Here is a 52,193-nt window from a genome sequence, read left to right as displayed (position 1 = left end):
CTCAGCCATGTACTGAGCTGCGGCTGTTTCTCGCTGACATTCGTACGCCCTGGCCCCAGCGCAGCAGTACTAGCATAATGTTTTTCCTAGAAAGCAGTGGTTCAAAGTTGGAGATATTCAAGCTAAACACTGTGGTATGAGTATTTCGAAGACTGTTTGCGGCTTAAATAAGCAATTCATCTCAGCCATGTACTGAGCTGCGGCTGTTTCTCGCTGACATTCGTACGCCCTGGCCCCAGCGCAGCAGTACTAGCATAATGTTTTTCCTAGAAAGCAGTGGTTCAAAGTTGGAGATACGCAAGCTAAACACTGTGGTATGAGTATTTCGAAGACTGTTTGCGGCTTAAATAAGCAATTCATCTCAGCCATGTACTGAGCTGCGGCTGTTTCTCGCTGACATTCGTACGCCCTGGCCCCCAGCGCAGCAGTACTAGCATAATGTTTTTCCTAGAAAGCAGTGGTTCAAAGTTGGAGATACGCAAGCTAAACACTGTGGTATGAGTATTTCGAAGACTGTTTGCGGCTTAAATAAGCAATTCATCTCAGCCATGTACTGAGCTGCGGCTGTTTCTCGCTGACATTCGTACGCCCTGGCCCCAGCGCAGCAGTACTAGCATAATGTTTTTCCTAGAAAGCAGTGGTTCAAAGTTGGAGATACGCAAGCTAAACACTGTGGTATGAGTATTTCGAAGACTGTTTGCGGCTTAAATAAGCAATTCATCTCAGGCATGTACTGAGCTGCGGCTGTTTCTCGCTGACATTCGTACGCCCTGGCCCCAGCGCAGCAGTACTAGCATAATGTTTTTCCTAGAAAGCAGTGGTTCAAAGTTGGAGATACGCAAGCTAAACACTGTGGTATGAGTATTTCGAAGACTGTTTGCGGCTTAAATAAGCAATTCATCTCAGCCATGTACTGAGCTGCGGCTGTTTCTCGCTGACATTCGTACGCCCTGGCCCCAGCGCAGCAGTACAAGCATAATGTTTTTCCTAGAAAGCAGTGGTTCAAAGTTGGAGATACGCAAGCTAAACACTGTGATATGAGTATTTCGAAGACTGTTTGCGGCTTAAATAAGCAATTCATCTCAGCCATGTACTGAGCTGCGGCTGTTTCTCGCTGACATTCGTACGCCCTGGCCCCAGCGTAGCAGTACTAGCATAATGTTTTTCCTAGAAAGCAGTGGTTCAAAGTTGGAGATACGCAAGCTAAACACTGTGGTATGAGTATTTCGAAGACTGTTTGCGGCTTAAATAAGCAATTCATCTCAGCCATGTACTGAGCTGCGGCTGTTTCTCGCTGACATTCGTACGCCCTGGCCCCAGCGTAGCAGTACTAGCATAATGTTTTTCCTAGAAAGCAGTGGTTCAAAGTTGGAGATACGCAAGCTAAACACTGTGGTATGAGTATTTCGAATACTGTTTGCGGCTTAAATAAGCAATTCATCTCAGCCATGTACTGAGCTGCGGCTGTTTCTCGCTGACATTCGTACGCCCTGGCCCCAGCGCAGCAGTACTAGCATAATGTTTTTCCTAGAAAGCAGTGGTTCAAAGTTGGAGATACGCAAGCTAAACACTGTGGTATGAGTATTTCGAATACTGTTTGCGGCTTAAATAAGCAATTCATCTCAGCCATGTACTGAGCTGCGGCTGTTTCTCGCTGACATTCGTACGCCCTGGCCCCAGCGCAGCAGTACTAGCATAATGTTTTTCCTAGAAAGCAGTGGTTCAAAGTTGGAGATACGCAAGCTAAACACTGTGGTATGAGTATTTCGAATACTGTTTGCGGCTTAAATAAGCAATTCATCTCAGCCATGTACTGAGCTGCGGCTGTTTCTCGCTGACATTCGTACGCCCTGGCCCCAGCGCAGCAGTACAAGCATAATGTTTTTCCTAGAAAGCAGTGGTTCAAAGTTGGAGATACGCAAGCTAAACACTGTGATATGAGTATTTCGAAGACTGTTTGCGGCTTAAATAAGCAATTCATCTCAGCCATGTACTGAGCTGCGGCTGTTTCTCGCTGACATTCGTACGCCCTGGCCCCAGCGTAGCAGTACTAGCATAATGTTTTTCCTAGAAAGCAGTGGTTCAAAGTTGGAGATACGCAAGCTAAACACTGTGGTATGAGTATTTCGAAGACTGTTTGCGGCTTAAATAAGCAATTCATCTCAGCCATGTACTGAGCTGCGGCTGTTTCTCGCTGACATTCGTACGCCCTGGCCCCAGCGTAGCAGTACTAGCATAATGTTTTTCCTAGAAAGCAGTGGTTCAAAGTTGGAGATACGCAAGCTAAACACTGTGGTATGAGTATTTCGAATACTGTTTGCGGCTTAAATAAGCAATTCATCTCAGCCATGTACTGAGCTGCGGCTGTTTCTCGCTGACATTCGTACGCCCTGGCCCCAGCGCAGCAGTACTAGCATAATGTTTTTCCTAGAAAGCAGTGGTTCAAAGTTGGAGATACGCAAGCTAAACACTGTGGTATGAGTATTTCGAATACTGTTTGCGGCTTAAATAAGCAATTCATCTCAGCCATGTACTGAGCTGCGGCTGTTTCTCGCTGACATTCGTACGCCCTGGCCCCAGCGCAGCAGTACTAGCATAATGTTTTTCCTAGAAAGCAGTGGTTCAAAGTTGGAGATACGCAAGCTAAACACTGTGGTATGAGTATTTCGAATACTGTTTGCGGCTTAAATAAGCAATTCATCTCAGCCATGTACTGAGCTGCGGCTGTTTCTCGCTGACATTCGTACGCCCTGGCCCCAGCGCAGCAGTACTAGCATAATGTTTTTCCTAGAAAGCAGTGGTTCAAAGTTGGAGATACGCAAGCTAAACACTGTGGTATGAGTATTTCGAATACTGTTTGCGGTTTAAATAAGCAATTCATCTCAGCCATGTACTGAGCTGCGGCTGTTTCTCGCTGACATTCGTACGCCCTGGCCCCAGCGCAGCAGTACTAGCATAATGTTTTTCCTAGAAAGCAGTGGTTCAAAGTTGGAGATACGCAAGCTAAACACTGTGGTATGAGTATTTCGAATACTGTTTGCGGCTTAAATAAGCAATTCATCTCAGCCATGTACTGAGCTGCGGCTGTTTCTCGCTGACATTCGTACGCCCTGGCCCCAGCGCAGCAGTACTAGCATAATGTTTTTCCTAGAAAGCAGTGGTTCAAAGTTGGAGATACGCAAGCTAAACACTGTGGTATGAGTATTTCGAAGACTGTTTGCGGCTTAAATAAGCAATTCATCTCAGCCATGTACTGAGCTGCGGCTGTTTCTCGCTGACATTCGTACGCCCTGGCCCCAGCGCAGCAGTACAAGCATAATGTTTTTCCTAGAAAGCAGTGGTTCAAAGTTGGAGATACGCAAGCTAAACACTGTGATATGAGTATTTCGAAGACTGTTTGCGGCTTAAATAAGCAATTCATCTCAGCCATGTACTGAGCTGCGGCTGTTTCTCGCTGACATTCGTACGCCCTGGCCCCAGCGTAGCAGTACTAGCATAATGTTTTTCCTAGAAAGCAGTGGTTCAAAGTTGGAGATACGCAAGCTAAACACTGTGGTATGAGTATTTCGAAGACTGTTTGCGGCTTAAATAAGCAATTCATCTCAGCCATGTACTGAGCTGCGGCTGTTTCTCGCTGACATTCGTACGCCCTGGCCCCAGCGTAGCAGTACTAGCATAATGTTTTTCCTAGAAAGCAGTGGTTCAAAGTTGGAGATACGCAAGCTAAACACTGTGGTATGAGTATTTCGAATACTGTTTGCGGCTTAAATAAGCAATTCATCTCAGCCATGTACTGAGCTGCGGCTGTTTCTCGCTGACATTCGTACGCCCTGGCCCCAGCGCAGCAGTACTAGCATAATGTTTTTCCTAGAAAGCAGTGGTTCAAAGTTGGAGATACGCAAGCTAAACACTGTGGTATGAGTATTTCGAATACTGTTTGCGGCTTAAATAAGCAATTCATCTCAGCCATGTACTGAGCTGCGGCTGTTTCTCGCTGACATTCGTACGCCCTGGCCCCAGCGCAGCAGTACTAGCATAATGTTTTTCCTAGAAAGCAGTGGTTCAAAGTTGGAGATACGCAAGCTAAACACTGTGGTATGAGTATTTCGAATACTGTTTGCGGCTTAAATAAGCAATTCATCTCAGCCATGTACTGAGCTGCGGCTGTTTCTCGCTGACATTCGTACGCCCTGGCCCCAGCGCAGCAGTACTAGCATAATGTTTTTCCTAGAAAGCAGTGGTTCAAAGTTGGAGATACGCAAGCTAAACACTGTGGTATGAGTATTTCGAATACTGTTTGCGGCTTAAATAAGCAATTCATCTCAGCCATGTACTGAGCTGCGGCTGTTTCTCGCTGACATTCGTACGCCCTGGCCCCAGCGCAGCAGTACTAGCATAATGTTTTTCCTAGAAAGCAGTGGTTCAAAGTTGGAGATACGCAAGCTAAACACTGTGGTATGAGTATTTCGAATACTGTTTGCGGCTTAAATAAGCAATTCATCTCAGCCATGTACTGAGCTGCGGCTGTTTCTCGCTGACATTCGTACGCCCTGGCCCCAGCGCAGCAGTACTAGCATAATGTTTTTCCTAGAAAGCAGTGGTTCAAAGTTGGAGATACGCAAGCTAAACACTGTGGTATGAGTATTTCGAATACTGTTTGCGGTTTAAATAAGCAATTCATCTCAGCCATGTACTGAGCTGCGGCTGTTTCTCGCTGACATTCGTACACCCTGGCCGCAGCGCAGCAGTACTAGCATAATGTTTTTCCTAGAAAGCAGTGGTTCAAAGTTGGAGATACGCAAGCTAAACACTGTGGTATGAGTATTTCGAATACTGTTTGCGGCTTAAATAAGCAATTCATCTCAGCCATGTACTGAGCTGCGGCTGTTTCTCGCTGACATTCTTACGCCCTGGCCCCAGCGCAGCAGTACTAGCATAATGTTTTTCCTAGAAAGCAGTGGTTCAAAGTTGGAGATACGCAAGCTAAACACTGTGGTATGAGTATTTCGAAGACAGTTTGCGGCTTAAATAAGCAATTCATCTCAGCCATGTACTGAGCTGCGGCTGTTTCTCGCTGACATTCGTACGCCCTGGCCCCAGCGCAGCAGTACTAGCATAATGTTTTTCCTAGAAAGCAGTGGTTCAAAGTTGGAGATACGCAAGCTAAACACTGTGGTATGAGTATTTCGAAGACTGTTTGCGGCTTAAATAAGCAATTCATCTCAGCCATGTACTGAGTTGCGGCTGTTTCTCGCTGACATTCGTACGCCCTGGCCCCAGCGCAGCAGTACTAGCATAATGTTTTTCCTAGAAAGCAGTGGTTCAAAGTTGGAGATACGCAAGCTAAACACTGTGGTATGAGTATTTCGAAGACTGTTTGCGGCTTAAATAAGCAATTCATCTCAGCCATGTACTGAGCTGCGGCTGTTTCTCGCTGACATTCGTACGCCCTGGCCCCAGCGCAGCAGTACTAGCATAATGTTTTTCCTAGAAAGCAGTGGTTCAAAGTTGGAGATACGCAAGCTAAACACTGTGGTATGAGTATTTCGAAGACTGTTTGCGGCTTAAATAAGCAATTCATCTCAGCCATGTACTGAGCTGCGGCTGTTTCTCGCTGACATTCGTAAGCCCTGGCCCCAGCGCAGCAGTACTAGCATAATGTTTTTCCTAGAAAGCAGTGGTTCAAAGTTGGAGATACGCAAGCTAAACACTGTGGTATGAGTATTTCGAAGACTGTTTGCGGCTTAAATAAGCAATTCATCTCAGCCATGTACTGAGCTGCGGCTGTTTCTCGCTGACATTCGTACGCCCTGGCCCCAGCGCAGCAGTACTAGCATAATGTTTTTCCTAGAAAGCAGTGGTTCAAAGTTGGAGATACGCAAGCTAAACACTGTGGTATGAGTATTTCGAAGACTGTTTGCGGCTTAAATAAGCAATTCATCTCAGCCATGTACTGAGCTGCGGCTGTTTCTCGCTGACATTCGTACGCCCTGGCCCCAGCGCAGCAGTACTAGCATAATGTTTTTCCTAGAAAGCAGTGGTTCAAAGTTGGAGATACGCAAGCTAAACACTGTGATATGAGTATTTCGAAGACTGTTTGCGGCTTAAATAAGCAATTCATCTCAGCCATGTACTGAGCTGCGGCTGTTTCTCGCTGACATTCGTACGGCCTGGCCCCAGCGCAGCAGTACTAGCATAATGTTTTTCCTAGAAAGCAGTGGTTCAAAGTTGGAGATACGCAAGCTAAACACTGTGGTATGAGTATTTCGAAGACTGTTTGCGGCTTAAATAAGCAATTCATCTCAGCCATGTACTGAGCTGCGGCTGTTTCTCGCTGACATTCGTACGCCCTGGCCCCAGCGCAGCAGTACTAGCATAATGTTTTTCCTAGAAAGCAGTGGTTCAAAGATGGAGATACGCAAGCTAAACACTGTAATATGAGTATTTCGAAGACTGTTTGCGGCTTAAATAAGCAATTCATCTCAGCCATGTACTGAGCTGCGGCTGTTTCTCGCTGACATTCGTACGCCCTGGCCCCAGCGCAGCAGTACTAGCATAATGTTTTTCCTAGAAAGCAGTGGTTCAAAGTTGGAGATATTCAAGCTAAACACTGTGGTATGAGTATTTCGAAGACTGTTTGCGGCTTAAATAAGCAATTCATCTCAGCCATGTACTGAGCTGCGGCTGTTTCTCGCTGACATTCGTACGCCCTGGCCCCAGCGCAGCAGTACTAGCATAATGTTTTTCCTAGAAAGCAGTGGTTCAAAGTTGGAGATACGCAAGCTAAACACTGTGGTATGAGTATTTCGAAGACTGTTTGCGGCTTAAATAAGCAATTCATCTCAGCCATGTACTGAGCTGCGGCTGTTTCTCGCTGACATTCGTCCGCCCTGCCCCCAGCGCAGCAGTACTAGCATAATGTTTTTCCTAGAAAGCAGTGGTTCAAAGTTGGAGATACGCAAGCTAAACACTGTGGTATGAGTATTTCGAAGACTGTTTGCGGCTTAAATAAGCAATTCATCTCAGCCATGTACTGAGCTGCGGCTGTTTCTCGCTGACATTCGTACGCCCTGGCCCCAGCGCAGCAGTACTAGCATAATGTTTTTCCTAGAAAGCAGTGGTTCAAAGTTGGAGATACGCAAGCTAAACACTGTGGTATGAGTATTTCGAAGACTGTTTGCGGCTTAAATAAGCAATTCATCTCAGGCATGTACTGAGCTGCGGCTGTTTCTCGCTGACATTCGTACGCCCTGGCCCCAGCGCAGCAGTACTAGCATAATGTTTTTCCTAGAAAGCAGTGGTTCAAAGTTGGAGATACGCAAGCTAAACACTGTGGTATGAGTATTTCGAAGACTGTTTGCGGCTTAAATAAGCAATTCATCTCAGCCATGTACTGAGCTGCGGCTGTTTCTCGCTGACATTCGTACGCCCTGGCCCCAGCGCAGCAGTACTAGCATAATGTTTTTCCTAGAAAGCAGTGGTTCAAAGTTGGAGATACGCAAGCTAAACACTGTGGTATGAGTATTTCGAAGACTGTTTGCGGCTTAAATAAGCAATTCATCTCAGCCATGTACTGAGTTGCGGCTGTTTCTCGCTGACATTCGTACGCCCTGGCCCCAGCGCAGCAGTACTAGCATAATGTTTTTCCTAGAAAGCAGTGGTTCAAAGTTGGAGATACGCAAGCTAAACACTGTGGTATGAGTATTTCGAAGACTGTTTGCGGCTTAAATAAGCAATTCATCTCAGCCATGTACTGAGCTGCGGCTGTTTCTCGCTGACATTCGTACGCCCTGGCCCCAGCGCAGCAGTACTAGCATAATGTTTTTCCTAGAAAGCAGTGGTTCAAAGTTGGAGATACGCAAGCTAAACACTGTGGTATGAGTATTTCGAAGACTGTTTGCGGCTTAAATAAGCAATTCATCTCAGCCATGTACTGAGCTGCGGCTGTTTCTCGCTGACATTCGTACGCCCTGGCCCCAGCGCAGCAGTACTAGCATAATGTTTTTCCTAGAAAGCAGTGGTTCAAAGTTGGAGATACGCAAGCTAAACACTGTGGTATGAGTATTTCGAAGACTGTTTGCGGCTTAAATAAGCAATTCATCTCAGGCATGTACTGAGCTGCGGCTGTTTCTCGCTGACATTCGTACGCCCTGGCCCCAGCGCAGCAGTACTAGCATAATGTTTTTCCTAGAAAGCAGTGGTTCAAAGTTGGAGATACGCAAGCTAAACACTGTGGTATGAGTATTTCGAAGACTGTTTGCGGCTTAAATAAGCAATTCATCTCAGCCATGTACTGAGCTGCGGCTGTTTCTCGCTGACATTCGTACGCCGTGGCCCCAGCGCAGCAGTACAAGCATAATGTTTTTCCTAGAAAGCAGTGGTTCAAAGTTGGAGATACGCAAGCTAAACACTGTGATATGAGTATTTCGAAGACTGTTTGCGGCTTAAATAAGCAATTCATCTCAGCCATGTACTGAGCTGCGGCTGTTTCTCGCTGACATTCGTACGCCCTGGCCCCAGCGTAGCAGTACTAGCATAATGTTTTTCCTAGAAAGCAGTGGTTCAAAGTTGGAGATACGCAAGCTAAACACTGTGGTATGAGTATTTCGAAGACTGTTTGCGGCTTAAATAAGCAATTCATCTCAGCCATGTACTGAGCTGCGGCTGTTTCTCGCTGACATTCGTACGCCCTGGCCCCAGCGTAGCAGTACTAGCATAATGTTTTTCCTAGAAAGCAGTGGTTCAAAGTTGGAGATACGCAAGCTAAACACTGTGGTATGAGTATTTCGAATACTGTTTGCGGCTTAAATAAGCAATTCATCTCAGCCATGTACTGAGCTGCGGCTGTTTCTCGCTGACATTCGTACGCCCTGGCCCCAGCGCAGCAGTACTAGCATAATGTTTTTCCTAGAAAGCAGTGGTTCAAAGTTGGAGATACGCAAGCTAAACACTGTGGTATGAGTATTTCGAATACTGTTTGCGGCTTAAATAAGCAATTCATCTCAGCCATGTACTGAGCTGCGGCTGTTTCTCGCTGACATTCGTACGCCCTGGCCCCAGCGCAGCAGTACTAGCATAATGTTTTTCCTAGAAAGCAGTGGTTCAAAGTTGGAGATACGCAAGCTAAACACTGTGGTATGAGTATTTCGAATACTGTTTGCGGCTTAAATAAGCAATTCATCTCAGCCATGTACTGAGCTGCGGCTGTTTCTCGCTGACATTCGTACGCCCTGGCCCCAGCGCAGCAGTACTAGCATAATGTTTTTCCTAGAAAGCAGTGGTTCAAAGTTGGAGATACGCAAGCTAAACACTGTGGTATGAGTATTTCGAATACTGTTTGCGGTTTAAATAAGCAATTCATCTCAGCCATGTACTGAGCTGCGGCTGTTTCTCGCTGACATTCGTACGCCCTGGCCCCAGCGCAGCAGTACTAGCATAATGTTATTCCTAGAAAGCAGTGGTTCAAAGTTGGAGATACGCAAGCTAAACACTGTGGTATGAGTATTTCGAAGACTGTTTGCGGCTTAAATAAGCAATTCATCTCAGCCATGTACTGAGCTGCGGCTGTTTCTCGCTGACATTCGTACGCCCTGGCCCCAGCGTAGCAGTACTAGCATAATGTTTTTCCTAGAAAGCAGTGGTTCAAAGTTGGAGACACGCAAGCTAAACACTGTGGTATGAGTATTTCGAAGACTGTTTGCGGCTTAAATAAGCAATTCATCTCAGCCATGTACTGAGCTGCGGCTGTTTCTCGCTGACATTCGTACGCCCTGGCCCCAGCGCAGCAGTACAAGCATAATGTTTTTCCTAGAAAGCAGTGGTTCAAAGTTGGAGATACGCAAGCTAAACACTGTGGTATGAGTATTTCGAAGACTGTTTGCGGCTTAAATAAGCAATTCATCTCAGCCATGTACTGAGCTGCGGCTGTTTCTCGCTGACATTCGTACGCCCTGGCCCCAGCGCAGCAGTACTAGCATAATGTTTTTCCTAGAAAGCAGTGGTTCAAAGTTGGAGATACGCAAGCTAAACACTGTGGTATGAGTATTTCGAAGACTGTTTGCGGCTTAAATAAGCAATTCATCTCAGCCATGTACTGAGCTGCGGCTGTTTCTCGCTGACATTCGTACGCCCTGGCCCCAGCGCAGCAGTACTAGCATAATGTTTTTCCTAGAAAGCAGTGGTTCAAAGTTGGAGATACGCAAGCTAAACACTGTGATATGAGTATTTCGAAGACTGTTTGCGGCCTAAATAAGCAATTCATCTCAGCCATGTACTGAGCTGCGGCTGTTTCTCGCTGACATTCGTACGGCCTGGCCCCAGCGCAGCAGTACTAGCATAATGTTTTTCCTAGAAAGCAGTGGTTCAAAGTTGGAGATACGCAAGCTAAACACTGTGGTATGAGTATTTCGAACACTGTTTGCGGCTTAAATAAGCAATTCATCTCAGCCATGTACTGAGCTGCGGCTGTTTCTCGCTGACATTCGTACGCCCTGGCCCCAGCGCAGCAGTACTAGCATAATGTTTTTCCTAGAAAGCAGTGGTTCAAAGTTGGAGATACGCAAGCTAAACACTGTGGTATGAGTATTTCGAAGACTGTTTGCGGCTTAAATAAGCGATTCATCTCAGCCATGTACTGAGCTGCGGCTGTTTCTCGCTGACATTCGTACGCCCTGGCCCCAGCGCAGCAGTACTAGCATAATGTTTTTCCTAGAAAGCAGTGGTTCAAAGTTGGAGATATTCAAGCTAAACACTGTGATATGAGTATTTCGAAGACTGTTTGCGGCTTAAATAAGCAATTCATCTCAGCCATGTACTGAGCTGCGGCTGTTTCTCGCTGACATTCGTACGCCCTGGCCCCAGCGCAGCAGTACTAGCATAATGTTTTTCCTAGAAAGCAGTGGTTCAAAGTTGGAGATACGCAAGCTAAACACTGTGGTATGAGTATTTCGAAGACTGTTTGCGGCTTAAATAAGCAATTCATCTCAGCCATGTACTGAGCTGCGGCTGTTTCTCGCTGACATTCGTCCGCCCTGGCCCCAGCGCAGCAGTACTAGCATAATGTTTTTCCTAGAAAGCAGTGGTTCAAAGTTGGAGATACGCAAGCTAAACACTGTGGTATGAGTATTTCGAAGACTGTTTGCGGCTTAAATAAGCAATTCATCTCAGCCATATACTGAGCTGCGGCTGTTTCTCGCTGACATTCGTACGCCCTGGCCCCAGCGCAGCAGTACTAGCATAATGTTTTTCCTAGAAAGCAGTGGTTCAAAGTTGGAGATACGCAAGCTAAACACTGTGGTATGAGTATTTCGAAGACTGCGGCTTAAATAAGCAATTCATCTCAGCCATGTACTGAGCTGCGGCTGTTTCTCGCTGACATTCGTACGCCCTGGCCCCAGCGCAGCAGTACTAGCATAATGTTTTTCCTAGAAAGCAGTGGTTCAAAGTTGGAGATACGCAAGCTAAACACTGTGATATGAGTATTTCGAAGACTGTTTGCGGCCTAAATAAGCAATTCATCTCAGCCATGTACTGAGCTGCGGCTGTTTCTCGCTGACATTCGTACGGCCTGGCCCCAGCGCAGCAGTACTAGCATAATGTTTTTCCTAGAAAGCAGTGGTTCAAAGTTGGAGATACGCAAGCTAAACACTGTGGTATGAGTATTTCGAACACTGTTTGCGGCTTAAATAAGCAATTCATCTCAGCCATGTACTGAGCTGCGGCTGTTTCTCGCTGACATTCGTACGCCCTGGCCCCAGCGCAGCAGTACTAGCATAATGTTTTTCCTAGAAAGCAGTGGTTCAAAGTTGGAGATACGCAAGCTAAACACTGTGGTATGAGTATTTCGAAGACTGTTTGCGGCTTAATTAAGCAATTCATCTCAGCCATGTACTGAGCTGCGGCTGTTTCTCGCTGACATTCGTACGCCCTGGCCCCAGCGCAGCAGTACTAGCATAATGTTTTTCCTAGAAAGCAGTGGTTCAAAGATGGAGATACGCAAGCTAAACACTGTGATATGAGTATTTCGAAGACTGTTTGCGGCTTAAATAAGCAATTCATCTCAGCCATGTACTGAGCTGCGGCTGTTTCTCGCTGACATTCGTACGCCCTGGCCCCAGCGCAGCAGTACTAGCATAATGTTTTTCCTAGAAAGCAGTGGTTCAAAGTTGGAGATATTCAAGCTAAACACTGTGGTATGAGTATTTCGAAGACTGTTTGCGGCTTAAATAAGCAATTCATCTCAGCCATGTACTGAGCTGCGGCTGTTTCTCGCTGACATTCGTACGCCCTGGCCCCAGCGCAGCAGTACTAGCATAATGTTTTTCCTAGAAAGCAGTGGTTCAAAGTTGGAGATACGCAAGCTAAACACTGTGGTATGAGTATTTCGAAGACTGTTTGCGGCTTAAATAAGCAATTCATCTCAGCCATGTACTGAGCTGCGGCTGTTTCTCGCTGACATTCGTCCGCCCTGGCCCCAGCGCAGCAGTACTAGCATAATGTTTTTCCTAGAAAGCAGTGGTTCAAAGTTGGAGATACGCAAGCTAAACACTGTGGTATGAGTATTTCGAAGACTGTTTGCGGCTTAAATAAGCAATTCATCTCAGCCATGTACTGAGCTGCGGCTGTTTCTCGCTGACATTCGTACGCCCTGGCCCCAGCGCAGCAGTACTAGCATAATGTTTTTCCTAGAAAGCAGTGGTTCAAAGTTGGAGATACGCAAGCTAAACACTGTGGTATGAGTATTTCGAAGACTGTTTGCGGCTTAAATAAGCAATTCATCTCAGGCATGTACTGAGCTGCGGCTGTTTCTCGCTGACATTCGTACGCCCTGGCTCCAGCGCAGCAGTACTAGCATAATGTTTTTCCTAGAAAGCAGTGGTTCAAAGTTGGAGATACGCAAGCTAAACACTGTGGTATGAGTATTTCGAAGACTGTTTGCGGCTTAAATAAGCAATTCATCTCAGCCATGTACTGAGCTGCGGCTGTTTCTCGCTGACATTCGTACGCCCTGGCCCCAGCGCAGCAGTACTAGCATAATGTTTTTCCTAGAAAGCAGTGGTTCAAAGTTGGAGATACGCAAGCTAAACACTGTGGTATGAGGATTTCGAAGACTGTTTGCGGCTTAAATAAGCAATTCATCTCAGCCATGTACTGAGCTGCGGCTGTTTCTCGCTGACATTCGTACGCCCTGGCCCAAACGCAGCAGTACTAGCATAATGTTTTTCCTAGAAAGCAGTGGTTCAAAGTTGGAGATACGCAAGCTAAACACTGTGGTATGAGTATTTCGAAGACTGTTTGCGGCTTAAATAAGCAATTCATCTCAGCCATGTACTGAGCTGCGGCTGTTTCTCGCTGACATTCGTACGCCCTGGCCCCAGCGCAGCAGTACTAGCATAATGTTTTTCCTAGAAAGCAGTGGTTCAAAGTTGGAGATACGCAAGCTAAACACTGTGGTGTGAGTATTTCGAAGACTGTTTGCGGCTTAAATAAGCGATTCATCTCAGCCATGTACTGAGCTGCGGCTGTTTCTCGCTGACATTCGTACGCCCTGGCCCCAGCGCAGCAGTACAAGCATAATGTTTTTCCTAGAAAGCAGTGGTTCAAAGTTGGAGATACGCAAGCTAAACACTGTGATATGAGTATTTCGAAGACTGTTTGCGGCTTAAATAAGCAATTCATCTCAGCCATGTACTGAGCTGCGGCTGTTTCTCGCTGACATTCGTACGCCCTGGCCCCAGCGCAGCAGTACTAGCATAATGTTTTTCCTAGAAAGCAGTGGTTCAAAGTTGGAGATACGCAAGCTAAACACTGTGGTATGAGTATTTCGAAGACTGTTTGCGGCTTAAATAAGCAATTTATCTCAGCCATGTACTGAGCTGCGGCTGTTTCTCGCTGACATTAGTACGCCCTGGCCCCAGCGCAGCAGTACTAGCGTAATGTTTTTCCTAGAAAGCAGTGGTTCAAAGTTGGAGATACGCAAGCTGAACACTGTGGTATGAGTATTTCGAAGACTGTTTGCGGCTTAAATAAGCAATTCATCTCAGCCATGTACTGAGCTGCGGCTGTTTCTCGCTGACATTCGTACGCCCTGGCCCCAGCGCAGCAGTACTAGCATAATGTTTTTCCTAGAAAGCAGTGGTTCAAAGTTGGAGATACGCAAGCTAAACACTGTGATATGAGTATTTCGAAGACTTTTTGCGGCTTAAATAAGCAATTCATCTCAGCCATGTACTGAGCTGCGGCTGTTTCTCGCTGACATTCGTACGGCCTGGCCCCAGCGCAGCAGTACTAGCATAATGTTTTTCCTAGAAAGCAGTGGTTCAAAGTTGGAGATACGCAAGCTAAACACTGTGGTATGAGTATTTCGAAGACTGTTTGCGGCTTAAATAAGCAATTCATCTCAGCCATGTACTGAGCTGCGGCTGTTTCTCGCTGACATTCGTACGCCCTGGCCCCAGCGCAGCAGTACTAGCACAATGTTTTTCCTAGAAAGCAGTGGTTCAAAGTTGGAGATACGCAAGCTAAACACTGTGGTATGAGTATTTCGAAGACTGTTTGCGGCTTAATTAAGCAATTCATCTCAGCCATGTACTGAGCTGCGGCTGTTTCTCGCTGACATTCGTACGCCCTGGCCCCAGCGCAGCAGTACTAGCATAATGTTTTTCCTAGAAAGCAGTGGTTCAAAGATGGAGATACGCAAGCTAAACACTGTGATATGAGTATTTCGAAGACTGTTTGCGGCTTAAATAAGCAATTCATCTCAGCCATGTACTGAGCTGCGGCTGTTTCTCGCTGACATTCGTACGCCCTGGCCCCAGCGCAGCAGTACTAGCATAATGTTTTTCCTAGAAAGCAGTGGTTCAAAGTTGGAGATATTCAAGCTAAACACTGTGGTATGAGTATTTCGAAGACTGTTTGCGGCTTAAATAAGCAATTCATCTCAGCCATGTACTGAGCTGCGGCTGTTTCTCGCTGACATTCGTACGCCCTGGCCCCAGCGCAGCAGTACTAGCATAATGTTTTTCCTAGAAAGCAGTGGTTCAAAGTTGGAGATACGCAAGCTAAACACTGTGGTATGAGTATTTCGAAGACTGTTTGCGGCTTAAATAAGCAATTCATCTCAGCCATGTACTGAGCTGCGGCTGTTTCTCGCTGACATTCGTCCGCCCTGGCCCCAGCGCAGCAGTACTAGCATAATGTTTTTCCTAGAAAGCAGTGGTTCAAAGTTGGAGATACGCAAGCTAAACACTGTGGTATGAGTATTTCGAAGACTGTTTGCGGCTCAAATAAGCAATTCATCTCAGCCATGTACTGAGCTGCGGCTGTTTCTCGCTGACATTCGTACGCCCTGGCCCCAGCGCAGCAGTACTAGCATAATGTTTTTCCTAGAAAGCAGTGGTTCAAAGTTGGAGATACGCAAGCTAAACACTGTGGTATGAGTATTTCGAAGACTGTTTGCGGCTTAAATAAGCAATTCATCTCAGGCATGTACTGAGCTGCGGCTGTTTCTCGCTGACATTCGTACGCCCTGGCTCCAGCGCAGCAGTACTAGCATAATGTTTTTCCTAGAAAGCAGTGGTTCAAAGTTGGAGATATGCAAGCTAAACACTGTGGTATGAGTATTTCGAAGACTGTTTGCGGCTTAAATAAGCAATTCATCTCAGCCATGTACTGAGCTGCGGCTGTTTCTCGCTGACATTCGTACGCCCTGGCCCCAGCGCAGCAGTACTAGCATAATGTTTTTCCTAGAAAGCAGTGGTTCAAAGTTGGAGATACGCAAGCTAAACACTGTGGTATGAGTATTTCGAAGACTGTTTGCGGCTTAAATAAGCAATTCATCTCAGCCATGTACTGAGCTGCGGCTGTTTCTCGCTGACATTCGTACGCCCTGGCCCCAGCGCAGCAGTACTAGCATAATGTTTTTCCTAGAAAGCAGTGGTTCAAAGTTGGAGATACGCAAGCTAAACACTGTGGTATGAGTATTTCGAAGACTGTTTGCGGCTTAAATAAGCAATTTATCTCAGCCATGTACTGAGCTGCGGCTGTTTCTCGCTGACATTAGTACGCCCTGGCCCCAGCGCAGCAGTACTAGCGTAATGTTTTTCCTAGAAAGCAGTGGTTCAAAGTTGGAGATACGCAAGCTGAACACTGTGGTATGAGTATTTCGAAGACTGTTTGCGGCTTAAATAAGCAATTCATCTCAGCCATGTACTGAGCTGCGGCTGTTTCTCGCTGACATTCGTACGCCCTGGCCCCAGCGCAGCAGTACTAGCATAATGTTTTTCCTAGAAAGCAGTGGTTCAAAGTTGGAGATACGCAAGCTAAACACTGTGATATGAGTATTTCGAAGTCTTTTTGCGGCTTAAATAAGCAATTCATCTCAGCCATGTACTGAGCTGCGGCTGTTTCTCGCTGACATTCGTACGGCCTGGCCCCAGCGCAGCAGTACTAGCATAATGTTTTTCCTAGAAAGCAGTGGTTCAAAGTTGGAGATACGCAAGCTAAACACTGTGGTATGAGTATTTCGAAGACTGTTTGCGGCTTAAATAAGCAATTCATCTCAGCCATGTACTGAGCTGCGGCTGTTTCTCGCTGACATTCGTACGCCCTGGCCCCAGCGCAGCAGTACTAGCACAATGTTTTTCCTAGAAAGCAGTGGTTCAAAGTTGGAGATACGCAAGCTAAACACTGTGGTATGAGTATTTCGAAGACTGTTTGCGGCTTAATTAAGCAATTCATCTCAGCCATGTACTGAGCTGCGGCTGTTTCTCGCTGACATTCGTACGCCCTGGCCCCAGCGCAGCAGTACTAGCATAATGTTTTTCCTAGAAAGCAGTGGTTCAAAGATGGAGATACGCAAGCTAAACACTGTGATATGAGTATTTCGAAGACTGTTTGCGGCTTAAATAAGCAATTCATCTCAGCCATGTACTGAGCTGCGGCTGTTTCTCGCTGACATTCGTACGCCCTGGCCCCAGCGCAGCAGTACTAGCATAATGTTTTTCCTAGAAAGCAGTGGTTCAAAGTTGGAGATATTCAAGCTAAACACTGTGGTATGAGTATTTCGAAGACTGTTTGCGGCTTAAATAAGCAATTCATCTCAGCCATGTACTGAGCTGCGGCTGTTTCTCGCTGACATTCGTACGCCCTGGCCCCAGCGCAGCAGTACTAGCATAATGTTTTTCCTAGAAAGCAGTGGTTCAAAGTTGGAGATACGCAAGCTAAACACTGTGGTATGAGTATTTCGAAGACTGTTTGCGGCTTAAATAAGCAATTCATCTCAGCCATGTACTGAGCTGCGGCTGTTTCTCGCTGACATTCGTCCGCCCTGGCCCCAGCGCAGCAGTACTAGCATAATGTTTTTCCTAGAAAGCAGTGGTTCAAAGTTGGAGATACGCAAGCTAAACACTGTGGTATGAGTATTTCGAAGACTGTTTGCGGCTCAAATAAGCAATTCATCTCAGCCATGTACTGAGCTGCGGCTGTTTCTCGCTGACATTCGTACGCCCTGGCCCCAGCGCAGCAGTACTAGCATAATGTTTTTCCTAGAAAGCAGTGGTTCAAAGTTGGAGATACGCAAGCTAAACACTGTGGTATGAGTATTTCGAAGACTGTTTGCGGCTTAAATAAGCAATTCATCTCAGGCATGTACTGAGCTGCGGCTGTTTCTCGCTGACATTCGTACGCCCTGGCTCCAGCGCAGCAGTACTAGCATAATGTTTTTCCTAGAAAGCAGTGGTTCAAAGTTGGAGATATGCAAGCTAAACACTGTGGTATGAGTATTTCGAAGACTGTTTGCGGCTTAAATAAGCAATTCATCTCAGCCATGTACTGAGCTGCGGCTGTTTCTCGCTGACATTCGTACGCCCTGGCCCCAGCGCAGCAGTACTAGCATAATGTTTTTCCTAGAAAGCAGTGGTTCAAAGTTGGAGATACGCAAGCTAAACACTGTGGTATGAGTATTTCGAAGACTGTTTGCGGCTTAAATAAGCAATTCATCTCAGCCATGTACTGAGCTGCGGCTGTTTCTCGCTGACATTCGTACGCCCTGGCCCCAGCGCAGCAGTACTAGCATAATGTTTTTCCTAGAAAGCAGTGGTTCAAAGTTGGAGATACGCAAGCTAAACACTGTGGTATGAGTATTTCGAAGACTGTTTGCGGCTTAAATAAGCAATTCATCTCAGCCATGTACTGAGCTGCGGCTGTTTCTCGCTGACATTCGTACGCCCTGGCCCCAGCGCAGCAGTACTAGCATAATGTTTTTCCTAGAAAGCAGTGGTTCAAAGTTGGAGATACGCAAGCTAAACACTGTGGTATGAGTATTTCGAAGACTGTTTGCGGCTTAAATAAGCAATTCATCTCAGCCATGTACTGAGCTGCGGCTGTTTCTCGCTGACATTCGTACGCCCTGGCCCCAGCGTAGCAGTACTAGCATAATGTTTTTCCTAGAAAGCAGTGGTTCAAAGTTGGAGATACGCAAGCTAAACACTGTGGTATGAGTATTTCGAAGACTGTTTGCGGCTTAAATAATCAATTCATCTCAGCCATGTACTGAGCTGCGGCAGTTTCTCGCTGACATTCGTACGCCCTGGCCCCAGCGTAGCAGTACTAGCATAATGTTTTTCCTAGAAAGCAGTGGTTCAAAGTTGGAGATACGCAAGCTAAACACTGTGGTATGAGTATTTCGAAGAATGTTTGCGGCTTAAATAAGCAATTCATCTCAGCCATGTACTGAGCTGCGGCTGTTTCTCGCTGACATTCGTACGCCCTGGCCCCAGCGTAGCAGTACTAGCATAATGTTTTTCCTAGAAAGCAGTGGTTCAAAGTTGGAGATACGCAAGCTAAACACTGTGGTATGAGTATTTCGAAGACTGTTTGCGGCTTAAATAAGCAATTCATCTCAGCCATGTACTGAGCTGCGGCTGTTTCTCGCTGACATTCGTACGCCCTGGCCCCAGCGTAGCAGTACTAGCATAATGTTTTTCCTAGAAAGCAGTGGTTCAAAGTTGGAGATACGCAAGCTAAACACTGTGGTATGAGTATTTCGAAGACTGTTTGCGGCTTAAATAAGCAATTCATCTCAGCCATGTACTGAGGTGCGGCTGTTTCTCGCTGACATTCGTACGCCCTGGCCCCAGCGCAGCAGTACTAGCATAATGTTTTTCCTAGAAAGCAGTGGTTCAACGTTGGAGATACGCAAGCTAAACACTGTGGTATGAGTATTTCGAAGACTGTTTGCGGCTTAAATAAGCAATTCATCTCAGCCATGTACTGAGCTGCGGCTGTTTCTCGCTGACATTCGTACGCCCTGGCCCCAGCGCAGCAGTACTAGCATAATGTTTTTCCTAGAAAGCAGTGGTTCAAAGTTGGAGATACGCAAGCTAAACACTGTGGTATGAGTATTTCGAAGACTGTTTGCGGCTTAAATAAGCAATTCATCTCAGCCATGTACTGAGCTACGGCTGTTTCTCGCTGACATTCGTACGCCCTGGCCCCAGCGCAGCAGTACTAGCATAATGTTTTTCCTAGAAAGCAGTGGTTCAAAGTTGAAGATACGCAAGCTAAACACTGTGGTATGAGTATCGCACAGCTGTGAGGTATTAGTGACTTCCGCTCGTCTGTTCGCGGTAAGCAGGGCGGGCTCGTCTCTAGAAAACATTTAATCACGCGGGTATACTACGAGTTTCAGTTGCATCACTGACGCAGAGGGAATCCAAAACTGTGCCAGTTGTACGGACTCATTTTAACCCGGCTGATAGCGAAAATAAGAGAAATCTCGAATCGTGACCTGCAGAGATGCATTGAAACAGTGAACGCGAACGGAATGGCAATATTAGGAATTTTCATATATAAACTTATATAACTGGAAAAAATTTTATACATCTTATAAATGCACGAGCTACAAAGAACTAATATAGACGACGCCGAACTCAATCGAAAATATGAAATTCAGGAAGGAATTCGTCTGCGATCCGTTCTGCCGTAATAACAAGTTATTTTATTAAACATATGAATGCCATTTTGTAGGTACGCTCCGACTCGTCACTAACCACTTTGTATAAATGGCGTAAACGTAGAGAACTAATGGCGAACAGATTGCTGCGCCACGCCTGCAAACGCAAAGAACGTCGCCCCTTCTGAGGAGCTTTATTGAAGTACAGATCGCCAATGCGGAGTGTTTGCTTGAGCGAAAATTCAGAAAACTAACGTCAACCGCTGCAAGTGTGTAATGCTACAATATACAACAAGCACGCCCACGATTTGCATGAGATCTCCCAATTTTGCTACTTTCGACCAAAGTTGACTTCGATTTCAATTGGGCAGTTTGGGCTTCAGTGCTTTTCACGTGGAGGCACCAGTTCAGACGAAGTACTTTTTCATAACGACCCTGACAGAGAATACTTGCTTCGGGCGCTGAAATGCGGTGCACATGAGTAGTGTGCAATAAATAATATAATACAACTGCCTGTTATGAACAATACTATCGCTCCTAACTTTATCCTATGCACCTCCTCTTTAGCACGTGCTCTGGCCGTTGCCCTGAGAGACACGCGAACTCGCGAACTCGTGCCTTATTACGTGTGTAGATGCTTTCATATAGCACAGAGTTAACAAAAGCTTATCTTTAACTTTTTGTTGTTGTATAAATTAGTTGTCAACCATCAAACGCTGAAGGTGTAGTTGAATATCGTGAGTTAACACGCGGTTTCTAATATTATATGTGCACTTCCACTCTTTGAAAAGTACGTTTCTCATCCCCTAACTCTCATGACTGATGTTTTACTTTCGGGCGTTGAAGTACAAAGATTATATAAGCCACGGCCATTCATATTGTCACTGTCAAACCGCCATAAGGTTAGAAGCTGGGTTTATACACAATACACGGCACTGGGGACGTGGCAAGGCTGGCCGGAGCTCGAGAAAGGAAGACAAAGAACGGTGGGGGCCACTAGCGTGGCTAAGGCCAGCTGAAACGTCGGTAATCAAGTCCGACTGCATGACGGCGCCACAATAGTGATTAGGAATGCGGCATTACTTCCCCTCTTTGAAAGGTACCGTCCTCGGCGCTAACGGTTGGCGAACCGAGCAACAAGGAACATCGGTAGTGTCGGGTGGCTGGGGCGAACGAGCGGCTAACGAACATGGTACTGCTTCATTCGTGCAGCGCGAACCACTTCGGAAGTTGGTCGTCGAGAGGAGCGGACAGTTCCCTGGTGAAGAACTTCATAGTTCACTTCGCTAAGTTGACGGACTACCTCATACGGGCCAAAGTATCGCCGAAGTAGCTTTTCAGCCTGCCATCTTACACGGATTTGGCTCCAAATCCAAACTCGTTCTCCGGCTTGTAACTCGCATTTCTGTGGCGTAGGTTATACCGGTGAGCGTCTTTTTCTTGCTGGCGCCGGATACCCTGTCAAACAAGTTGCCGGGCGGCCTCGGCATGCTGAACAAACTCATCTCCATTCATGACTGCAGGATTAACACTAGCAGCATTGCGTCTAGCATAGTCATTGCTTCGCAGCCTTGGACTAAACGAAACGGAGTGAAGTGCATTGTTTCTTACGGCGCAGTATTATGTGCTAAGGTTACATAGAGAAGTATTGCGTCCCAGTCTCGATGGTCCTCGTCGACATACATTGAAATCATATCGGCGATTGTCTTATTAAGCCGTTCGGTGAGTCCATTTGTTGGCGGGTGATAAGCGGTTGTTCTAAAGTGGCTTGTGCCAATGAGTCGCATAACCTCATGCGTGAGCGCCGAGGTGAAACCGATTAAATTCCTCTGTCAGTTATAATGACTGCGGGTGCACCGTGACGAAGTACAATGCTCTGCGTAAAAAAAGGTCGCAATTTCAGCAGCGGTTCCGAGGGGAAGAGCTTTCGTTATAAGTATCGGCTGAGATAGTCGGTGGCAACTACAATGTACCGACTACGAAGCGAGGACTCCGGAAACGGCTGAGTAAATCCAAATCGACTTGTTGAAACGGGACTTGGAGAGGATCAATAGGTTGTAGCAGTCCAGCTGGCTTAGCCGGCGGCCTCTTTCGACGTTGGCACTCCAGGCACGTTTTGACGTGGCGCTTGACCACCGCATTGACTTTAGGCCAATAATACTTCTGGCGTATGCGTGCCAATGTTCGGGAAACACCTAGGTGACCAGAAGAAGGGTCGTCGCGGGACGCCTGCAGGACTTCGTAGTGAAAAGCCTTAGGTACGACCAGAAGGTAATTAGTTTCCGTCGACCTGTAGTTCTTGTACAGGATCCCATCTCGTAAATAGAACGATGACAATGCGCGCGAGAAGATTCGGGGCGGAGCCGGATTATTTCCTTCTAGATACTGAATGAGATGCCATAGTTCAAGATCGTCTCTTTGTTGTTGAGCCAAAGTGTCCGCGGAAATAGCGCCAAGGAAAAGAGAATCGTTATCGAACTCAGTGCTGTTATGCGGAAGGGGCGCGCGGGACAAGCAGTCTCCATCACTGTGCTTCTTGCATGATTTATAGACGATGGTCATATTCAAATTCTTGCAGTCGAAGCCTCCAGCGTGCTTGCCGCCCTGAAGGATCTTTGAGGCTCGCCAACCAACAGAGTGAGTGGTGATCGCTTACTACTCGGTAAGGCCGGCCATACAAGTAGGGGCGAAATTTTGTAACTGCCCACACAATAGCAAGACACTCCTTTTCGGTAATGGAGCAGTTCATCTGTGGCCGGGATAAGGTGCGGCTTGCATATGGGATTACGCGTTCCAGGCCATCCTGCCACTGAACAAACACCGCTCCAAGGCCGTCGTTACTTGCGTCTCTGTGCAGTTCTGAGTCGGCTTGCTCGTCAAAGTGACCAAGTATAGGCGCCCCCTTGTAGAAGAGTTCGTAGTGTCTCAAAGGATCGTTGCGACTCTAGACCCCAGGAGAACGGTTCGTTTTCTTTTCTAAGGTGAGTTAGGGACTCAGCTATCCGCGAGAAGTTTTTCACAAAACGACGATAGTAGACACAAAGATCCAGAAAACGACGCACGCTTCACGTGTTAGTTGGGATGGAGAAAACAGCTACGGCGGCTGTCTTATCGGGGTCTGGGCTAATGCCCTTGGCACTCACAATGTGGCCCAGAAACTTCAGCTCTTGAACAGCGAAATGACACTTTTCTGGCTTAAAGGACATAACGGTTGAACAAATGGCTTCGAAAACGACTGGCAGGCGACTCAGGTGTTCCTTAAAAGTGTCAGAAAAAATGACAACGTAATCCAGGTACACCAGGGAAGACTGCCATTTTAGGTCAGAAAGCACAGTGTCCATCGTCCGCTGGAAGGTCGCAGGAGCCGAGCATAGGCCGAAAGGAAGAACCCGTAATTCGTACAAACCGTCCGGGGTAATAAAGGCGGTCTTCTCCCGGTCGCGTTCGTCCACCTTTATCTGCCAGTAACCACTGCTTAAATCGAGAGATGAGAAATATTTGGCGTGGCGCAGACGGTCTAGGGAATCATCAATGCGCGGTAGAGGATAAATGTCTTTTTTGGTAACCTTGTTTAGACGGCGGTAATCAACGGAGAACTGTAGGTCCCTCTTTCTTCGCCACTAGCTCAACAGGCGACGCCCATTGGGCTCGTCGATAGCTGGATCACGTCGTTCTGGAGCATTTCCGTGCATCCCTCTCCTTTGAAGAGACCCGATAAGGCGACTGACGTAATGGTCTCTGGTTGTCGTCAACTATAATTCGATGCTTTGTGAGCCGTGTCTGTCTAACCCTGGATGTCGTTGCAAAACAGTCCCGGAATAAGTCGATAATGATACAAGACATACCCACTGGAACTTCAGAATGCTTTGCAAAGTACAGACGAGGACATTATTATATGGGCCGTCAAGCAGGCCCGGGGTGGGATCGATAAGTACAAGCCTCACAACCCACCACAAGCGGCCAAAATGAGGTAATGCAGACTAGAGCAAAACCCCGGATCGACGCTTGGCCAGCATCGCGTCACTTTAAACCGCCGTTTGCCGGCATCTTAATAAAGTTACCATCCATCCATCCATCCATCCATCCATCCATCCATACATACATACATACATACACACATACATACATACATACATACATACATACACACACACACACACACACGCACGCACACACACACACACACACACACACACACACACACACACACACACACACACACACACACACACACACACACACACACACACACACACACATACATACATACATACATACATACATACATACATACATACATACATACATACATACATACATACATACATACATACATACATACATACATACATACATACATACATACGTACATACATACATACATACATACATACATACATACATACATACATACATACATACATACATACATACATACATACATACATACATACATACATACATACATACATACATACATACATACATACATACATACATACATACATACATACATACATACATACATACATACATACATACATACATACATACATATACACATACATACATGCATACATGCATGCATGCATGCATACATACATACATACATAACCTGCTATGCCTTATCAAAACGTTTTTTCATAACATACCACTGAGCCATAAAAGAGTTGGCAAATAAAAGAGCTCTAAAGGCATCAATGATACTTACCGTGAATAAGACAGCCCATAACACGTCACAGATCGCTGCAATTGTGGAGATGCCTGCACATAGGCAGAGTCAATACAGCGACACTCCACTGCCTCCCACGCATTCGCAGATATCCGCACCAACAGCATTTTTTCTGTGCTCTGTAAAACCTTAAAAAGAGTGCAAAAGCATTTTTTTATTTCAAGTAAGCCTATTTGCAATCTATTAGCAAGACAGTAGGCTTCTAATCAAAAGTTCGTTTATCGAAATATTGCGTCTGGATATTTTACAACATTAGGCTATATACTGGAGAGGAAATTTAGCACAAAAACCTAAGGTTCGTTTATCGAAATATTGCGCCTGGATATTTTACAATATTAGGCTATATACCGGAGAGGAAATGTAGCACGAAACTCATTGTTCAGCCCAAGCTTTTTAGCACCGTTACGAAGTGTTACATCTAACTTCGTCCTAGGCAGATGGAAAGTGTTTTTCAACAAGTAAGCTTTGGTTACTTGCTCTCTGCGACATTTCTGACCATGCAAGTTGAATTTGCGCAATGCCAAAGCCTGTGGCAGCCTACCTTCGAGGGATAAACAAAACATCGATTTTGCCATGTGTGATGATAACAAAAGTCAATGATAATAAAGCTGGAGAACTTTTTCACTATATTCTTTTAGAGCAACACGTCTTTTCTAACTTCTGATTTTGCACGCGAACATCTTTAGGGTACGGATTCATCTGGACTTCTGAAATTCATTGAGAATGACCTTGTAGGTGAAGTGGCTCGATGACCTAATCACTCAGTATAGCCGCAAGTGGCGATAAATTTGTTTGTTGAGTCCTCATCGTCGAATAGAGAACCACACCCACGCACCGTTACAGGACGCATAATGGACGTTACGACGGCGACGATTGTAGCGGTCGGAATCCCAAAGTTATTGGTCATGAATTCGTACCTCGCCCAGTTGGTGAGTAGCTTCGGTGCATTTCGGAAGTTGCAGGTGTCCGTGTGGAGGCCATAGTTAACCAGATTTAGTAACATGGTGTCGCTGTACAGCCGTAAACGAAAATGAATGGAGAAATATGCGTTGTTTCTTGCATGCTCGTATCACAGGCGAAAACACATGAGGGAAAATGAAAATTCAATAACAGCACCCTTCTTTAAAACGTTAGGTTCCGTCAACCCGTTTATCTGAGTGTGATGCAGCGTTGTTCGGCGATGGTCTGACTGTGTACTAAGATCTCCAGGAGCATCTCAGCCATTAACGTAGGACCAGTGTCAGTGATCATTACTTTAGGAGCCCCGTGGCGGAGCAAGATTGTCTGTATAAAGAACATCGCAACTTCTAAACCAGTACCGCTAGGCAGAGCTGACGTTTCCGCATAGCGGGTCAGGAAGTCCGTCGCGACACCCCATTCTTCACTGCAACCAACTGGTACATCAAGGATGCACTCCTACAATTAAACCAACTATGTGTCATCCCTGACCACATAATTGTAGTGGAAATGTTGAACCGGTACAAGCCAACGCCACACGAGGTGTGCTCCACGGACTTACCGGTTGCAGCCCCGATGGGCTCTTACGTCGCCTGCATTGCAGCACCCATCGCATCAATGCTGCAAGACCCATATGCATAGGGGCGCAGTTTTGGTGATTGTTCAAGGACAAACTGCGCCAGCAACAATGTATTTTGAGCTGTGCAAAGTCAAGGTCCCACTTACTCCACGGGGCTCGCAATATATAACGTGTGCCATGTGGTTGGATTTCGCCAAAATGCACGTCCAAACATGCACAGAAGGCGCTGTGATAATTATAGCGGCTCACAACATGACCATCAAAATAACTCCGATGACTGTAGTCCTGGCGGTAACAAAGTATGCGAAAACTGTAAAAGCAGCCACCTGGCGACTGATCCACGTCGGCAAGCAACGCAGCACCTGCGTGTAAAATTTCAAAAAAGTGTGCTGCAGGTGGCACTAGGGCGCGTAATGCTAGAGCTAACATTCGAGCGCGCACATGTCGCAAATATAACGAAACAATGAACTAGCAGAGCTACAGTTTCCAGCAAATAAGGTTCCCTTCTTTAATGTTCACAGCGTGACCAGCTCTAAAGTGACAACAGCTCGCCATCGATGCCATCCAGAAGCGCCGACGGCCGCGCCGGCGGCGCAAGAGCAGTAGTACCACAACTGCTGCTGCGGGGGGGGGGGGGGGGGGGGGGCTAGTATTCCTGGTTGCGAAGCCGCACAGGTAAGCCGTGCACAAGCAACGTCAGCAGTTCGACCGCCACCAGCGATAGGAAGCAGGATCGAACTGCCTCCGCTTCCCGGCATGCTCAGGATTCTCGCAAGGCCCACCCTTCTGCAAAGTCGTCCATCCGAGCCTTCTACAGCAGCTACCAACACATTCACCATTTGCCGTAAGACGCCTCTCCTGCGACAGCGCAGCAGCCCATAAGCCAATTTTTCCAAGGAAGACCACCAGTTCCATTCTGCTCGCGAGGCCACGCCAAACCACCACAAGCTTATCGCCCTTTTCGTTGATCGTATGGATCGTATGAGGCGCAGGCCAAAACCAAATGTTTGCTGCTCTGCAAGCCATAAGCGCTAGCCAAAACACGTTGATAAGGCTTACTCAAGTTCTTTCGGAACGTCACCATGGCGGGCTCGAGCCAGCGGAACTTCCATTCTTTAGCGTGCAAAAAGGCCGAGTTTTCGCTTCGCTGGGATAGGTCTTACTGTGTTCTTACCACAAGAAACAAAAGTTCCAACTCTAACAGTTCCAGTTTTTATAACCTATCATGAACCAAACATATCGTATTGGCAGCAAACAGTGACTAAATCAGACAGCACCATGCGGCATGGAGTAGCCTATAAAGAAAATCCAGCAGTTCTGCTGGCCGCTCACATTCCAGATGTTTAACTAATTCTGAGACGATAGTTTACAGCTTACCAGGAAATTGTTGAGGCCGTCCTCAAGTTGTCTAAACGCGAAGTGGTGGTTGCATGGGTTTACGTACTACCTTCTATTCGCAGCAGCACCTCAACTGATTGGTTTTGATCTCCTACCTTCACAAGGGGCACCCTGGTGCTTTTATCGTGGTTAGCGGTGACGTCAACATGCACTACATTGAATGGGGATCGCGGAGAGACGCGAATCACGGCTCAATCTTCGTGCGCACGATCAATGCGATACATTTCAGTCGTCTGAACGACCCCACCCTAGCTCCCTCCAACATGACACCACGATGGACCTTACATGGACAAGCCATCTTCAATTTTTCTTTTGGGATGTGTGCCGGACACGTATGATTACAAGTGACCTCAATCTCAGGCTAAACATTAGAACGACAAATTTCTTGTGTGCCTGCACACGCAGAAATCGATGGCAATGAGTGGCCCAACGGCGAGGTGAGAGCAGCAGCACGCAAAATATCCACCACGCCGAACGCACTTTCCACCATAGCGGGTACCAAAACGTGCCCTTTGAAACCCTCGACCTTCAATGCAATCGCGAGGAAGCAACTGCGCAAGGCACAATCACAATGGAAGAGAGGAACGCGCCAAGGAACAGGCGCACCACATTCCCCTATCGAGGAGTTATCGAGGGCCACACAGACGTCAGTGCGCCGCCTCGCAACTGGCACTTCGTTAACCACGTCATTTAGATAAAAAGTATTTCACAACGCCCCCAACGAAGGGTTCTGCCATCACTGCTGATGTCCAGCAGCCGCTGCCTATATAGTGTGGGACGGTCACGAGCATTCTGACATTAGAATGAGGGCCCTCGCAGATATCGCAACTACCATCCGCCTATCCAGCTACATCGATTGGGTCCTTCCACTGTGTCTCGAATCTCTTGAATCCCCTACCTTCAAAAGGAGGGCCCTGGTGCTTTTATTGTGGTTCGCGGTGACTTCAACATGCAATACATTGAATGGGGATCGCGAAGAGATACGGATCACGGCTCAGTCTTCGTGCGCACGATGAATGCCATACATTTCAGTCGTCTCAACGACCCCACCCAAGCTCCCATGTTAGAATTCCCTTCAAGATGACACCACGATGGACCTTACATGGACAAGCCATCCTCAATTTTTCTTTTGGGATGTGTGCCGGAGAAGTGGGGGAATGATCGCACTCCTATATTTATTACACTTGACGACCATACAGCATGGTCTAGACGTACGGCCAATGTAGTTCATTGGGACGTGTTACGGAATCAACTGGAGCAGACCGTTGAAGATCCTGAGGCAAACCGAGATCAGGACCAGAGTTTGACTCAACTTGTACAGAAAATCCGGCAAGCCAAGTTTTTAGCCCCGAAGGAGTACCGGGTAATGGAGGGCAGACCTTCTTCAGACCTTCATCTCGCTAATATTTGGGAATAACACCTTGACACCCTGTGTGATACAGAGCAAAGGAAACAACACCATTCTTAATTCGCCGTCTGAGCGTAATTACGACTGAAGCGCGCAATTAAGCCAAAAATTGTCACCGGACCGATGGCATGATTTCTGCTCAATCTTTAATGGTAACATGAGTGTGCAACTCATATGGCAGCTGTTCCGCACGTGACAAGGGAAATCGAAACGCCGTGCCGCAGCAGACCCAAAGGCTCTCGCATGAGCATAACAGACGAACAGCTGGCTATTCAGCAGGTAACATGTTTTTCCCGCAACTTGCAACTGCACCGGATCCTTCCGTTAGACCAATGACACAAATTCAAGATACTATAATGTGCTATGTACCACTTCACCAGGATTTGGATCAACCTTTTATTATTTCTGAACTGCACCCAGCTTTATCAAGGGCAAACACCGCCAGTTCAACCAAGACCAGACGGAATTACTATATCGGAACTTCGCAACCTATATCGGAAGGCTATATTGAGCGCTTCCACGATGCCATAAAGAACACTTGGACGACGGGCACATTTCCTAGACCCTGGGGTGAATCGCTCATTATAAAGATTCCTAAGTCGGAAAAGCCACCCAATTAACTCAGCAATTGGCGGCCAATAGCAATGACTAACAACCTGGGCAAGATTATGGAACGCATTATCCTGGAGCGTCTTGTTCGGCTTCTAGAAAACAACTGCCTATTTCATCTTCATCAAAGAGGCCTCCGCCAGGGGCTAAGCGTCCAGGACGTGCTACTCATGCTGCTGCATCAGGTTCTTAACGTGCACTCGTCGGTGCAAGCGAGAACTGTGGTTGCCGTAGACGTCCGCAAGGCATATGACTCTGTACCCCATACAGCCATCATTGAGAGCGCCAAGTTGACTGGAGTGTGTGGCCGTCTACTTACGTTCATTCAGAACATTCTTGCCCACCAAACGTATCAAATAAAGTAGGCGAACATATTAACAATCGATGGCCCAATAATATCGGCGTACCGCAAGTAGCGGTTTTCTCACCCACGTTATTCAATCTTGTAATGGCGAGATTTCCGCCACTCCTTGCTGCCATTCCGTCCCCGCATTATGCTTTGTCATCTCCATCTGAGTAGCGACAGGCTCTGTGGGTAAACAAGAACACTCTCCAGCAAGGTCTATATACAGTCGGCGATTTCTTAGCCACAGTGGGCATCACTCCGTCGACGGAGAAGACTGAACACGTTGTAATTCTTAATGGTCCACACAGGCACGGGGGAACTAGTGCACAGTACATTACTTTATACACGGGTGGTCCCCGTATTCGACAGCGATCAACTATACGAATTCTAGGGGCGTATCTTTGCCAAGACGAAAAAGGCACAACATGGGTCAGTAAGGCCACAACGCAATACACTCCTACGCCTCATTAGCAGAGTAACCGTCTGCAGTGGGCTCCAAAAAGAAGCAGACTCGCCAGCAAAATAAAGCGCTTCTCAACTTCTGCATCATATATAAATACAATTTCCACATCATCACAAGAAGGCAGTCTGAAAAACTTGAGAAGCTCAACCGAGAAGCCATCCGCATTATCACTGGTCTCCAAAAATACACACCTCTCAAAAAGCGGTACGCGCACAGCGGCATGAACCTAGTCGCAGAGATTGTCGAACAGGCAAATCACGCCTAAAGGTATCGGCTACGTTGTACACCAGGTGGCCGGTAGATCCTAGAGGAACTTCACATTGCTCCAAACAAAGAATTTGGTAGTTGAAATGGTTATGTGTATCCGCCTTGGGACCCGCGAATTTAGCTCACAGAGGGCAGGTGATTGCCACGCAATATGGCTCCTCGCTACAGCAAATTGAAGCGGCGCAAGTGTTTCGCTAAGCCGTATAGCTGCAGCATCGTAGCGAACAAACTAACGGCTGCAAGCGATATAATATAATATATAATATAATAATAAAATATAATAATATGGGAGAGAACATACTTCCCCCAACCAATGCCAATAACAACGACACTGATGTTCCCAACTATATCCGGTGGGTGGCTTGGGCCGATGTCACCCATCGTGTGGTGAAACATTCGCTCTGCCCATCGTCGATGACGTTGACACTGTGGAAGTAGAGCTTGCAGTCCTTTTAAAAGCAGCGCATCGGGCTCTACAAGCATTTCCTTAATATGATTCTAAGCACTGACTCTATCTCATCACTGACTCGTCTCGCGCGTATGAAGTATGCAGACGTGTGGCCTCGAGTGCGTCAGCATACCCTAAAATTACCGGTGATTAACTAGATACATTTGATGACTTCAATCTCAGGCTAAACATTAGAACTACAACTTCTTGTGTGCCTGGACATGCAGAAATCGAAGGCAATGAGTGGACCAACAGCGAGGTGAGAGCAGCAGCACGCAAAAGATCCATCACGCCGAACGCAGTTTCCACCATAGCGGGTACCAAAACTTGCCCTTTGGAACCCGCGACCTTCAATGCAATCGCGAGGAAGCAACGGTGCAAGGCCCTTGAGCCCCTCCACAATGGAAGAGAGGAACGCGCCAAGGAACAGGCGCACCACATTCCCCCTATCGAGAAGGAGTTATTGAGGGCCACACAGACGTTAGTGCGCCGCGTCGCAACAGGCACGTCGTTAACCACGTCATTGAGATAAAAAGTATTTCACAACGACCCCGACAAAGGATTCTGCCATCACTGTCAATGTCCAGCGGCCGCTGCCTATATAGTGCGGGACTGTCAAGAGCATTCTGAAATTAGAATCAGGGCCCTCGCAACTATTGCAACTGCCATCCGCCTAGCCAGCTACATCGACTAGGTCCTTCCACTGTCTCTCGACAACGCGGCCATCGCTATGCCTGCACGGATGACAGCAGCGAAAGTGCATGACAGGGCTGTCAATAAATATGTTTCAATCAATTTTTGCCAGAGTTAAAACGTGGGAACTGACCCAGCATGTCCATTCTTATTTGTTTCAAGGGCCTTGTGCGTGGTTTGATGGGCATCAATAACACAGCTTGTTTCGTTGCGAAGCTGACAGGCTCCGCACGTTCTGACATGGTGATATCAGCATAGAAACGAGGCCGCTAGCACGTTTCTCGGATTGGGGCTAGCGTACGCGCTATGCCCCAATGTCCAGAAGTGGGTTCGTATTGGGAGGCTTGAAGCATTTCAATGGGCAGGTTAGCCGAAACGACGATTAGGCACTACATATTTTCGCAGAAATATATTTCTTGACCAGAAGGCCATTGCGGATGCATAGAGGCGACAGCTAGCGCATGGGACGCTCGGGTCTTTGCCGTTGAGAACTTCCATTACATCTCGAACTCCGGCGTCAACGCATTGTTGGTCAGCGAGGCAGTTGGCGCTGATAGCGCTCTTTAATAGGATGCCGCAATCATTAGAGGAGCCTGTAAAACGATCTACGTAGACGCGGGACAGTTACTGCGTCAATAGGCTTGCGCCCGGACTTGTATAGTCATGTCGTATTTTTGGAGCCGTAGTCTCCATTGAACGAGGTGAGCGAACGGGTCTTTGAGGCACACGACCCATTATAAGGCATGACGATCAGTTACCATCAGAATTTCAAATGGCTGCATACAATGGAAAGGCATTCTTTCTCGTCAGCAAAATTGTTTCATTGGGCTGGAGACAAACATCGACTTGCGTAAGCGATGACCCGTTCTTGGCCTGCTTGGATCTGGATCAAAACAGCACCTAAGCCAATGTTGCTGGTATCAATATGGAGCTCCCTAACAGCGTTTATGTCGAAGTGAGTCAGAAAGGGAGGCGCGTGCACGAGGCTTTGAAGGCTGTGGAATGCATTTGCTTGTCGTGCCTCCTATCTGAAATGTGTGCCCGTCCTGGTTAGGCGCGCCAGCGGCTCGGCAATCCGACCGAATTATTTCACGAAGCGGCGGTAATAAGCCCACAATTAAAAAAAGAACAGCTTGCAGCTTTCAGGTCCTGTTTCGGCGGGAAATTGTCAATAGTTATCTTTCTCTCGGGACTAGGCTGTACTCGCTTCACAACGCTTCTTAAGAAATTAAGGTCTGTGTATACAAAGTGGCATTTCTCATTGTTGATCGTAAGTCCAGACGATCTTATGGGTTTTAAAACCAATTCGTGGCGGTAAAGCTGCACCTGGGAAGTCGAAGCGAAGACGACAACATCATCAAGAGAGACGAGATGCGTCTGAAATTTTAAATCGGCAAGCACCGTGACCATGAAGCGCTGAAAAGTGGCCGTGCAAACACAGTCCAAAAGGTACGGCCATAAATATTAAGGCCATCCGGTGTAATAAAGGCTGTTTTTTGGGTTCCTCTCATCGCCCTCCATTTGCCAATATCCCGTCTTGAGGTCCATCGCGCTGCAAAGGCGATCCTGAGCGTCGTCGATCCGGTGAAGAGAATAGACATCCTTTTTGGTGATTTTGTTTAGTAGACGGTAGTGTACACAGAACAACAATCCATCATATGTGCGTGTGTGTGTGTATTGAGAGTACTTGTGAACTTCATCCTTATTTGTTTAATCATCATCATCAACATTCTGTGTCGTCGTTCCTCAAAGTTATTGTTGGTAGAGCTATTTTAGCTCAGTCGCCCAGCTCACAAGTGGTGGAGCCCTATGAAACTAAAGTATGCAGCTAGGCACAAGTGGTGGAGCCTACTGTTGGTCCCCGTACCTATCACATTAAAGCATGCAGCTAGGCTCCAATCAAATCCTGGCCGGCATCTCTGTCAGGATGGATCGTCATGATCAACATCCCCATGTTCCAACTACCGTCCCGAACGCTGTTGCTGCTTGCCCAATTATCGTGCTTCCCGGACCCGAGGCTTCTAGCTGCACTCATCACACCCACGTATCCCAGGCTATGCAGTCAGATCAGCCCACATGAATGTAACCACCTGGCAGCGCTATCTTTCTGATTTTTCTGTCCTCACAAACCACGACACTGAAAATTACGGAAGCAATACGAAGCACTGGCCCCTATAACCCCTTGGAAGCTTCGACAAAACTTGAATGTCGGCTCCTTAAGCCATGTAGCCAGGACCTGGTTTGTCAACCATTGGGCCACCATTCCCGATTGTACTCAGTTTACCACTCAGCTTTGTCAGATCGTTTTCATAATGGCTACCGGCCCTACAGCTTACCAAAATAAATTAAGCACCCGAGCGCAACTTCCCTAGGAGATTTACACGTCATATCTTGAGAACACACTCGCCAGTTTCCGTCGTGTCAAAACTGCCTAGCCTGAAACCGACCGGGTCCACTACGTTCTATATGGAATCGATAGTTTCGCCTTCAGCAATCTCAATACTGAAGGTGCCCAGCATGCGCTGAAAAGCACTTACGGCTCTTCTTACCACGTGGTCGTAAGTGCTGTTCAGCGCTTGCTGGGCATCTTCAGTATAGAGATTTACGTGTCTTCTCACCACGTGGTACCCCGCCAGGGTGACGCAGTGGTTATGGCGCTCGACTGCTCTTCCGAGGAAGCGGGATCGAATCCCGGCCTCGGCGGCCGGCTTTCGCGTCCGTCCGCGTGCAGTGCGATGTCAGCGTACGGCAAAGAACCCCAGGTGATCGAAAATTACGGAGTCCTTCACTATGGCGCCTCTCATAACTTAAGTTGTTTTGGGATGTTAAACCCCACAAACAAACCAACCATCACCATGTGACGTCATTCAATTCCGATGACATAGGCTTGATCCGGACGCAAACAGGCACACCAGGCTTGGTCAGCCCGTACACGGTGCTCGAACAAGATTTACCAGTGAACTACGATCGCGTACCCCTACGTCTCCTGCCAAGGACCGTCACTCGTAGAACTGAAATTTTTCATTGTTTCACGGATGTCCCGCGAACTCTCTGGCCCAAAGAATGGACTAGGCGACTATTGTACCCACATAGATGCACATATAATACCCCTTACGCTACACAAACACTGGCGCACAAAACTGACGAACCAAACTGCCACAAAACACAGACTACCAATAGACACCCAAGGAACGACCAGTTTGCTAGCGTTCGGCGTTTGTGCTCACTGTTCGGCGCGGATAGAGCGTTCGGAGTTCGAGCTCGCGGTTTGGTGCGGATGAAGCGTTTCATGCGTCGAGTCGGGGGCATCTAGGTAGCAGGCGTCGAGGTGGCGTTCGGATTGTTCAGGCAGGTGTCGAGGTGGCGTTCGAAGTGCTCAGGCAGGCGTTGCTAGCTGCGTCGTTGACGGCACCGTACGAGCTCCCAGTCCAAGTGCCCGTGGAGGCGAGGCTGGATATGTTGGCGTTGTTGGGGTTGGGACAACCACCCGTATGGGTGGCAACAACACCGGAGGCACCTCTGGCCGTAGCAGGTGGTCGCGTCCACCGTTGACTCCCCGAACGGGCTCATGAACGGCATGACGCCTACATTGCAACGCCGTAGAACTCGAGATCACCTGAGCAGTAGCCGTCGTGCCTCTTTTCCTACCGATGTGTCCCGGATCCGCCGAAACTTCCGCTTCTCGGTTCTTCCGCCCCGTGCACCACTATCCCTCGCGCTTTTATAACCTTTGTTTTGGTACACGCTCTCCTTGCCGTCGTCGTCATCGTCTTCTCTTCTCCACCAATCATCTCTCACGACCTCATCGAGATCTTAATCTTCTTTATACTACGGTTACTAGAAGTCATGCGTATTGTCATACTCAGCGTCTTCTCCAAACTTCTTTAGCTCTTGTATATCATACTTTCCATTATATGTGACAATGCGACTGGACTCAATAACTTTGCCCGCCGTCCTTCTTCCCATAATCCTTGCGACCAGTATGGCCGCTTTCGTCTGTGGGGAAGGGGGACGTGTGAGCACTTATTGAACGTCCTCCAAATATGTGCTTATTGATTACTCATCATCACCTTTCCATTCACTGGAACTTCATTGTCATTTGGGAAGCGTTATCAAAGTTCTCTGTGGTCGTTCATTAATCGACGCCATTGTTTTCATGGGCAATAATGCTAAGCCGCCTAGCTCACTATATATATATATATATATATATATATATATATATATACAGCAAAAATCTATCAAGAAAGAAGCTTCTTTGAAAGGCGGGTGGTTGTGGCAGGGACTCAGAGCCCTACCAGGCAGTTAGGTGAATATGTAGAATGCTCGCCGGTGTCGCGGTGGTGTTTTTGTTGCCACTGGTCTTTCGTTGTAAGTGAACAAGCGACCTGACGGCATTCTTCTGCGTACTGGGTGGTGTCGGAGAGTGGCGTGGATTCAGAAACATCAGGGTGCTAGGGAAAAAGCGTGTCTATTTAGCAGGTTGGCTCGTGCCCGTGAAGAAAAAAGAAGGGTGTAGAGTCCAGTGGTCGTCTGTATTGCAGTATTGTAGGCGTAGATTACGAAGGGAAGAACCTGGTCCCAGTTGCAATGAGCGTCGTTGACGTGCATGGCCAGCATATTACTCAGAGTACAGTAGAAGCGCTCGGTCAGGCCATTCGTCTGAGGCTGGTAAGAACTTGCGGTGCGGTGAATGATGCGGCATTCTTTCAGTAGGGCCTCAAGAGCTTCGGACAAGAAAACGCGTCCGCGGTCACTGAGTAGTTCCTTCGGAGTCCCGTGGCGAATAATGAAGTTATTGAAAAGAAACAAAGCAACGTCTTTTGCGGAGGTAGAGGGCAATGGTGATGTTTCAGTGTAGCGAGTAAGATAGTCTACTGCCACGATAATCCACCGGTTTCCAGCGGAAGTAGTAGGAAGAGGGCCATAGAGATCTATGCCAACGCGTTCAAACGGACGAGCAGGGCAGGGTAACGGCTGCAACAAAACAGGGGATTTCTGTGGAGTTTTTCGGCGTTGACAAGATTTGCAAGCGCGCACAAAATGTCGTAAAAGCGGTACCTTCCACGCCAGTAGAATTGCAGACGTAGGCGAGTGTAAGTTTTCAATGCGCCACCGTGGGCACACTGTGGGTCACCATGATACGCAGCACAAATATCGGCGCGGAGATGACGCGGCATTATTAGAAGCCACTTCCGTCCATCAAGCAAATAATTGCGGCGATAGAGAAGACCGTCACGAATGGAGAAGTGGTGGGCTTACCGGAGCAGCGCATTGGATGAATGACCGGATGTGGGACTGGAAAGAAAATCTAGAGTGCACTGATCCAAGGGTCATTCCGCTGCTCGGTAACCATGTTGACAGTGGAAAAAGTCGACAAATCGTAATTACACACCTGGTCAGACGAGGTATCACTAGGCAATGGGGAGTGCGAAAGAGCATCCGGGTCCGTATGTTGCAGACCAGATCGATGAATGACATGAATGTCATACTCCTGGAGACGAAGAGCCCAGCAAGCAAGGCGACAGGACGGGTCTTTCAGAGAGGCCAGCCAGCACAAAGCGTGGTGATCTGTCACGACATAAAACGGTCGGCCATGCACATAGAGAGGAAATTTTCCGATGGTCCAAATAATGGACAAACATTCTCTTTCTGTTACTGAATATTTAAGCTCTCCTTTCGTCAATGTTCGGCTGGCGTATGACACAACATACTCGCTGAAACCAGGCTTACGTTCGATAAGGACGGCACCAAGCCCAATAGCGCTGGCGTCACTCTGAATCTTCGTAGGCGTAGTCAGATCAAAGTGCGGTAGAATGGGAGGCGAAACCAAAGGAGGCGTAAAGTGTCGAATGCTTTATCGCAGGCCGGAGTCCAGGCGGGAAGGTTGGAGCTGCCGGCATGGAGCAGAGTCAGAGGAGCGATGATAGAGGCGAAGTTCAAGATGAAATGTCCAAAGTACAGCAGCGGCCGATAAAACTCCGGAGCTGCTTCAGGGAGGTTGGCTTCAGAAACCCTGCAACTGCGCGAAATTTGGTGGGGTTGCGAAGAATGCCGTCCTTAGAAACAACGTGGCCTAAAATTGTGAGTTTTCAAGCAGCAAAGTGGCACTTCTTCAAATTCAACTCAAGCCAAGCGTAGGCGAGACACGTGAGGACATGCTTTAGGCGAAAAAGGTGAGAAGAAAAATCGGTAGAAAAAACTACGATGTCATCCAGATAACACAGACAGGACTGCAACTTGATTCCACGAAGAAAAGTGTCTATCAGGCACTCAAAAGTAGCCGGGGCATTGCAAAGGCCAAAGGGCATAACGTTAAACTCGTATAAGCCATCAGGTGTTTTAAAAGTAGTTTTCGAGCAGTCATCGTCAGCCATCGGCACCTGCCAGTAGCCAGAGCGCAAATCCAAAGAGGAGAAATACTCGGCTCCCTGTAAACAGTCCAAGGCGTCGTCGATTGGTGGCAGAGGATAGACGTCTTTGCGCGTGATCTTAATTTGCCTACGGTAATCGACGCAAAACCGGATGGAACCAACTTTCTTGGTGACCAAAACAACCGGAGAAGCCCATGGACTGTTTGATGGCTGTATGACGCTCCGGCGAAGCATATCGTCTACGTTATCAGAAATGATGTGGATGTCCATGGCCGCGACACGCGATAAGGACGCTGTTGTAATGGTGCGCTTGTACCAGTGTCGATTGTGTGCGTAACGACAGACGTGCGACCGAGAGCAGTATGAGGAAGGTCGAAGGCAGAAGTGATGCTCGTAGAAGTGCAGCGAGTTATCGCGTTGCGCGGGTGGAAGATCTGCGTCAATAGCTTGTTGAAGAACATCGGTAAGTCGAAGCGGTCGCTATGTCGCAAGACCTGAGAACGTTAACGTCTAATGAAGTAGGCGTGGCAAGAAGAGTGTTTACATGTGCGGGATCACGTTCTTCAATACGACCGATACACTCGCCGCATAGCAGTACAGATGGGCACGAAAATGGATTCGACACATACATTGCACTAAGACTTTCTTCGAATTTGATTATAGCAAATGGAAGCAGGAGGCACGGATGGCGTGAAGCGGCATCGGACGGTGTGAAGAAGACAGTCGAAGTTGTAACACTTTCACAGGAGAGTGGAACGAGGGCAGCAGAAAATGGAGGAATGTCTGTGTCAATGGCGACAAGGAGTTTTGCAGACCGGGTTGGGACGTCACACAAGACATTATCACACACAGCAAAAAAGGCAACTTCCGCGCGGGCGCAGTCAATAATGACAGGATGAGTGGAAAGGAAATCGTAGCCCAGGATGATGTCGTGTTAGCAGTGAGCCAGTACAATAAACTGGATGGTGTATAAGATGTCTTTGATGTGAACACGGGCCGTGCATGCTGCTGAGGGATTAATGCGCTGGGACCAAGCGGTGCGAAGCGAAAAGTCGGGAAGTGCGGTGGTCACCCTGCGAAGACGACGGCAGAGGTTCACTGATGGTGGATACGGCAGCGCCCGTGTCAACAAAAGCGAGTATTGCGACACCGTCGACAAACACTTGTATTACGTTAGCGGGAGAAGACGGAGAACTTGGAGTTCGAACCAAGCGCAGTTTTTGCCCCGGGAACTGCGACTGTTAGTTTCCCTCAACAGCGCTGGTAGATCGTCGGAGAAACGGGGATGGTGAAAGGCGACGAGGGAAAGATGATCGGCGAGAGGTATACCTTTGATTGTCCCGAGAAACGAAGTCGGAACCTGGTGGAGTTCTCAGCGAGGGCTAGTCGGGGTCGTACGAGTAGTTCCAGGGGTAAGGGCGAGAAGCTGGAAGTCGTTGGCGGCAAAGACGTGCTACATGGCCCAGCAGCCCGCAAGAGTAGCAGATTGGCCTGTTGTCCGCGGTACGCCGAGGGTCCGTAGAGCGTTGGCGTACCTTTTGAATAGGGACATGGAGTGCAAACCCAGGCAAAGGCGAAGGATGGTTGGAAGGGGCGGCCTAGGAGCGAACAGGTGCGGTTGGCATCAGCGGCCTGGCCGTAACATGGGCGTACGTCAATTGTGCCGTTACTTGCGCCTGCACAGGGCTGGGCGGCAGCACGGGGCTTGGCGGGAGCACGGGGCTGGGCGGAAGGACATTAGCGATGTGGTCTTGAACAACACGCTGTATGGTAGGTGCCAAAGATGGAGTCATGTCAGGAACAAGGCAACCAGTATCTTGTAATTGAGGGACCAGGGATAGCTTGCGGGGGACCTCTGCGAACGAAGGATTTCATCTGTTGAATCAAAGGGCTGTCCTCTGATGAACCAGAACCGCCCAGTGCTATTTAAGAGATGGTGTCGTCTCTAATAACGGACCGCCGGGTAGAAGCGCGCTGCTTTCGAAGCTCGTCGTAGCTCTGGCAAAACCTAATCACGTCACTGACGGTGGCAGAATTTTTCACCCAGAGTATCTGATGCGCGTCCTCGGAGATGCCCTTCAGGATGTTTCTGATCTTAGCCGCTTCGGACATTAATGGGTCGACACGTTTGTAAAGGTCAACGCTGTCTTCTATATAACTTGTGCATGATTGTTTGGCACGCTGAGTGCGCTCACGCAAGCGTTGTTCTGCTCGGAGCTTCCTAAGTGCAGGTCGGCCGAGCACTTCCGGAAAATTCTTCGCAAATACAGACTAAGATGGCAGGTCTGCCTCATGGTTGCGAAACCAAAGGTTCGCCACGTCGGTCAGGAACGTACTTAGCTTAATAGTGTCGTCCCACCTGTTGTAACTGCTGACGCGCTCATACGCCGACAATCAGTCGTCGACGTCTTGGTCGGCCATGTCACCGAAGAGGCATGGATCACGCTGCCGAAGAACGCCAGAACACAGCACCGTGGCTGGCATGGGCGGCGATGTCGAGGTGGTCTCGTCCGGCATGGTGGAAGCAGAGGGCAATGTGAGGCTTCTGAGTTCCAGGGTGGATGGGAACATACCCAGCAGCACATGCACCAATTGTTGGGGGATGTTTATTCAGTAAACCCAGATGGATCCAGTCGCTCAGGAGGAACTCGCAGCGGAACTTCAGGCGTGGCGAATCAGCAAGGTAGCGACCAACTTCGTCGTCGAGCGCGCCAGCACGCGATGCATGGCAGTGGCTATGAATACGAAGATTACCACACTACAATATATATATATATATATATATATATATATATATATATATATATATATATATATATATATATATATATATATATATAAGCAGATAACTGGAGGGTTAACGAGGGTGGTCGTTATAATACATGAAAGAAGCCAACAGTCGGCGAGGCCAAGGACATCGTTGGGGATTGTATCTTGTCTTTGTTTTGTAATTTTTGCTTCGGAAATAACATAAATTAGTAATATAATTTATTTAGGGAAAGATAATTAAAGACAAAGTAGAAGCAAAACCAACGGGCCGATTGTGGGAACAGAACCCACGATCTCCGAATTTCGCATCCGGTTCTCTTCCAACTAAGCTACATCGGCCGCTGTCCCACCTGCTACTTTATTGGGTATTAATGCTGCCTGTATAGGGACCTTGAGAGTGTTCACCAGCGCACCCTCAACCATGGCGGTGGACGTGGAACGTCCTGTATTACCACCAGCGTCACGTAGAACGTGATAAAGAGCGAGGGCGAAAGCTGTGCTAGAACCCTCTTACGCTACCTGTGGCTTCAAGACTGCAAGAACCGAGACCTCCGCAAGCTACCAGCAGATAAATGGAGGAAAGGAGGGTGCTCGTTATAATACCTGAAAGAAGCCAACAGTCGGCGAGGCCAATAAAACCGTCGGGTATTGTACTTTCTCTTTTTTAATTTTTTGCTTTGGTAATCAAAAAACTTAGTAATGTTATCTGTTTAGGGGAAAGGTAATTAAACACAAAGTAAAAGGAAAAACAACCTGCCGATGGCGGAAACCGACCCCACGACCTCCGAATATCGCGTCTGGTGCTCTTTCAACTGAGCTACATCGGCCGCTGTCCCAACTGCTACTTTCATGGGTAATAATGCCGAGTGTATACGGATCTTGAGAGTGTTCACCAGCTCTTGCACATATATATATATATATATATATATATATATATATATATATATATATATATATGAATAATTACTGAAGACGCCTTAAACTTGCGAATTAAATGCCTACCCAGCCTGCCACTGTCCAAGCACGTAAGTGTTCAAGGTCATCGATTTGATCAAATAATGACTGTTCTATTGCAACCTGGGTTTCCATCGCAATACGAACTTAAAGATGAGAATCATTTTCAGTTCTCAAGTTGGAGGCTATGTTATCAGGTATTAACCAGAGCGGAGGAAAGCTAAGCTGTCTATCTAAATAGAAGTAGTTCTGCAGCTTCCCAAGATCAGCAGGGAGATCACTAGTATATTTATCACTCTGTTTTCTCTCCTTTTTTTGTTAATGTGTAAATACTGTGACGACCTCATTGGCGGCAGTTTGGCCACGTGCAATGTAAGTTTACAATTTCAATAATTGGCGATTAAGGGCCGCGCACTCGTGGGCTTCGTAGGATTCACGACAATGTCTCTCTATTGCGCATTGTTGTTTGGTTGATATTTTAAATCAATTCTAATCATCATCATGATGCATACGTGGATGCAAGAGAGTACCTATATTATTCTTGGTTTTTATTAGGTGCTCATCATCGTCTGCATGGATGCCAATGCGTAGCGTATAAGTGTAGGACACTACCTGTAACTATAGTTCCGACGAAGGCCGTTCCCGAGACCAAAACGTCAAATACATCCTCTTTACCTTCAGCATGTCTGATATATATATATATATATATATATATATATATATATATATATATATATATATATATATATATATATATATAAGACCATAAGACAAAATTCATGTAAAGGTCAACAGTATAAAAAAAAAACGTACGTTTTGTTTGCACTCGTAGATTTATCGCTCATATATATATATATATATATATATATATATATATATATATATATATATATATATATATATATATATATATATATATATATATATATATATATATATATATATGTATATATGTCACCGGGGTGCGCAGTGGCTAGGGCGCTAGACTACTGTGCACAAATATGCGGGATCGAATGCCTGCCTGAGCTGCCGCTTTCACAGTGTGCTGTGCCCCGTGTGCTCATGCGCTCATGTGCTCTCAGTTCGCGGTGAAGAACCCCAGGTAATCGAAAGTTACCAATTAAAATGATCTTCAAGTGGTATTTACTGACATGCGTGAGGTTCCAAATCAAGGCCCTAAGCTAATTCACAATGCCATAAGTTGATTTAGGTTGACATGAAGATAATGAGCAGGTAATCTTTTTTTCTGAGAGCATTTTCGCCGACTTAATCAGTTCTGCAGCCGAGGAGAGCGCTTCATGAAGACTTGCCATGTAATACGTACCTCTTTTACTTGTTGTACGTAGTTTCGCCTTTGAAGCTCCTCAAGTTCTTTCTCGATATGCCGAGCTGCGTGCTGGTCTACAAACATTATAAAAATATGCGAATGGTATCTGCAAATCAAGCAAATGTAACGTGTGACGGTCCCTAAAATGTTTTATCTATATCATCTGTAAAAAGCTGCGCTGATTATGCATGATTTGTTTGATGCTTGCCAATTACCATAATGCTCAGCTTTCCATAATAAATGATGCGATGTCGCTGATCAAAATGGGTATAAACTAGTAATGTTGGCCTTTACAAATGTGGTCTTTCGCTTTTAGAACCACTTCCCTCGTATTTTAATACATGGTAGGATCTTCCTTGAACGTTAAGCGGCATATCCAGTATTTTAACTGAAGAACAAAAAACACATTTGTCCTTACCCCGGTGGTGTTGTATTAAGTAGTCTCCCTTCAGGTAATGGTATAAAGCGAATCAGATCTTACTCTGTCAACACGTCTTGATGTAGAGTTACTTATGCAGAGACAAGAAAGCACCTACGGCTGCAGTCAATCGTTTTGTGTACAAATTTGTGATCCTTGATCATTCCCTCTGCTGTGCTTTGACAACAATTACAATTTTCTTTCGAACAAGCTGCGTTCTTAATATCTCCTGTTGAAAATCACTTCATTGCGTAAGGTATATTTACAACAATGGTGCCATTTTCGATTTGGTTATATGCGCAAATTACTCAGGTTGTTAATATCTCTCATTTTTTCCTGAAGAAACAAGCCATCGAAAAATTCTGCACTGCTTCAGGACACTCATTCACAATGAATGCAGTATATTCGGTACGAATGGCCTGGTTTAGGAGCTAAGAAATGTTAGGAGCTTTCCGGGCGCCACGCTTAAATCTATACTGCATTTACTGACAGTCTGATCAGAAAACGGTGCTTTCGATCTGTGTCCTTTTTGGTCAGAACAGAACTCGTCCGCCTACTGATTTAATATATGTGCGTTGAATTTTAACAAATGCATGGTACTACATGCATCTAACACTTTTTCGACGTGCGCGTGCTGTTAGTCTAAACACTCCTAGTGAAATTGTTCGTTAATGTTTATCGCGGTTCGAAGCTTGCAGCCTAACAAAGTGAATCATAAAGACGCGCAGTACCGTTTTTACTAGCAGCAGAAGCTTATATATTGTAAATTCTGGGCTGTAGTGGGGTCCATCTGCATGGATATATTTTATTATCGTATATTCTGCATTTTGTCTAAACATAGCTTTAGAAAACGAGGGACAAAGAAGACAAAGGCAGAAACGAGCTCTTTTCACAACTCAATTGGCTTGAGAGAAAAAGTGTAAATAAAAAAGTTGCACATCTCGAACAACGGGTAGCTACATAGTTTCATTCACGCAACAACTTTTACCTAGCTATTTATAGGCCTTCAAAAATCATGTCACGTCACCAGCTGTTATTTTAAATCATTCGCAAACTGCGTAACACTAGCTTCATCATAGAGAGCATGGCTTAGAAACGTGGGTTTTGTTATCTGGGACGCGTCTCGAGGCCGCAGTCACGAGGAAGGTTTTTTTTTTTTTTGCACCAGGCGTCATTTTCGGCCGGTAAAAATATCACTCCGGCAACGAGGCGGCCCACAAGCTGGCTCGAGATCTCTACCGCCGAGCCGCAACAGGGCCACTTGATGACCGAGGAAGCGGAGAGCACTTGCTAAAATATGGGGAGATCACGCAGCACTACAGATTGGATCGTAGACTGGTACCCCCACCAGACCCGAAATTAAACAGCAGACAATCAGTGACGTGGAGGTGACTGCAAACTTATAGATATCCGCATCCGGTTATGGCGAACCACATGTTCCCTGAGGCTAGGAGTGACAAGTGCAATCTTTGTGGGGCGAGAGGGACCCTCGACCACATAATATGGGAATGCCCGTATTCTCCCAGGAGGACGAACAATATAGGCTGTAGCGACACCTGGGAGACCTTGCTGCGCAGCTCGGACCCTGAGCTCCAGCTCTTACTCGTCCAACTGGCTGAAGAGGCTGCTGGGACCCAAGACCTCCCGGCCTGCCTCTGAGGCGGCGGCACCCGCCCCTTGACCTGCGTGTCGGGGGGTGGGTAGATCACCTTATCTGTTGGACATTAAAGTTTAGTCCATCCATCCATCACGTAAACGTTAGTTTGATGGAAACAACTTAGCTAGCTGTTTTCGAGATCTATAAAATTTGTGTTTACACTTTTTATCTCAAGCCCATAACTTAAAGTAAAGCTAATAATTCTTTACTAATTATTCAGCTGTGGTGAACTAAAAAATACAGGAGGTTAAGTTAGGTGACTCTGAACATCTGTGAATTCGTTTGATTGTTCAAGAGCAAACCATATTTTTTTTAAAACTTGGTCCAAGTTATCTGGGACACCTGGTATATTCTGTGAACCCTTCAAATAAAAATTCAGTTGGAGAAGCGCTCGTGTCATATCTATGCCTTCTTCTTTGCCCTTGCTACGTTTCGAAAAAGGCAAATTCTGCACTAGCCCAGTTTAGTAACTTTGCGGTATATTCTAAACCTGACGCGATAAATTTATTTTTTTTTTTATCGTCGAGCTTCACAAGTCGTTAAAGCCAAGAATATCAAATCACGCTCTCGCTTTTATTTTATTGCATTGTCAATTAAAGCCGAAACAGAAGACTATCTCCCCCAGAAGTATTTCGGAGTCCCTTGGTACATAACAGTAGCAATGGCTTAACTTTCTGCTCTGACGGCAGAGTAAAGCCTCCCAGGATTCTGGTGCACTCAAGATATCGTACTTAGTCGGAGATGTCCAGGTCATTTGAAGCAAGATTATGCCTTGTATAAAAATTTGCACATTTACCTGAACGTTTCATGTTGTCACTTGCTGTAGAATACTGTTTTGGATACCCCCCCCCCCCCCCTAATCAGTAATTTTCGCTACATAACATTTGATTTTTTTTTATTGAGCCTCCAAATGCGGTAACATGGACAGTGTTTATAGCGCAGTCAAGCGCAAGACGCTCATACAGATACGAATCCCTGCCCAGCCAATACATCAATACCAATATGTTTAATTGCGTTCCGTGGAAAAAGATTACCTACCATATCATTGTATTCGTTTCATGGAAAGTGCACTTTTCCTCTTGCAGCGTCATTGGAAACGCTGTCAGTGAAAACGGACTAACTTAGGTGCAATTTGCCCAAGGACATATTGCACATATTACCAGCACCCCAGTTTGTGATTCTAAGTTTACGCGCAACAATATGTCATTTTACAATAATTATTTTCCTGGCAACACGACCGATGTTGTTCACCGGCATCTGTTAGATTTCCTACTCCTGACTAGCCTTACGTAGCCCATTCTTTCTTCTCATACCGCGTTCAAAGAAACTTATTCATCCCTTATCCCGCAGCAAAATTGGGACACGGCATAAGTGGCGTATCGCTATTTTAAGTATCCGTCACCGACATAGCAGCTTAGATGCGACTATAAAGTTTAGTGCGCAGACTATGCTGACTAGACTGAGTTCGGAGTTTTAGAGCTTTGGTGACACCTCAAAACCGCTAATAAATCCCCGCACTTCTTTTCCAATTTCAAGAAGTATTCATCTCGCTTCCCATATTCATCAGCAAAAAAGTATATTTTCAATATTTAGGATGCGGGCCTTAAAAACGGCTTGCCTTGCAATAATGTTCTAATGATTAAGGACATTCGCTTTCGCTGTTTTACTCAATGAACACAAAAAAGTCTGCCTCATGTCATCAATAAAAACGATGATGTTTCCCAGCTTGAGACAATATAGACATTCGGATCTAGGAACATAATGTTGTGGCCTTTACGTAGGTTGTCTTAAAACTTAAGTAAACCTTTATTGGAGTCTAAGGTGTTGTTAGGAACGAAATTATCTAAAGGCGTAGCTGTTGCTATTTCCACGAACGCAGGTTTAAAACTCTCTTGATAAATGTATTTCTTGTGATGGCATTTTTCAGCATGGGTTCAAAATCTTCAGGATTGCTTGAAATCTCGCGAAGGTTAAGAAATTGAGTACATGTCTATAATATAGACAAGGATACATCGAATATTTATTTGAAAATTTGAGAAACACATTGCATCTTTCAACTATCATCATATTTTAAGTAAGGTAATATATATGTCAGTGGGTGGCTGATGCAGTAGCGGCAGTATAATTTGCTGAATATGCTGAGGCACAAATTAGTATGTTAGCGCAACAATTATCGTGCAAAAATTGATTAAATAAAATTTTCCTAATTGGAGGGCTTAGTGTTTTTTTTTATATTTATGCAGATTAATCATCAGTCAGACTGCACTGAGGGTGAAGGCCTCTCCCATATTTCCCCAATTAACCCGTTCCTGTGCTAGATGCATCCATTTGACCCCTGAGAACTTCTAAACCCCATGCGCCCACCCAACTTTCTGTCGCCCCCTGCTACATTTTCCTTCCCTTGGAAATAAATTTCTTATCCTAAGGGACCATGGATTTCCTCTCCTCTAATGCAGATATACGCCCTCTTTTATATTTATCGTCAGAGCACTGTACATGTGCCCATTATTGATTATGTATTTTCTACTTTCACATTACTTTGTTCATATCCTATATACATACCCTCTGTTTAAAGTTTAGGCATCTCAGAGCGTGCTAACGCAAATAAGATTAAAAACTTACTGTATGGGTACATTGGCATTGAAGCGGTTCACCCGTGCAGAAACCGCCCCTATGTCCCATTGTTGTACAAAATATGTAGCAATATTCCTCGCTCTCGCAGGATGACATCCCTAAAAAAATGAATAAGAATAAAAAAACATGAATCATCAATACGGCAACAAAGCAAATATGCAAGATAGGTTATGGGGAAGGCGAAGACTTGAATTCTTTTTTTTTTTTTTTGAAGGAGTGACTTTTCAAAATCTTCGTTCCAAATAAAATGCGCTGGGAAGAATATTTTGTTTAGATTGAAACCACAATTGTATAATCTGTCAACTACAAATTTTACCAACTACATCTACATATTTTAGGTAGCCACCTACGTTGCTGTATTTAGAGCATAATGCTTAGCCTCGTTTCCCTTGCTTTAATTTTTAATATATGCTTGCTTTCGCCACCAATTGTTTTATCCTTCATGACAATGCAAAATTTATACTGTTATAGATGTTAACCTACAAAGTGATCTCCTCATATATTTAATTACTTTTATTTTCAGAAAATATTCAAATGTATGCTGGGGAATCTAAGAACACAGTGCTTGTGATTACAGCAGGCCCCCAGTATCACATATTTTCGGCTGCTGTTACCGTCCTCAGACTTCATGCTTAATTTGTAACAGAATTCAAAACTAACTTCATTCTATAAACACACCTTATTCGCACACAGCGCCCTTTTACTCGATGACATCACCTTTTCTTCTATATCATCTACATTCTACATCTTGCCGAGAAATAAAGTAAACAGAGCATGGAAAGCGATTTGCTTTACACGTGCCTCACATTCGGTTTCTCGCAAGTTGTCACTATACCAAATAGAGAAGATAACCATTAGTCTGATATTATCGACCCTCCTGTTATCGTCTCATCCCGATCATGTTTCACCACATACGCACTTCCTCGGCTTATGTCACTCGATAATTCACAGTACCTATTACAGTCACATTATGCATTAAAACGTGGCGTAAACGTAAAGGCGACTCAATGAACTCGTCTGCGCGAAGTCGTAAGACGGTGGATTTCACACATATCTCTCATACGGCGGCCTGCACCTCAGTTTCTACTTTCTGCGCCTCTTTTCGGTGTACAACAGACTCTGCTTGCTTGGTTTTCGGGTGCAACAGACAGGAGGAGGAATTCAGGGGAATTCAAATTCAGCCACCTTCAACTGCGAGATTTTATTTAGATAGAATCTTGACCACCTCGAAAAGCTAAGGTGTCGCCGCTCTCCAATATGTAATCTGATTTTGTAACTTTTTGTTCTGAATTTAATGCTCGTATTTGCTTTCGTTTTCACTTTGCTTGTTAGCCTGAGCGAATAAATTTTTGCATATGTCAAAGACCACCTAGTGACTTATGAATACCGATGGTAATGAGAGGGAGGGAGGGGGGAAGGAGTCATCCTCTTTTATTTGCATTAATTATCATTACCGGCTGCCATGCGGTACTGTCAGCCAGCGGCCAGTCTGACATGGACCTCTAATAATGAAGAGTCACATTTAGTGTGGGTTCCTTCTATGCCAAACGTCCCAGGCCTGAAACAGTAGGGCCTCTTGGCAATTTCACAAAAAATGTCTATCGTCGAACTAATTTTTCAAATTTTTTTTCTTGCTTAACCGATGTTCGAAATTTCCGGAATAGAGCAAAAATTGTTATAAGGAAAAAAATTTTAAATTATGTACTAGATAAAATTCAATAACGAATATTATATACTTTAACTTGCGTTTTGTGTCGTGTGACTCCAGCAAAGGACAATACAAGAATTTTTGCAATATTTTGGGCCATGAAGAAAAGCAACGTGGCGTATACCTCAAAATTACAAAAAGAAAAAAGTTTGATATTTATCTAGTTGCTGTACAGAGCTTGAAAAATTATTTCAGTTCACTGAACGAAGTTGTTCCTAAAACAGTAGGCTTCAAACTCCGCAAAAGTGTCTTTTTCTTGTTCTTGCGGCTTATATTTAGAATCAAGGCCCTAAATGTACACATGAACGTCGTAAATTTTAGTGTGTAAATAATTATGCGAATAAATTCTGTTTGGCGGGAAGAATTGTTTTCAAGTCAATAAACAGGCGTAGTGTTAGGCGCTGCCGTACTGTGACGTCTTGGCAAAACACGTACGCGTCACCATCTAATATAATGTGTTCGCGTATATAATAATGACTTGTTCACAGCAAGGAAAAGACGCAGTATTTGTCGCGCTTGTTTCTACGGGCCCCTGAACTCGCCGTAGGCGGAGAGAGGAAGGTGGGAGTGAAACTTGAAAGAAGTAAGGATAATCGGTAGTGGACGACTACGGAGTAATTTCGACCACCTGGGGATCTTTAAAGTGCACCGACATTGCACAGCACACAGACGCCTCTTCATTTCGCGTTCATCGAAACGCAGCCGTCGGCGATCGGGATTGAACCCAGGTATTTCAGCACTGTATTTGTGCATCTGCACTACTGCACCTGCATCGTGCGGCCCGCGTTAGCGTATGCAGTCGTGCATTTTACGAAGGTAACTGTGTATCTTTGAATGCAACCAAATGCATCGTAAGGGATATATTTTAGTCAGTAGGCTACATCGAGGTCTCGGTTGCTCAGGTAATCAATCACAGCATCGCGGTTGATTTTCGGTGTCAGTCATTGGCTCACTCCTTAAATATGTCTGAAAGTGAGGCACTAAAAATTAACTCCCCTTTCAGAAAAAAATATTATGCGCATAAAAGATGCGCTAATCCTAGTCATAGTTCATCATTTTTCAACCATTTCAGATATGCTACGCTTTCAGTGTTTCCTGCTGAAATCTTATATTACTCGTTATAAATTGAAGTTAAGAATGTACATGAGTAGATAGGTAAGCTCACTTTGTATGGAACTAACGATGCAACCGTTGAGCAGTTGAAAGTGAGTTGAGATAACGGCATGCTAAGGAGGCAAAAAGGAGAGCAAGAAATCATTTTAGCGGAAATCGCCTGTTATGAGGCACCGTTAATTTTTTGGGTTCCATAACAGCCTAGCTGTGTCCTCATTGCGGCTTCGAAAAATTCACGGTGTCTGATACAATGGGAGTTCCGCATAAAAACGATTTTTCGTTACCCTTTTTGTCAGCTTAGAATTCCGTTTTCTCATCAACTCATGTTCAACATTTTAACGGCGGAATCACCAGTGCCGTACAATCTGAGGCCACCCGGGTACTCATGTCCATTTTTTTACCTGAATTTATTGACCAGTAATATAATATTTCAGCAACAATTGTCTAAATCATCTCCGGCCTCAAATGGGAGCACTGTGATGACCTATTACTACGGTTACGACATATACAGTTTCAAAGGAAATTGTCTTTTATGCTTCTATTTAAAAACATGCCAGCCAAAATATTTTAATTCCCATTGTCTTTATTTCTGGCCCCGGTGAATACACATTATTGTGATTTACACCATAAAGATATTACCTAAACAAGCTCAATCTTGCTGCTGCCTGTTTCAATATGTTGGACGCAGCGTTCAACGCACATCGCGTTTTAAGTACTGAATAGTTATTATTTTGTCAATAAACGGTTAACAGAGGATCAATAAATAATGGTTCTTTTATTTTATATTCATGAATTCAAGTCGGAAAAATATTTTGTCTTTGTGAGGGAAATTTTGATTACCTATGTCGATATGTATTACTCCCTTTAACGTAATGTGAACATATTAAACGTTCAAATTCGTTTAATGCGGAGAAAAGGGTAGCCTTATCAGTAGCCTTTTTTTATCTTCCTGTTCATTACTCGAAGAAACTTGCTAAACAAGTAATATGCCAACAATAATTATAGGCACCGCGTTGCTGTGGCTTCTAATAGATTTGATAAAAAAGTTCTCCCACCAAACCAAATTTACTGGCATAAAATCTGGTATAAATGTATACCACGGTTTGGATCGTGAGGATTCTCCTTTCCTTTTTTCACTCTGAGGATTTTGATTACTTGTATAAAGAAATAGTCGTTTTGTAAGGAAGTAGGAACATTTTCTCCTATAGACAGCTTCGTTAAACAAGTCTGATTTATATCCACAGCGCAGCTTATCGACCCCATCTTTAAACTGAGCTGCACGGCCCATCTAAAGACCACAGCATACCAACCGCAGAGTAATGGCCTCACCGAAAGATTGAACAAGACAATCGCGGACATGCTAGCAATGTACGTAGATGTGCAGCACAAG

The 52,193-nt window shown here is 46.0% G+C and overlaps 1 long non-coding RNA gene across 1 annotated transcript; it reads right to left on the bottom strand.

The window, feature by feature from the left end:
- Nucleotides 1–24,668: 24,668 nt before the first annotated feature.
- LOC146177306 (uncharacterized) lies at nucleotides 24,669–47,985 on the bottom strand. The gene is made up of 3 exons (XR_014701301.1): nucleotides 47,971–47,985; nucleotides 43,271–43,347; nucleotides 24,669–24,811 (listed from the first exon to the last, which is right to left on the bottom strand). It is a non-coding gene; the product is annotated as an uncharacterized LOC146177306 (long non-coding RNA).
- Between the last annotated feature and the right edge of the window lie 4,208 nt (nucleotides 47,986–52,193).

This window comes from Amblyomma maculatum, chromosome 10 (assembly GCF_055883805.1).
Source record: "Amblyomma maculatum isolate TAMU_Amacu chromosome 10, ASM5588380v1, whole genome shotgun sequence".
Taxonomy (NCBI): Eukaryota; Metazoa; Arthropoda; class Arachnida; order Ixodida; family Ixodidae; genus Amblyomma; species Amblyomma maculatum.
Note: the sequence above shows the minus strand (reverse complement) of the source record. Positions and strands in the feature narration are given on the sequence as shown.